General features: G+C 37.2%; 2 protein-coding genes across 3 annotated transcripts; both read right to left on the reverse strand.

The window, feature by feature from the left end:
• Nucleotides 1–23,522: 23,522 nt before the first annotated feature.
• LOC102804522 (adhesion G protein-coupled receptor D1-like) lies at nt 23,523–42,720 on the reverse strand. 2 transcript variants are annotated; one of them, XM_085504742.1, is made up of 16 exons: nt 42,616–42,720; nt 32,121–32,173; nt 31,666–31,798; nt 31,350–31,453; nt 29,992–30,094; nt 29,690–29,843; nt 29,504–29,573; nt 29,297–29,363; nt 29,046–29,131; nt 28,530–28,656; nt 28,308–28,349; nt 26,896–26,982; nt 26,432–26,543; nt 25,177–25,211; nt 24,798–24,875; nt 23,523–24,478 (listed from the first exon to the last, which is right to left on the reverse strand). In XM_085504742.1, the coding sequence occupies exons 1-16, from the start codon at nt 42,670–42,672 to the stop codon at nt 24,422–24,424; spliced, it is 1,365 nt and encodes a 454-aa protein (XP_085360868.1). In that variant the 5' UTR covers nt 42,673–42,720; the 3' UTR covers nt 23,523–24,421. The 2 variants fall into 2 exon arrangements, with proteins under 2 accessions (XP_085360868.1, XP_085360867.1); XM_085504741.1 differs by having other exon boundaries at nt 25,138–25,211.
• Nucleotides 42,721–42,996: 276 nt separating this feature from the next.
• On the reverse strand, nt 42,997–49,630 carry LOC146737927 (uncharacterized). The gene is made up of 9 exons (XM_085504614.1): nt 49,582–49,630; nt 48,513–48,679; nt 47,751–47,988; nt 47,088–47,245; nt 46,517–46,696; nt 45,681–45,746; nt 45,463–45,565; nt 45,194–45,301; nt 42,997–43,094 (listed from the first exon to the last, which is right to left on the reverse strand). The coding sequence occupies exons 1-9, from the start codon at nt 49,628–49,630 to the stop codon at nt 42,997–42,999; spliced, it is 1,167 nt and encodes a 388-aa protein (XP_085360740.1).
• Nucleotides 49,631–56,516: the final 6,886 nt, after the last annotated feature.

Here is a 56,516-nt window from a genome sequence, read left to right on the forward strand (position 1 = left end):
GTACTTATGACGCGAGGATATGTGGGCGCGTCGTTGTATATCATACAACCAATCAGACAACTATGCGTGCAAGATTGACTGATCGCGCTGTGGCGGACCTCTCTCTCGTGGACCCGCTGTCAGGTAGCAGGTCTGCAGCCACAGCTATATGCCTTACAAAGAAGTTCGCTAAATCCGCTGCGCGTCGGTCGATACTGCTGCTGTACTGTCTTCGTGCATACAGGTATCTTCTTAATAACCTCATATTATTATACATCTGTCACCTTAACGTCATAAGTTACAGCGTGCTATATTTTTGCGTGTTGCACTGAGTATTTCCACCCTACGATATTAAGGAACGCGAATTTCAAATATGGAACGATTGTGCGCGTAAGAGTCCTCTAATAATAAAAACAAATATGACTGCCCTCTGGGTAGGACGCCACACAAAGAAATTCGCTAAATCTGTTCTAATTGTTTTGGATTTCGGCATTCCCATGATGTACTCGTGGGAGGAAAATATGTATAATAAAAAGGTTATTACGAGGATACTGCAAGATATGCACTTAGACAGTATGCCGTCGCATAGACCTCCGCTGCACATCGGTCGATATGAATACTACCGCTGTACTGTCATCGCGTATATTTTTCAGTATCCTAATAACCTCATAAAGATTGGTCAATAACATAAAACAATGCCGTAGATGCTTGTTGGTGACAATGGCAAAGTTCGATTGCGAGAACAAGGAGAAAAAACACACGTAATATTGCACGAGTCACGAATAGGCAGAAACACTATAGAAACAACCTGGAAGCAATACTCTATAACCGGCTCATGACTTCAAACGGGACCCCGATCGCACACATTTGAAGACGAGGGAAGTAGTCACATGGGCATGCGGCAGACGACCATAGCGTATCGTTGCATACAACAAACCCCTACCCATGAGCCTTTGCGTTTTAGCATGCGTTGTTTGGACTCAATTCTAGACGTGACCGTGGTAAACTATACTAACCGTCAACAATAGTAAGTAGATCAGTTCGATTCAAGTCCCAATGATGCAATTTGCCCAAGCAATTGCCTGATTGCTATGGTTGCTATGGAGAATCGGGCAGGCGAAGTGTCCATCAATGTTGGTTGTTGGAGCACCAGCACCACTATCACTAGGGTAAGGCTAATTGAATAATCTTCGCTGAACTGTGCGTCAGATCACGTGACCCGGCTGGACGTGATTGACCGCAGATACTGACAACCCGCCATTTTGCAATGAGCATAAAAATGCGATTCCGGAAGTTCCTAAATGCGCATGTGTTTTGACATTAGATCAGGTGATCCTGAAGCAGACGCTCGACTGGACGTACGTCCATGCGGTAATTATACAGCCAAAACAAAGTCAGCTTGGACGTTCAGTTGTGAGACATGACAAACACAGCCAGTGATACATTTCGAGAATAAAAACAACAAAATAAACGCAATCAAAGACGCCGACCACGCGCGCTGCACCTGCCTCTTTTAATCACGGAAACGCACACGCACGTGCTATTTCTGTATATTTTGGCTAAGAAAAAAACACCGGAAGGGACAAGTTTAAATCATGTTTGTATTAACGTAACATGAAAACAACGGTGAATATAAGTTTATCAATCATCAAACTAAATATTCGATGTTACATACATGAAGTCACAGTCCCTCTGATAGAGGGACTGTGATGAACCGAACTGCGGCGGTTATGTGGCTAAGACGAAGAACATGCGACAGTACTATTATGTTCGTCTACTACACGTGCGAGTAACTTTCCGATAAAAACGTGATTAGTATCAGCAATAATTTCTAGTACTGCATGGAGAATTGCGTATTATTAGTTATCAGACATATCCTTGTCCAGGATTTTTTGAACAATGTCTCACATTTCCGAAAAAATATTCGATTACTAGTTGGGGCATAGACCTTAGAATATCTATTAAGGTCTAAAGTCGCTGCGTTTATTTTGTCATGTCTCGCAACTGAACGTCCAAGCTGACTTTGTTTTTTGGCTGTACATGTAACATTAAAAAATAGTACTACATAGTAGTACACTGTGAGTATTTATTACTTATTTATTAAATTATTACTTTATTTAGCACTTTTAAAATGAGGGATTGTACGCCGGGCTCCCCAATAAAGCCGCGAAAGGTGCGTTCCTAGATTCTGTTGAGTCAGACCATGGAGTGCTTCCTTTTTGGCAAATATTACTCTTTGAAAAGGCAATTTTCGTCGACAACATCAGATTGAAATTTGTCGCCATGTTTGAACAAGTGCCCCGGAAGTACTATTGAATAGCCAATTAGAAGAATCCATGTCCCGACCAATCAGATTTCACATTTTATTAATGGCGTATTCCCATTACCCTGCCTCTTTGAGCTTGCGCGTAGAGGCGGGGACCAGCCAATGAAGAATCAAGCATCAACGAATCAAGATTCAAGAATTAACGAATCTGCGAATCACGAATTGTGCAATGATTATTTTTAATTACCATTTTATTTGCAAGAAATAGCGTTTTTTTGTTTTTCAAAAATTAAGAATTAGAATATCCAAGAAATGTCATTCATGCATGCTAGCCTCAGTTCTCGCACATAATGATTTACGTTGGTGTCGCATACGACTTATTTACCACTTCCGTGTCACTGAGAATGTTCTAGAACCGTGCTGTGTCTGGGTGGAATATTCTAGATTTTTTAGAAACTGGTTGAATAGGTAATAAAACACTGTAGGAGGCAATAGAAGGTAATGGAACATTCTAGAAATTTATAGTAAATTCCAAACTCATTATGTATGCTGATGTAATGGTCTATTTATAGACAGTGTGGGTATATATAGGGGAGTTGTTCAGCACTGAGTTCAGATCGGAGATCTCGTTGAATTGTATTGGAATTTAAGTATCTAGTTATTGGAGTAGTGGAGTTTTACCGCGTTATTGTACTTGATGTTTGCAGAGTATAATAATACTAGTACCAGTTGAAACATCATCTGTTGGCTCCGTGTTCGTATTTTATCATCACCGCCAGGGAAGTCTTTCTGTTACTGTTGCCATTTTGGTATTTGAACCATCACACCTGTACTATACCAATTACGGTAATATTACGTTGCGTGTGGCATCTGGGGGCTCGTCCTGGAATGGGCGGATGAACTGGGAATGACTGGAGAAGGCAAAAGGAAATTGATTTTGGAGCAATTGAGTTCTCAGCGGGGTGACAGACAAGCAGCGAGGGAAGAGAGAAAGGCAAAAATGGAAATAGAAGTAGAGGTAAGGAAAATGGAGATTGAGGAAAGAAAGGAAAAGTTACGACTGCAAGCGGAAGAAAAGGAAAGTGAATTTGAGTTGAGGAGATTAGAGCTGCAAGTAGCAATGCCGGAGTTCCAACAGGCTGATTTTGGCGGTCAACGAAATGTGGTCAGTGATGCACAGTCACCAAAGTTGCCTGCATTTGTTGATGGTAAGGACGAACTTGATAGTTATTCATTGCAGTTTGAGAGGTTTGCAACGAATGCGAGTTGGCATAGAGCAACTGAGTGCGCTGTTGACTGATAGAGCACTGGAAGTATATTCCAGGATGTCCGACACTGATGCAGTTGAATATGATCGTGTGAAGGTGGCACTGTTGACAAGATACAATTTCACAGAGGATGGGTACAATAAGCGATTCCGTGAAATTAAACCTGAAAGTTCTGAGAGTCCTGACCAGTTAATTGTGCGGCTTAAGAATTATTTTGCTAAATGGGTTGAGTTGTCAGGCACTGCAGCAACATATGATGGTGTTGGTGAAGGAGCAGGATACCGTGTAGCATAGTGCACCATAGTTAAGACGTATCGATGACCCCCGTCACTGGCTGGCGTAATTGGTCCAACCAAATCTATAGCCACACGCTTGAATGGCATATCAATTAAAGGCATCTTACCTAATGGGGCCTTCACAACTGATCCCTTTGAAACAGTCTTCTGGCACACACCTACAAAAACTGGTAACATCTTGATGTAGCCCAGGCCAATAAAAGCTAGTCACAATCCGGTCTTCTGTCTTCTTTATCCAAATGTGTCCACTAAATATTGAATATTGAGTCTTCAACAGTTTCGGCACAACCACTTGACGTACCGTCTTGCCTCCTGGAACTGAACGATCCCGATACACACGATATAGCAAGCCTCCATATACCTGGAACTTGGTTGTATGGTGCTCTCTCACTTCTGGTTCTCTCTTATTATAATATTTCTTCAACGATGTGTCTGCTTGCTGCATCTCGATTAATTTGTCTTTTGCTACATGTGCTCCAGTCTTTACATCACACACTTTGAGCGGCTTCATCTTACCAGATTTCTTCGCTTGCGTTCTGGTTGTTACTGCTCCACTCACATTCCACACTGGATCCGGGTCAACTGGTGGTCTTGCTCTGGGCACATTCCCAACAATTAAATCATAGATTGGGTCCTGCACACATAATGCTTCAACCGTGCCTCTCAAATATGGCATATCAATTTCCACCATGGCGACTGGAACCCTTCTTACAGTACGATCAACCATCAATATATGACCCATCTTTTGTGTATACTGGTCATCTGGTACCAAGCTCTTCTTGACTATAATGCCATTACATCCAGTATCTCTCAACATGGTCACAGCTGTGTCACCATCCTTCCCTTGACCCACAGGCAAAGTCCTGTCCTCCACAACACCACTTCAATCCATACATGCACCATTCACAACCTTTAACTGCTCCCCCGGTGCCAACAACAAATGGTCCTTCTCAGTCATTTTGGGCACATCACTGTTAATTTGAACAGCACAACTAGCACTGATATTAGACTCCTCTTTAACCACTGCAGCTGCACCAGTAATAGTGCTGGGTTTGACACTCTTCCTTTCTTGACCCCTGTGTTGTCCACTACGACAAAACTTAGCCACATGTCCTATGGCACCACACTGAAGGCACTGTTCACCTTTGTCATGGTTGACATCAGTAACACAGGATGGACATTGTGCTGCTCGATGACCAATACCCTGACATACAAAACACCGGATACTACTACCCTGTCCCACATCAGTATTTCTAATGGCAGTCTTATCGTTACGCCTCACCTGGTCCTTTGTGGATAACTGTCGACCATGTACCACTAGGTACTGCTTTGCTATTACTGCCAACTCGTCTAAATCTTTGGGTGCTCTTTCTTTAAGATAAACTGCAAGATCTCTTGTACAGGCACCAATAAACTGCTCCTTCACCATCAAGTCGGTAACACCATCATATGTTGCTGCAGTGCCTGAAAACTCAACCCATTTAGCAAAATAATTCTTAAGCCGCACAATTAACTGGTCAGGACTCTCAGAACTTTCAGGTTTAATTTCACGGAATCGCTTCCTGTACCCATCCTCTGTGAAATTGTATCTTGTCAACAGCGACATCTTCAACCGATCATAGTCAACTGCATCAGTGTCGGACATCCTAGAATATACTTCCAGTGCTCTACCAGTCAGCAGCGCACTCAATTTTGTGGCCCATCCATCTTTATGCCAACTTGCATTTGTTGCAAACCTCTCAAACCGCAATAAATAACTATCAAGTTCGTCCTTATCATCAACAAATGCAGGCAACTTTGGTGACTGTGCATCACTGACCACATTTCGTTGACCACCAAAATCAGCCTGTTGAAACCCCGGCATTGCTGCTTGCAGCTCTAATTTCCTCAACTCAAATTCTCTTTTCTTTTCTTCCACTTCCAATCGTAACTTTTCCTTTCTTTCCTCAATCTCCATTTTCCTCACCTCTGCTTCCCTTTCTTTTTCTCGCTGTTCTGCTTCCATTTTTGCCTTTCTCTCTTCCCTCGCCGCTTGTCTGTCAGCCCGCTGAGAACTCAGTTGCTCCAAAATAAATTTCCTTTTGTCTTCTCCAGTCATTCCCAGTTCATCCGCCCATTCCATCAACTCTTGTTTCGACATATCTTTCATCTCGCTGGCCATATTGTCTTCTATATGTCTTCACTGTTCCAGGACGAGCCCCCAGATGCCACACGCAACGTAATATTACCGTAATTGGTATAGTACAGGTGTGATGGTTCAAATACCAAAATGGCAACAGTAACAGAAAGACTTCCCTGGCGGCGATGATAAAATACGAACACGGAGCCAACAGATAAGGTTTCAACTGGTACTGGTATTATTATACTCTGCAAACATCAAGTACAATAACGCGGTAAAACTCCACTACTCCAATAACTAGATACTTAAACTCCAATACAATTCAACGAGATCTCCGATCTGAACTCAGTGCTGAACAACTCCCCTATATATACCCCCACTGTCTATAAATAGACCATTACATCAGCATACATAATTAGTCTGAAACTTACTACCAATTTCTAGAACGTTCCATTACCTTCTATTGCCTCCTACAGTGTTCTATTACCTATTCAACCATTCTCTAAAAAAATCTAGAATATTCCACCCAGACACAGTACGGTTCTAGAACATTCTCAGTGACACGGAAGTGGTAAATAAGTCGTATGCGACATTTAGAAACTTAAAATTAGAAATTTAAATGCCCAGCAAGGACCAATGAAATTTTTTAAATATTATTTTTCTCAAGTGCTCCCTGTTTGAGGGCGTAATCACCTGGGTCAGAGGTGAGACCAACATGTGGTCTTTTGTTTACTACTTAGCGGCTGTGTACCTGTGGGTTTATTCTGTGTGTTAATGGATGTTCTAATCTTGGTGTTTTTCCAGTGATTTCTCTTGGTGCAATCCAAATACAGTAGGTGTGTCTTGTTTACCTGAGATTTGCAAGAGTTTGAGCTGGCCAACATGTTAGTTTTTTTCATATGGTTGATTACTGTCATGTTGATTTCCCATTTTTGAGCCATATTTTCAACTTTCTTCGTCATTTTCATATAGCAATCTCGTCATATGTTAACATTGTCGTCTATGGAAATGCAATTAGTGGTATGAGCCCGTCACGTCTTGTCTTTCACTATGAGCATTCCGTGAAGGAAAACATTTTGTGATTGACAGTTTCAGATTCGAATTAAACCAACGTAAATCATTAGGTCTGAGAGCTGAGGCTAGCATGCATGAAGGACATTTCTTGAATATTCTAATTCTTAATTGTTGAAAAACAAAAAGCGCTATTTCTTGCAAATAAAATAGCAATTAAACATTGCATTGCATTATTCGTGAATCGCTGATTCGATGATTCTTGAATCTTGATTCATTGATTCTTGATTCTTCAATTATCCTTACCCCAATCACTACGCCACATCATGTTTGAAACAGATCACAACGCGTGCAAAATACACTGTTTACAGGAAAATGCGCTTGCTACGATGAAAACAACAGCACAGTAGGTGTACAGCGTTCAAAGTTGGTAACAAGTAACCTTTGACCTTCCATGATATTATGAATACAAACAAAATGGCAGTCTAATAGTGAACCCGCGCTTATTCGCACGCACACATACAATGTGCCGCGACTGTTGCGCTTTATGTAAATTCAACGTACGTTAAACGCCTTGCTAGCACCGATGATTACATATACAAAATTAGAAATAAAAATGAAGAAGAAATTGTTTCGTATATATTTATATCCCGGATTTATATCTGATTTGACTCTCAGAATGTGAAGCCTAAACTGTTCACATGACATACACATGGGCGATATGTTTTGCATTTAACAATGCGAAGAACTTTAATCTAGTGAGCACTGCAGTTTAAACCAGATAATAATCAAAATATAATCAATTTTGAAGAATACGCAAATATCTCTTTGTTATGGTGATCCAAAAAACGAGCCTGGGTTCAAACACCAAATATTGAAATTATTGCAAATTATGCAAAATGTGATATCAACCAGGCAATATTGTACACAAGCACTTGCTGACTTTAATGGAGTACCCCCAAAGCCATCCGTTCTCGAATGAACCTCGGACGTAGACATCATTTGACCTTGTAGACGACAACCCATAAGTTAGACTCTGACAATCGGAACTCAGCAATTAAAATGCAGCAATGCAGTGTTAATGTTTTAAACTCTGATTCAACTAAATGTTTTTTGCACAATCTGAACCACTGCATTCATGTAACGACCACGTGTAAATGTTATGTATGGTGGACAAATAACTGCATGTATTACTAGCTAAATGAATTATCAGGATGAATAATGTTCGTTTTAATTAGGTAGAGAGCGCTCCGCAACTTAGCACAAAACTAATCACAATGAAACTCCGTGTAAACGTAGTCTCACAGGCACTGGTCACTTATCCATTAGCATCTGGAGGGCGGCTACCCCAGATAATTACAGAAAGTAACCGACATATATTTGAGTTTGAATAACGCGATATACGATGTTAATAATAACACCACTTAATTAAGGTAGAATGCAGTTTACCTGACAGGTCTTTTAATTAGTTAATTAGGAAACCAAGATGACCTCTCTTGTCCACAAAACTATATATTTTCGGAAAGCTTATTGTATGAATTTTAAAATTTTGTTAGTATTTTTTTGTTTATGGACACTGTGGTTTGAAATTTTCACAAAAATGTGATTTTTTTGGTGGAAAGTGATTTAAAAAAAAAAAGCTTCTAACCATGCTTCTGTTTCCTGACAAAATTGGTTTACGGGTACATCTGTTTACTATGAAGAAAGTGCCGTCTTGAAAACTGTCTACCAGTTGTCAATTTAGCAGGGCAGCAGCTCAAATTTCACTACTTCAAGTTTATGCATAAATTAACACCCAGGCTAGTTTGTCTGTACGATTGTTGCAACACTGTTCAACCAAAAACAATGCCTCGACGGCATTTTGAAGATAAACACATTGTCAATCATTTGTGAAAATTTCAAAACAAAAGGTTAAAGCGTCTAGGAGCTATTTTTTATTAAAATTCTGGGATGTGCACTAAAAAAAGCTGAGATAATTGCTAATTTGCATAACAATTCACTCAGTAAGAAGTTTGCTAATGCTCATAATTAAAATGGCTGTAACAGTTCCATATTTAAATGTATTATCGTTTTGTTAAAAGTTAAATATAGTGCATAATATGGAGATCCCGTTATTTCTTTTTTTATTATTTATGTACAGCCTTGCTAAATCTTGCTAAGCATTCAAAAGAGAGAATGTTTGCACCTGTTATCTATATTTTAAGATCGTCTTTTGAGTATGTTTCACTATTCACAATTCTACAAAATTTTAACAGTCTATAGCTAACTTAAAGACTGTTTGGATAATAAAAAGCAAAAACAAAAATTCACACCCAAGTGCCCACGAACCTGCATCTCTACCTTAAAGAGCGTTGGCACGGCTCTAGAAGCCGTACCTACACACGAATTGGTGACGTCACAAAATACATGACCTTCAATCGGGGTCGTTTCCTCGGTATATACGAATTGGTATATACAAATTACAATAAAGATACTTAAGACATTACACATAAGGTAAAACAAATCACTTGACAATATAATGATAATAACGGTATTAAATCCTAGTTTAACAGTTGAACTGAACAATCATATAGTCAGTCGGGTCACGCCAAGGGTCACGCTTCGTTGCAAAATGGCCGTGTGGTTGAAACTGAATCATGGCGTGACGGGTGAGGAAGGCATCATTAAACACTCACAAAATCACAATAAAACAGGGAAGTGGTTGCATATTACGGCGTAGCCAAACAAAACGCACAATACAAACGACATGACTTCGAATCACACTAGATACACACTCACCAGGACCGAAGCAATCAGAAACCAGCAATCGTTTTGGCTTTACCGTTCAACTCATCGGAACATTGAAGTAGTTAGCAAAATGAACACCACTCAACTACCAACGTCGTGGCATGGTACACATGCGTGCCATCAAGATAAAACAAAATTAGCTTGAAAAGACAGTGGGTTCAAGTCCCGCTCAGAGCTTCCGTAAAAACGTAAATCAAATAAACGGAAATCCCTCAAACCGTAACAAGTAAACAAAAAAAACGTCGCAGAAAAATAATAAACCTCACGAAACTCCACCATGCAAAACTGGATGAATAAATAATAAAATAACTTGCGTCTTAAACTGGACGACGCGCAATTTGTTAAACAGTTTCCAGATTGTGACAAGCGATAATCAAGTCAAGGTAAGTTTTGTTAAAGTGTCGATGGCGTTCCCTATATTACGAAAACAATTCAGGCAATAGAGAATTCTTCAGTGGTGTTGTGGAATTTATACTGTGTCTGCGGAATTGTTGATTGAGGGTTCAATGTCAGCAGTTAACATGTTGTTAGAAAGTTTCACAATTAAATCAAATATCCAATGATACCAGTATATTATTTTAACAACTTGTAATTGTGTGAATTAATCAAACACGAGTTGTTTACACCAAAATATGTCTCAAATATTTGTCGACACATTTATTCTCTCAATTCAACAATATTGTAGAGGTGGAAATGAATTAAACGATAGATATTTACTCACAAATATAATATTCAATATTTGTCCATACATTCATTCTCTAAATTTAAGAACTTGTAATTGTTGGAATTAATCAAACGCGAGTTGTCTATACCAAAATAAGTTTCAAATACTTGTCCACACATTTAATCTCTCAATTTAACAAATTGTAATGTAAACGAGAGTTGTCTACACTAAAATAAGTATTAAATATTTGTTGAGACATTTATTCTCTCAATTTAACAACTTGTAATTTGTGGAAGTTAATTAAACGCGACTTTTCTACACCAAAATAAGTCTCAAATATTTGTCCACACATTTATTCTCTTAATTTAACACTTTGTAATTGTGGGAATTAATCAAACTCGAGTTATTTTCTCCAAAATAAGTATTAAATATTTGTTGAGACATTTATTCTCTCAATTTAACAACTTGTAACGGTGTAAAATAATTAAACGAGAGTTGTTTAATCAGTTGACATCAATGCAACTAACCCGCAGACAGTGCACAACAGAGTGTCATTATTGAGCAATTATTAACAGGAACGGGTCTTGGCATTAAGGTTAGGGTCGGGTCAGGTATGGGCAACGCAAATGGCAAACACCCAATTGACAAGATGTAAACTAACTGGTTATGGCATGCATATAGTTTACACAAGTAAAAACACAAAATTGACAATTTTTTAAACAATTGTAACTCAATAACAGAAATATGTTGTGTTTCTATATATACACACACTATATAGTCTCATCAAATGCAAATACAACCAGTCAATCCATCGTTGTCTTGTGGGTCAGTTGTCTACCGGTCTTTTCTCGCAAACACTAATTTGCAATAAAGCTAAATATGAAAACAAATCATTCATTTGCATGACTACCCATATGGTTCAGTGGATTTGTACAATGTCATCAATGTGAGACTTTGCTAGTTCGAATCCAGTACGGTTAGTACCATTTTTAAATGCTAGTGAGAACAGTGTTCCTATAAATAGGACTTCAGTCCTATCGTTTGTGTGAAGACAGTCGAATTCGTCGAAGTACGAACACAGTTGACAGCTGGAAGTTACGTGCAACAACAGACACGAGGAGCATTGCTACTCTCCAAATGGGCCCCTTCTTTTGTATTGACCACTTAAGGATTGCTAATCCCCCTTTCTACCTCTTCCCCCAAAATAATATATCACCCCTTTTAGAATGTATTGAACCACAAATTAATGAATATTCATGAGCACAGACACTGCTACGTCATGAACAAATTAGCATAATTTTTAAAAAAAATTGCATAAAGTGTAGGTACGTCTTCTGGAGGCCTGTCAGAGTTTTTTTTTTATTTACCGTACTTCCCCGAGAATAGGCCCCTCCCCGAGTATAAGCCCAGGCCTCTGTCTTTAGACATTTAATGAGTCGAGGGCGTCCCCGAGTATAGGCCCAGGGTGTTTTTACCGGGCGTCGACGACATTTATTAAAATAAGCATGTATTTCATTGAATAAAAATCATGATTGGTACGGTAGTTTGCTTCCTGCTTTTACGAAAAAACTCGCATTAATTGCATGACGGGCGAACGTACAGAACATGGTTCGCACCTTTTCTATTCTCTTATTTACTCGGAATGAACCCCGATGCTGCAATACTGAAGTAATCCATATTTCTTTTGAGTAGTAGTTTTAATGAAACCTGGTTATTGAACTTCGTTTTACGTTTGAAAAATGTCGAAAAACACGTAAAATGTGTTTGCATACAATGACGTTTATTCTGTTTTGTACGAAATTAGTGAATAATATAGTTTGAAACTATGGCTGACTAATTAATATGGGAAAGGGCAAGCCCTGCTAAATTCTGGTGAAACGACCAGCTGGTAATATATTCCGTTAAAAATCCGCAATGATTTACGAAATTAAAATGAAAAGTCGAATTATTTTCCGCGGGAGTGATGATAGCTTTTATATTCTGACATCAATTTGCATGAGTTAATTAATTGATCAAATTGCCGCAATATACACGCACTTACTCTGAACATGCTCAATCCATTAGTAAGCATGTTTAGAACACTAGCGATAATCTCCATCCAAATCACATGGCGGCCATTTCATTTATCACTTCACGCACTATTATGTTCAAGGTTGTAATAATCGTGTTGTAAATATGCAAAATCGGCTCTTATATAACAGTGAGACACAGTACGGTGTAAAAGTAGCACTTTCTTCGCTATAGTGACATTGGGTTCGTGCCTGATTCTGATTGATCAAAATCAATCGTGATAGCCAATCTTGCATTGTCTCGAGTGTGAGTCGACTCGCCAAAAAAACGACAATAATGAAATAATGGCGTGTTTGTAGCATACTTCATTAACATAATTCGAAGTGCCGAAGCACAGATTAGGTGGCAACATTATTTTCAAGATGAGTGATTTGAAATAAATTAACCACTAATAGCAAAATTACTCAAGTGAAGATATCATCTTACTTAACATTTAGTCACCTCAATTATCATAACTATTACAAATGCAGATTATTCACTTTTATCTTTTAGCATAACATTGGTGTTATTGTTCGTTAATATGTAAATGAAGTGCAATAATAATTTTCTGCATGTTCTGCGTAACCCCGATTACCATACCGCAATATGACAGATTGTTAAATGTTGTGTATATTAAAAAAATATATATATTCACGCTCAAATCAAATATTTTCTAAGCTATACAGTACATTTGTAAATGAATTTCATCATATTATGGTATATCATAGAACTACTTCTGAGATACTATGACTGGACGCGAAAGAAGAGTAAATGACGCAAGGCAAAACACGCTCTTAAGATACTAGTATAAAGCGACCTTACTCTGCCGATATATTCTTTGATACAGACGTTCGATGTGTAGAGATGTGTCACAAATAATTCCTGGAAATTGACCTGTACTGTGTTGGCGAAACTTTACAACCGTTGTAAAGTGTAGGATAAGCACATTTGCACAAGGCGAAAGTAAATAAGCTACGTAATTACCAGAAGAAAAAACGTCATGTCCACTTGACGAAAATAGTTTACAATCTGGCGTCATATACCAAACGAAAGTTACGCGATTAGACAATAAAACCAGCGAAACGTACGTTGGACTGACTGGAAATGGCTGAAAACTAGGTACAGAAACCACACGGCCTCATTTTCTTAGAAATGCGACATGCACATTTGGGTACTCATTGAAAATAGTATTGTTAATAACATAACATTCATGCTCACGGTGACCCATATAATAGTTCTAGCAAACGCTGCATTTTATGCTCGAAGGAAAATATTATCACAATTTTTAGAACCCCGCTCTCCACACTGTACAAGCGCAATTAACTCGTATCATCATCCCAGCACAGATCAAATGCAACATTATGTAAAACTTAAACCCATACGTTTCAATTGATATGTTAATTTGCGAAGTTTATAGTCTATGCTCCTTGGTACTGTAAGTTAATCATTAAACATAAGCTCCTGATGAGTGAGGCAGTGGCGGATCCAGGGAGGCCCCCCCAAACGCATGACGATTCATATCATCTGGATTACGCATAGCTTCTCTGCGATTTACGCTCTGTATATTTTAAGCGAAGCTTGGACCCCCCCCCCAATACATTTTGCTTGATCCGCCACTGGAGTGAGGTACTTACGAAACAGTGCTGTAGAGTATCTCTCTTTTTATACAGAATAGAACGCCGAGGTAACTAACTAACTACGAAAGAGGTTGCCACTCTTGCGCTCGCATATAGATAGAAAGTAGCAATATATGAAAGGTGTTCTGTTTTATTACCTAACACATCCATCACCATGTGGAATATAATTCAGTGTCGACACATTATTACAAGATACACCGTTACTTCTATCATCATCGAGTGTCATTGCCCCAATATTACTATTATTGCTGAGCTAGCATTAACGCGAGATATAAATTAACGGGATGACAGTAAAAACACGTTTATACAAACCGGCAGAATATTGTCAATTTCCGCCAATTTTACGATCTACTCTTACGATTTTGCCATGTGCGTCATCCTTATACTGCAAGGTAACTAGACATTATTCGAACCTCTCGTTCTGGGGGATGTTAGCACATATATTGTCAGGTATTAAAGATTCGGCTATAAATGTAGAAATCGCATCAATCCATGTAGACCGAGCACACACAACATCAACCAATTTTCTTTACCTGTTACTCTAAGCTAATTAATGAACATCGCCCGAATCGCACGGTCCCATGTCTTCGACCTATAGACCTCTACACAATACCGTGCGGGAATCGCATAGGCTAATTGCCTGTCTTAAGCAGTGAAATCTCATTGGGCGCGTCTCGAAACAAGGCGCCCAATCAGCTTGGACGTATCAAATTATAAAACAAAATTCCACTTCCTGTTTTTGTCGCTATGAAGACATCCTTCTCACACAAAACTGCGCCGATTGCCTGTACCTGATGAGGCTTGAGGGCACCAACACCGAAAACTTTCGCAATTTAATCATCACAAATATCACGATTCATGGGCGCCGCCATTTTGTTTATAATGAAACTCCAAAGAGGAATTTGTAACACGCAAACTGATTGGACAATGATTAGCCGCAACGATTGACTACTGGGGCGCTGTTAGAATACGCATATTTGATGGTCGTTCTGCCCACAGTCAGCTGGCATCGGTGTCACTGGGTGTATATGATAGAGGGAAATTTTGCAACCAAATTTGCCGAGTTCGCAGTTTTTCGCTTATGAAAAAATAACTAAGGCTAAAACTCACGTTTTTTTCAGCATTTTTGTGATAAAGACATTATTCTCTATCAATAATCCGCCCAAAACAGGAACATTTCTACTAATTCTTGTGTTTTTTCGATGTTTTTCGAAATACCCGCGATTAGGCTGCGAAAGAAGATCATTTAGGAGGGAGTGAAACGAAAGAGCCAAATTTAACGCGTAAAAATGAAACGCGTATTTTTACCTATATGTGGCCAAACAATGACTGGACACGATACGTTTGCGGTCGTTGCCAAAGAGCCCCGCGTCCATCGCTTGGCGATGATCTTCCGTCTTACCCCTCCTGAATGTTCTACTTTCGTAACCCAATCGCAGGTTTTTCGAAAAGCGTCGAAAAAACACAAGAATTAGTAGAAATGTTTGCCTTAGTTATTTTTTAATCGGCGAAAAACTGTGAACTCGGCAAATTTGGTTGCACAAATTCCCTCTATCATGTACACCCAGCGACACCGACGCCAGCTGACTGTGGTTCTGCCAAGGTCTGTTTAGAGGCTTGGCCGAATAAATAGACCTTGGCTAGCAAAGATGATTAGTGAGTGAACGATATATATGGTTTCCCAAGGCATACGGCAAAGATCTCGTGTCGTGTTTGAGGTGACACTTGTGGCATGCCATGTATCAATACGGGTCATAATCACATAGTTCTTGTGAAAGAAAATTACGGTCTAAACCAAACAAAAATGAATTGGAACTATTATATGCTATCTTCTATTGGTAGTACACCGATAAGTCAAGTCGATTATTAAAAACAATTAACAATCTGAAAAAATAAACCTTTACCGTTGAGATTTTGATTTGGAATACAAGAAATACGAGATCTTCAGATGTTTAACGTGTATTAAATATTATTGTGGTAACTGTGTATGTGCCGTAGGATATAATACGTTCAATAACAGACATGGCATTTGCGAAATATTTGTGTCTTGGGGGATAGACGTATGATGAATGTAATCGTATTTAGTATGTTGAAAATTGCAAATTGTGTTTTATAAATACCTTCACTAAATTATTGTATATTATTAATGAAATTTGACTCTTCATTTTCAAATAAACGCTGTGGAACTTTGTTCATTGCATATTTCGAGCTATTTATTTTAGGACTGTCATTGTGGTGTCTGTCTGTCTGTCTGTCTACAGTATATATTATCGCGAGTTTGAATTGTGAAGTGTTGTGTGTTATATATTGTTGTGATTTGCCTGTGATTACATTAATTATTAATTACCCCCAAAAAACAATCATAACTGTGTAAGTTTATACTGGATCATAAGTTCCGAACTCGACTCGACTCGGTTTTCTAACTGTGTTTGAACATACTCTATATTCGAGCTGTTTATTTCAGCCTGAGGGCAGTCAGCGTGACATGAAAGCGCGTCTGCGTGTTCCAATCCCGTTTTAATTTACGTATATTCGTTTGCGTGTAATTACGTTACGTTTATCACCTGACAAATCGAACACCGTCCTCAAGAGAGTGGTCGGTAATTTTGCAGATCACTGTTAGTCCATTAGCCAGAACTTGTATTCAGGTGATACATAACTAGAATTCATGAGATAAGGGTATGCAACATTTATTTTTATTTTTCGCTGTGAGTGTGAAAACAAAAACGATCTCACACTTTGTATTCATGCGTGTAAATGAAACTTTTTGTAACACGAAATAAATAAATAAATAAATAAATGTATAAATATATAAATAAAGAAATAAACAATAACAGGATATTTATCTGTCCATAGTCACCAAACTGCAATATTGAAGGTTCATAATAATATAATAAATGCACTTAACAGTAAAAAGGACATTGTGCTGGTCATGCTTGATCTTACCACCGCGTTTGATACCTTGGATCACTCTATCCTAATTCATCGTCTCCAACATCATTTTGGTATTACAGGCACAGTTATACAATGGTTCACTTTTTATCTTACACATCGTTCATTCAATATATATATTTGATTCATTGTCATAATCGTCTGCTACCATGAAGTTAGTCCATGCATTTGTGACAGTCGAAATTATACTACTGAATATTATTTTTTGTTTGGATGCCCTCAATTTCAGCGAGACAAACTCCAATCTGTTCAAAATGCAGCAGCCAAACTCGTCAATTATAAAATCGTATTACATCTACACTTTATGATCGGCTGTTAAAAAAACGTTGATCATTTCGATAATGCAGCTATTAAGATAGTGCTGCACGAGTCTAAGTATCCAAACCAAGCTGGGAAATTCGTCATTGTTTACATGTCATGAATACCTAGACTAGAACTTCTTATTATCTTCACCAACTCTGATAACATTACTGATCGGTAGACCCAAGTTCAAATCCCACCTTAGGCTGAACATCAAACAGGGCTCGATCCCTACAATGGGTGAGTGTGCCACAGACTCAATGGGAAGGCCAATTCCACTGACCGAGATTCATTCACTAAAGAATGCGACTTTAGGAACCTTAAGGTCCACAGGAGCTTGTCGTCGTAATCACTCGGTTTGACTTCCTGACGTAAACGTGAAAAGGGTAGAGTGACATTTATCCTAAAATGGTACACGCTCATGTTATGCATATATAATATTTTAGACTCAGATAACTTTTTGTAATTAACATTTCAACATAAAATCATATTTCAGTCAAACGAGAAAATAACTTTCAGTTGAACATATCAAAAAAACTGTACTCAGAAAACACAATGGCGTTTTTTTTCTTTGTTGAGATTTCGTCTTGGAGCAACGTAGATACAGGGGAGACGAAAATGTGGTTTGCGTTTCAGCACGTGCGTAATAACTTGTGATTACGAAACACGTCCGCCTCCGCCCACGGTGTGTGTGTGATTCATTCAATTATAAGCGAATATGTAATTGAATCCGATTGACTTCAATTCATAAACCAGATGTGGAGTATTCTAAATCCATAATGTATGTTACAGGTGTCAGGAATAAATGAGCTTGTAACGGTGCCAACACAGGAGCGTCGATCCATTCTGAAAAGTGAGGGGGACACTTGCATATGCCTCCTTTTTCTATTGCTAAATTGTGATTACTAGTCCGAAATTTTGTCATTGAAATTCTTTGTATTAAGTTCAACACATCTAAGTATTTTTCAAAATTATAAGAGTCTCATTTTTGTTTTTTCAGTTATATTTTTTCTCCAAAAATTCATGTATTTTTGTTTGACAACTTTGCCAATTTGCTGTATATGTTTTGTTAACAAATCATTCTGTTGTTCTCGTGAAAAATTCATCTTGTTCATCATTTTTTGTATTGAAAAGTACCATTGTAAATTGGATTTCTTTTGTTCAAGGTATGCTTGTTTTGTGATATTATTGTCTGGTAATTTACTGATACGAGTCCAGTATTTTAATAAATTGATCCGAATGTCTACTAAGAGTGGGAATTCTCCTACTTCGGCTCTGCATGCAATGTTTGCCACAAATTTGTTCAATCCCAGTAGTTTGTAAAAATTCAATTGTGTTTTTTCTGTTATTGTTTTGTCCCATTTGTTGTAATCTTGAATTTCATGGCCCCAGATTTCAGACCCATACAATAATATTGGTTGAATACACCTTTTAAAAAGATGGATGACAGTTCTACAATTTGTTTCTGGTGGTAGGAACTGTTTCAATGCATACATTGTTCTGGCTGCTTTATCTGCTAAATTTTGTTTGGCTTCAGTGTAGCAGCCATTTGACTTTATGTTTATACCCAGGTAGTTGTACATATCTACACAGGTAATATTTTGTTCATTATTTCAGTGTTCGTCGTCTGAAAATAACAACTTTTGTTTTTGTCAGATTTATCTGGAGTCTCCATTTATGACAATAAACCTCTAAACTGTTAAGTGCATTTAACCGTTTTTTTTTTTTCATCTTCTAGTGAATTATTTAAGTCATTAAAAAACAAGTTAAAAAGCATTGAACTAATGACACAACCCTGCCTAACACCCTTGGTCGTTTCAAATATGGGTGTAATTTTATTTTTGAAACGAATGCATGATTTTGTATTCAGATACATATTTTTAATGATGTTATAGATTTTACCATTTATACCATTATTAAGTAATTTATAGAAAAGCGGATTTTATCGAATGCTTTTCGAAAGTCTATGAAACATGAATAGAATTTTCCCTTTGATTTCAAGTATTTGTTGACAATAGTTTTCAATACAAATATCTGATCTGTAGTACGATATCCCTTACGGAATCCTGCCTGGTTATTATTTATAATATAATTATCTTCAGTATATTGAATAATTCTAGTGTTAGTTATGCTACAGAAAGTTTTACCTACACAACTAGAAACAGCTATTCCTTTATAATTTTCTGGGTCAGTTTTGTCTCCTTGTTTGAAGATATGAAAGATAATACTAATGTTCCAAAGACCCTGTGTCCAGGATTGTATTAAATAATGTATGTAGTGGCTGAATTAGGAAGTCTGAACTGTATTTAAGCAATTCTGGGCAATAACCTTCATATCCTGATGATTTTTTACTCTTTAACTTTCGATAGATTTGATTCCACATTGGCCAATCAAATGGTACATCCATTACTTGCATTTTGGGGATTTCCATATTAGGAGTTATTTACAACAACATGTTCTGTAGAATGTTCCGGAATGCTCTGTTTTTTCCTTTTTGCTTTCTCATTGTTCTGGGTAATTCCACACATAACCAGGCCTATACACACCATTGTTTATACTGAATTGAAGTTATATACTTACTGTGATTCGTCAACGTAGGTAGATATAATTAAAAGCTTGTGTAAATTCCCCGGGTAAATTCAGATTGAACGGGGGACCGAATTTACCTTTCGCGGGGTTAACGTAGACAGCTCGTAATCATAACTTGCTACAATTCGGCTACTCGGTCTTGCGACTCCCGCGTTACATTTCTCAGACTTCTTAAAGACCGAGGAAAGTATAGCAGTAATATTGCGGGATGCGGGCTATTTTCATCTGATGAAGTGCAGGAAAGTTTCGCAAACCATCGTGCGATGATGGGAAGAAACTACCATTATCGTAAAGGAAAACTTTAATAGGTCTATTGTTAATCAATGGATTTTCACCTGCGAATTTTCATTCTTGATCATTAATGATATAAGCCTATTATTGATACTTGGGTAAGTCTGGAAAGTGGGAGGGACAGTCGATATTGTGTCCCCCACCCTTCAAAAAGTGGGGGGACGTGTCCCCCCTGTCCCCCCATGATCGACGCCCCTGTGCCAGCAGTCAAATTCATCACAACTAATTAATTGTGATTTTGGCTGATTTTGTAAGACTGAGCCAAATTGATCTTTGATGTTTTGAGATAAGCCATGCATGAAAATATACGTGATAGGACGTTTTAGTAAAAACAACAACTGAGCCGGAAATAATACAATGTGTGACCTTGAGAAATGCGTAATTGGTTATAATTGAGACAAACAACAAACGATGCCTGTGACGTACTGTCCGTCTAGATGCGTCTATGTTTTTATATTCCACCGCCCATCGTCTTTATGATTGGGCATTGATTCGTATCAGGAGCAGATTCTCTTACGTTAATTCGATAAATGATAACTGGCGATGTCCCGATTGTCTCGTTTGCCCTTGGCTATTGTTCAACGATTTACTACATACTGTATATGGCATTGTGGTTAACTTGTATAAGTCTGCGAAACATGGCAGGTAAATTGATAAGTCACCTTGCATTGGAAATGACCTTGACAACAACTGAATATAATTCTTGCGGCTATGCCTCCGTGGCTCGATGCCGGGTCGATTGAAAAGTGTCCTTCTCATGTAAGCATCCATTCATTGAACGACCGTGACTAAACTGGGAAATGTGCCACATATACATATGCCATTGCAGCTGTACTCTTTAAAGTCTGATCCGATACACTGACAGAAAAAAAAAAAAACGACTACCGATACATCATCACGAAGCAACATTGCCCGTGTCATTATACAGTCGATGGACCGAACCGTGTGTAACCTTTGCTATTATACGATCAAACTTATTCTGGGTTTAATGGAGTCGACGTGAACCTCCGCTCCGGTGAGTCAATCACACGGTGAAATAGATAAAATAAAGCACTATGGGATTTACACTGTCGATATTTACAAAGTTTTATAACTAGCTGGGAACATATTTTGAGGGTTGGAAAGAAAGGTAGCTTATACAGAAAAAAATAGCATTTAGGACTACATTTTACATTTCTACAGGAAACATGAAGAAAGTTTCATTTTACAATTAAAAATGTGTTTTAACATTTTACAATTATTAGAAATGCTTAATTACATTTTACAGAATTGTGAATTATTCAGACAATAATATTAAAAAGACACGACTACAAAGTACGTAAAAAAACTACATATGAATTCAGAAAAAAAAAATCTGTTGATTGCCCGTTAGGTCATCCACTTTTTTGGACAGGCACTTTTGACCCCCCCCCCCTCACATGAGCAAGTTTCTCTGTTTAACGTGCATTGAACTAAAATTCACATTGATAGCTAACCAGTCAGACATCCCAATCAGATTTCACAAACTTAACTGTAATATTTTGTTAAACTCCAATTATCAATAAACGTATTCCCTATATATGTGACACCATAAGTCGTAAAATCTTATTGTATTATTTTTGTGCCTCCATGGCTGCCCAACTGTTGATAAGGTAGTCGACCATTTCAAACAGCAGAGTTTTCATCAACGTCCAACTTTTAATTATACGGTTATTCACATTTCATAACAGTTGTGAAGTATGGTACAGCTTTGGATCACAAATATGTAGTGACACGTTTTACGAAAAAAAAAAAAAATTGTGTGCATATTTAGTAAAAAAATATATGTTACCCAATTCTTGAGTATGCATAAAACGTCAGCAAAACGTCAGTGTCAGCAAAATTTGCGTCTCAAAATGCAGGAAATTTCAAAATTTTTAAGGGGTACATGCCCCCCCCCCCCCTAGTTGGTATGTAGATCTCTGGATGGTGGTATAGCCAAGAACATAACTAGATTTGCGTTCTTTTTGTTGAATATCTAATGTCAAGTGCGGCGATTAAGACCTTTAACTCAGAGCACTATAATTCATTCGGCGAATAGTGGCACACTGAAAGAAGCCCGGTTTCAGTACGACGACACAATGAAGGCCAAACTACAGTAATATGATTGTAGAAACACACGTTATATATATTTCGAAAGATAAAGGGTTTAATTGTCAGTGATTTTCTCGACGTTGATTCGATTTTACATTTTCCCTTTCAGAATTGCGCTTGGAGACACTGCTTGGAACTATCAAACAGATTTGGTTATCGGCTGTGGCGCATTATACTCACAAACATATGTATCTATCAACCGATATCATATATTAAATTGTTCCACGCGTGTTGGTCTATAAAACGAATGAGAATGGATCAGGACAGTACAAACGTTGAGAGTGCGACATAAACCGAATGTCAAAAACACTAAGTCGGTCAACATGGGTGTCTTAAAAAGGAAACCCAATGAAGCGAACTGACGTATAATGATTAAACAATTCATCATCTTGACGTTGAATTTTGTTTCCATGGAAACCGCTAATAGTACTATTGCTACTTCCACATTTTATTACGCTAGTACAGCATTTACTTATATATGTTTCTTCACGATTGAAATTTTATTGAAATTGTAATATACTGGTAGGTTGTCGATATGAGGTGAGTGATTGGAACTGTCGCTAAACATCTTCTTATATTACCGTAGAGGTCCTTGATAGGTTTAGCCAACTGTTGCACAGACGTATTGGAACATTAATTTACATTACGTGTGCGGTGACCCTACTAACCGACTGACGTTGACGAACATATAGGCGTGAATAGTTTACGCAAATCAACAAACAAACCATTGTCGACAAGCAATCGAGTCATTCTTTTAAGCAGAATTATTTTTTGGTCGAATATGAAACAATGAATGTACACTATGTCGAATTTCGTCCCAGTCATAATAACCAACACTTTAGGTATTAAGACAGAAAACTGTAAAAATGATATTCACTAATATATTCGCCAGTCAGTGACTTCATTGCTTACATCAACGTTTAACAATGACATAGTTATTTTTCATGATTTACACCTCCGTATTTCTCATATTTGTTCATTTTTCTTTCCATGTGTTACTAATTCGCCTTTATATTTTCAGTTAACTTTGTCACCGAACTAAAAAAAAAAAAAAAACATTCCGAATTTTGAGCATATTGTTATAGGTGATCATTGACTGACTTGTTTTATGCTTAGCGAAATATCTACCGATATATAAGGGACGATAGAATCCTCACCTACAGCGCAAATGTACTCAAACACAAAAAAATGTACGAACATAATCAATCGTCACTAATGAGTTGAATTTATTACCAGTATATTGTAATTACAGAAAGATAAGAGTTGGCAACAAATATAAATCCTCCAAATACAAAAAAGTAGCTTTTAGAACAGTCAACCGACTATTCGTATTAAAACGTTGGACGGAATAGGGTTGGACGTTCCAAGCACAATGCTTATTATAACGATCAAAAAAATATTATTATAGATAGTATATACAAATTTAGTATAATTAAAATCATGTTGCATGTAGGCGAGAGTAGCTGAATTTTACATATGTTAGGGTATGAAGAAGAAAAACAAATCTTTTTTTTATCGTGAGTAGCATACGTTAACCACAGCAAGCAAGCAGTCTGTAGAGGTACACATTGCTGGTCAAATGGAATTTGATAAAAATAGAATACTATTTACATAATTACATAACAATTAGATGGCTACTTATGCTCAATCTCAGATGTATTTGTAGGTTGCAAATTACTATGGATCATTCCGATCAGCGCATTTGAAAGTAGCGAATCTAGAACAAAATTAAACCTTGTAGTCACCCCCCAAATGCGTGCCCTATAGTACTTCAATGCTTTATCAATATGTGTCAGTATATGTTTACGTCCGTCACGCTGGACTTGGTTGTGTCGTCGAATTATAATCTTTCGCCTTTGTACTATTATAGTACCACCAATGAGAGAGACAATAGCAGAACTGCGACAGCCTCCAATAACTTTCAAAACTAAAGTCGATTTGATAACCATATTTCCGTAATAACTTGTTTTAACAAGTAAAACAATGCAAAAAACGTGTCTAGGTCGAATGTATGACAATAATTCAAAGTTTGTTATACGTTGGGTTGTCATCAACGCCTACGCACATACAATCAAGTAACGTACATCGGCGTACGCAAATCTCAGGTTCTCAACGTTTCGATATCGTCGTCCTCAACGAGGCCTTCATAGGAGTCCTGCTGTGGAGACAATAACACATGTTATGTCCATAAATAAACGTCGAACACATTCTAGAAGTCGGGCGCCCTCACTGTTTGTGCATAACGAAATGCGAACAATATGTATTCGTTGTTGAAGTCAGAGGGCGCCCTTCAAATATTGAAGGATATATTAGATATAAAGTTCACGACCTTTAAAAGATTGGATATTATAGAGGCACTAGGGAATGCTCATCTGTGTCCCGTTTATCTGGTTTATTTCCGTTTCTGTTTTTAGCACATGATATTAAAACACAAATCAAATTGTTTACTGACTGGTTGACAGTATTTTAACACTTACCACTAAAAATGGACTGCACGCGGGAGAGGGTGGGACCAATGCTACCATAGGAGTGGCTCTAGAGGATCCACTCCCGCTCTGTAAAATGAAATTATTAAAAAAAAAATGATTGTAAAAAGTAGCTACAAATTTATAAATATAATAATTACAAATATAATAATTATTATATATAGATCACTTGAGAGTAAGATAAAAGCAATAAACAGATATGTACATGCAGGAATAAACAAACAAAAAACACAAGATGACAAAAGTAACTGCACGATACAAAATGTACTTCTGGGAAATCCACAATCTAGTTCTATAAACACAGCATTATATGATTGCTTGGAACGAATACCTTTTGTCGTACAATTACTTTGACATCGTTTCGACTTACTCCATCGTTTTCGCTTTGACCGTCTTTTTTCCCGCCTGCAGATGGAAAGTAAGACTAGTTAGAAAGACATTAAGGTAAATGATTTATCTTAACCCTATGAACGACATATTTTTTCTGCCAAATTATTTTTTTTTCAAATTATGTTTCTATAATTTGTCCTGTCTTTTTGAATGAACATATTTCTCTACTTAGCTACAGTTCTTGGTGATCTTTGTGAAAAAAACTGTTGTAATTGTTAACGTGTTGTAGTAACCGTAATTTGGGCATAATGGATATTTTTTGATATTTCTTCGATGCAAAATATCTTAGTCACCAACGAAGATTTGAAAGTCATAGAATAAAGGTTCCGTGTCCATATAACATATCATCATAAGCAAGATTTAATTTATACGGAATATTACTAATAACAATTCATTGTCAGTGACATAGTCATCGTCATCGTCATGTTTTAGTGACTTTGTTAAACAATGGAAAACATAGTTAGGTTATGTTTAAATATTGAGATAGCATATTAACAGGTATGCAACAAGTTTAAGGACTAAGTTTGAATACCATTAGTCAAGGCATGTCCCAGAAACTGTTAGTGACATGTCCAAATGTTGATATTCGGGACAATTAATGGCTGTCAGTTGAAGGTCAACAAAATAAAACAAAGCGATATTCACATGTATCATGACTTGTTATGTACCAACTTTGAAACAAACAACAACATTTAACCCATTATATCTTGCCTTTGTACCAAATTTAACCCCAATCTGTAAAATCATTTCTGTAAAATACAAAATGGACACTAGTCGGCTAGTATTTTGAATCGAATCACAAAAATGATGTACATCAGTAACCCACTATGACTGAGGTCAATGCCAAGTTTGAATGATATCGGTCAAATCATGTCTGGGAAACAGTTGATGACATGTCCAAATGTTGATTTTTGGTGTTTTGTTGGGACAAAAACAGTGGGTCAAAGGTCAGCCAAATCAAAAGTAAATTTATGTACATGTATTTTGTCTTGTCATTATGATTTTGTACCAGCTTTCGCGGTGCTTGTTCTCGACGAAAATGGTCACGGAACCCTAGTCACATAGACAAACTGAAATATGGTCTCTGTGGTCAAAATGCACTGTATGCCCACACTGACACTTGCAAATTGCTTGCTCATAAAATAAATAACAGTGACATTCGATGTCTTGAAACGTAACCTGGCACAACAATGATAATAATAATAATAAACGTCATGTGCCATCAATAAACCGACCTTCAATCTGAACAATCTGTATCTGCTGCACAACACTGACGTCAGAGTTGTTAATTTCAATTAAACCCGGTGATTGGCTTTCAGCAGGTTGAGTTTTTGAATTGCTTTTGTTCTGAAATAAAAAAAACACATACAATAACGATGTAAGGTAAATATTACATCATTGATTTTTTCCCGATTGCTGGCAGAAATAAATAATTGTTGTCACTGTTCGCCAGCATCAAGGATATTGATTTTCCAACGCGTTTCGACACAAGATAAAATATTAGAAAATATATTATAGCAATTCCATTGGTGTTTACTAGACCCAGAGTTCATTTCCGATTTTAACAACTTGAACACCCTTAGTATGGATAATTGTTTCCCTTGCGATAACCGATATATTGTATTTGGTACATTGTTCTTTTTTTATAAATACAGCGTGAGATGAAGCAGATTTGAAAAAAATCGAAATCACTACGCACCCATGTTGACCACCCCTTCGTCGTAGCACTCATCTCACCCCTAGCGAAAGCGTGTTTTTCTCTCGTCCTTCGTAAAGCCGCGCGTACCTGTAAATTTTAAAAAAATGCAATAATGGAGGTAACATATCACAACTAAAAAAATGCAAGTTTCAATGCAGTAATAATAATAATAATACACCAGTATAAATGCATACATCCAACACCCATACAGTACAACCAGTTCAAATCCAGGACATAAAAAAACACAGGCAGACGAACTCACTTCCAAGGGCACAGTAATTGAAATATGTCATACTGTTGTATGATACTGCATGTTGATGAGTGTAACGATCAATAGTCATCATCTTACATTGTTTTTCCCCCACAGAATTCAACATATTAATATTTACTTATTACGCATGTGTGCGATTTGTTATTGTGTGAACTAAATCACCAGTGCGCATGCGTACTGTTTCACACGGAACGATTACTAATTATTTGACTTTAGCAGTGCGGTTTTATTTCATGTCGTTGTGCACACGGCCCAAATACAAAAATATATGGTCAACGAACTATTTCTTGCACAGAACATCGATCCACCATCCACAAAAATTTCTATTTTAAAGTTATTGTTTCCATGGTAAACACTTTCAATCATATCTTATGATAGTTGAAGAATTTGAGAAATTACGAGGGAACTCTCAATAAATAGTCATTATTATACATCTGTCACCGTAACGCCATAAGTTACAGCGTGCCATAATTTTGCGCTATTTTACGGGGTATTTTCATCCTACCATATAAGGAAATACGAATTCCAAATATGGAATGATAACGCGCGTAAGCGTCCTCTAAAAACAAACATGGCGGCTGCCACAAGGGTTTGGCCGGACTACACACAAAGAAGATCGCTGATTCTGTTCTAAACATTTTTGATTACGGCATTTCCATGATGTATCCTTGGAAGGAAAGGAAGTATAATAATAAGGTTATTACGAGAATGTCGCAAAGTATTAACTAAGACAGTACGCGGTCGTATCGACCGATGCGCACTCCCGCTGTACTGACATCGTGCTCACTTTGCGGTACACTCGTAACCCCGTGATAACATCATATTATTTGTTTGTAGAATAATGCTTTGAGAAATGGATTTATATGAATGTAGTTGTTCTAAAAATGCATATTTTTTTCTTCATTCGTACATTTTTGTCCCAAAAATATGTGACAGTTTTAGAACAAATAATTGTGTTAAAATTGTCGCCACCGTGACTACTTATAGAATTTAATGCGAGTCAACGACCTTAGTTGGTAATTTCTTGTTCTTAGCTATATTGCCTTTTTAACTATGAATGAATGAATGAATGAATGAATGAATGAATGAATGAATGAATGAACGAATGAATGAACGAATGAATGAACAGAATACAACATACCTCAGTGCTAAGCACGCCGTGGAGAAGGAAGATGAAAAATCCCTGGAAACAAACATTAAAAACAAAATAGAAATCAGCAGACTTTTAATCACATCCTGCTAATAATAACCAATCCCACATTTCGCAAGGGAAACAAAATTTCAAGTTTTATTTTTTTTCAACTGAATCTTTTATGAATATATGTGCCAACAAAGTATTGCGCTTACATTAAAACCAACTAACCTGTAACGAATTGAATATGGCGAATAAATATTGAAATACAATAAGACCCTTGTTTACGGACATCAATCCAAACGCCCACGATAGTCCGAGTAGTGGTAAGAGTATGAGGGCGCCCTTTGCCGCTGCCCTATAAATTGAGTGGAAAAGAATTTAAAAAACAACAACTTTGAAATCGTTTTTAAGGATTAAATGTAGCATATTTCAACTTTGCACTGAATACTATGAAGATGTAATTAAATGTGAAAAAAAAAAATAATCAAAAAAGGTCAGTATCTAAACAGCAAAGAAATTACTTGTGATATCCCCTATACCATAACGATATTTATTATTGGTGACGAATAAAAAAATTGGTGGTACTAGATGGTTCACAACCACGGTTCTAATGTGCAGATACTACTTTGCGAGACTGTTGATTTGAGTGTGACGGAACGTACATATGCTAGTTGTTCATTCTTCGAGTGAAATGCCCAGTTTGTCGGTTAGGTTAGGCGACTTCCCCGACACTGTCATACTTACTTGATATGATCGTACTTGCCGTCTTTATCCTTCCCCTTCGACTTAATTACGATCTTCAACACGACTAGTAACACAACCAGATTGCTCTGAAAACATTAAATTGTACTTATTAAAATTGATTGAACGAATGTTGATACACTCACCGATTCAAAACTCAAAATAAAATTGTACATGTACACATATGTCTACGTACCCTGTAGCACGGAAGAGTAACGTACAGATGATATATGTAAATGTATATGTATACTCACAAAAATGACGAATATAGCCGGTCCAACGAAAGCCCAAATGAGACCAGTTTTAACACTTAGCCAACAGCTGCGCGTTGTGGAATAAAATAAAAACTATAGTTATTTGTTTGAAAGATGTATATAAAATTGCTATACACTCGTGTGTTCCACCGAGATCAAAATGTATTTTCAGGGTGTTTTTAAATGTTTCTTTTAATACGCACTTACTGTCCCATGGTGGCGCCATAACCGTCAAGAGCTACAGCAAGAGAAACTGCTACTATAACACCAGGTACACCTTGAAATGAAAGAATTAAAAACAAACGTGCCAATATACAATTATTAATCGGTAGCAACGTGTTTTTTATGCAAACAAAAAAGTCCGATAATAGACAACACGATGTAGGAACTCACCCCAACCAATGATGTAATACAGCGCGACTCTGTTTCTCTCTGATGCGAACACAACGACTATCTGCAAGTAAAGATGAAGGCCCTCCACGAACATCCAGGTGAAGACGCTCAGATAGAGAAAATGCAGAACGATAGAGATGATCTTGCACAACACCTTAGGAAGCAAGAGTGTGAGATATTTATATGCATATTAAAATCGTGCACAAACATGCACAACATCGCGTTCTTCAAGTTGTTGCTATAATGACAACAACAAAAAACGAATTTTGAAAAAAGAATTTAATAAAGAATGGTATATTTACAGGATACGTTGTCTGCCACACACCGCCTAAGAACAGCACCTGGGCAAGAATTAGAGCAATTACCAGGTTCTTATGGATGGTTGTTCTCGTCGAATCCAGGGACCTGTCATCAAGAACACACACAAATAAGCGATGAGAACGAAATTATTTGTATCTTCTATTGGTATTTTAAGGTAGAGATGCAGGTTCGTGGGCACTTGGGAGTGAATTTTTTTTCTTAGCTTTTTATTATTCAAACAGTCTTGGCTATACACTGTTAAAATTTTGTGGAATTGTGAATAGTGGAACATACTCAAAAAACGATTTTAAAATATAGATGACAGGTGCAAACATTCTTTCGTTTGTATGCTTAGCAAGATTTAGCAAGGCTGTATATAAATAATAAAAAAGAAACATGGTGAAAAAAAGAAATGACGGGATCTCCATATTATATGCACTATATTTAACTTTTAACAAAACGATAATACATTTAAATTTGGAACTGTTACAGCCATTTTAATTTGTGCATTAGCAAACTTCTTACTGAGTGAATTGTTATGCAAATTAGCAATTATCTCAGTTTCTTTTAGTGCACATCCCAGAACTTTAAAAAAAATAGCCCCTAGACGCTTTGATCTTTTGTTTTGAAATTTTCACAAACGATTGACAATGTTTTTATCTTCAAAACGCCGTCGGGGCATTGTTTTTGATTGAACAGTGTTACAACAATCGTACAGACAACTAGCCTGGGTGTTAATTTATGCATAAACTTGAAGTAGTGAAATTTGAGCTGCTACCCTGCAAAATTGACAACTGGTAGACAGTTTTCAAGACGGCACTTCCTTCATAGTAAACAGATGTCCCCATAAACCAAATTTGACAGAAAACAGAAGCATGAATTAGGAGCTAATTTTTTTTAAATCACTTTTGACCAAAAAAGCACATTTTTGTGCATATTTCAAACTACAGTGACCATAAAAAACAAAATTTTAAAATTCATACAATAAGCTTTCCGAAAATATATAGTTTTGTGGACAAGGGAGGTCATCTTTGTTTCCTAATTAACTAATTAAAATAGCTGTCAGGTAAACTGCATGCGTCTTTGACGGGGCGGGGCACTCAATTTAATTCATATGGCAATAGTATTATTATCGATTATGAGAGAAACACCCTGATTGAATATACAGACGTGATACTCGGTGAGGATACAAATTTACCACATCCCGAGATTGGTAAACAAATAAACGCATAAACCGCTTTAAGGCGTCATTATATGATTTATTCTATAGTATAATTGGTATAAGAAAACAGGTGATATTCGTTGCTAAGTAACGCACTCATCACTCATTCTAGTGTTACCAATCAAAAAGCATGTTTACCCTAGACAGCAGTACAACGTAAGGGATGATACCAGACACATGATGGAAATACTACAGCCGACCACGGTGATAGTATCCAGAATACGCTGATGTATAAACGGTATCTGCATAAAAAATAACACGTTTCATTGATGTACTTTTCAAGTAAACACGTGTTCTAAACAGACTCTCACTTTAATACTCAAATATATTGTTATTGTCCTAGGCTTATTCATGCTCACAGTATCTGTGCATAGATATACCAATAGCATTAGTGAATGTATCTCCCCGCTTGGCGGCGCTCGTTAGTTACGAAAATGAGTTACTGCCTCGTTACCTCGACTTCAGTCACTTGCATCAAAACGGCAAAATTTGTTGTGTGATTACAGTGGCATTTGGTGTAGCTTGCAGCAGTTTCTATGGCAAAACATCCATAAGTAGACCATCCTCCCATCGAGTTGTCACTACCTCTGGAATGATTCAAATTCACTTATGTTGGTTACTACACACATGATGTTGCAGGGGCATGGGTGGTTCGCTTTTGATGCACAGTGTTTAAAGCGGTCGAGTCGTCATCTGCGCACTTGTCAGAAGGCCATAGTGTGTCATTGTTTACAAACAAGCGTCTGTCCATGAGCCTTCGCGTTTTTAGCAAGTGTTGTTATCGCTGCTTGCATTTTGAGACTCAATTCCCGCGCGTGCACAGGTGACGATCCTCCCGCTTTAAATTACTACACGGAAAACCGACAATTGTTATTTGTAATCACACATTTTAATCTAGTTACATCGTACCTGAGTTCAAAATCCCAATAAACACAGAGCGGCACCATCTCGTCACCTATATTCTATGAAAAATAATCAGACAGAAAGAAAGAAAAAAAAATCAAAAGACAACCGGAAGCATAGATGTCACTGACAGAGTCGCAGAAAGATATTAACATATTACCGGATCTTACCCGCGGCCACATGGCACAATTTATGTATTTATAGAATTTCCAACGCATGTTGTATAGGCCGCAACGAATTATCATCAGACGCGATGTAATTCTACTTGCGCATGCGTAACTTACCGTACAACGGGCGAGGGTAGAACAGAAATATAAAAAGTCAAAATACACCGCTAGACATGCAACCCGGAAGAAGTCGGCGGCAAATTTGAAACAGTTTATAAAGATAGCGGAGTGATTGTGGGTGGGTACAAACGAGGGCATCTAGAAGAACTATTTAAGACAGTTGAGAAATGTGGATTTCTAGTTGAAAAGGATGATTTTTCAGTGAAGTAGGGATGATGTGCGTGACATAGTTTTTCAACTCCTAAAATACGCGCAAAAATATGAAAATATTACGCTATAGCCAAAGATAATTTGTATCCTCGTTATTCTTGCTTAGACAGAATAGTGTGCACATTTTCAGAGCCTGGTACGAGTTAGTTGAAAGATGGTAACACTTTTATTTCAGGGGAATTTTTACGTTGCGAGTTGGAAACTGATGTTCGGTGGTGCACTGCGACTCTGCGCATTTGGAAAGTTCAAAATCGGCACTACCCATTGACGCTGCAGTTTGGCGTCTTCTACACCGATCTGACGCATATCGCGCTAGGTGTGCCTAAGGTGTGCCTGGAGTTTGTTCGAAATTTCGAACGTTTCAAAGTCAATCGTCGATTGCCACGTATTTTACGGATATATTAAATCGTTTCAGAGACCTGTTTACTAAATAATGATAAATGAAACTTGTAAGAACAAACTGGGCCCAAATTGCAATAAGTTTACGCTGCTAGAGACTGGTTCGGATGGAGTTCTACGCGTGATTTTATTGCGCTCAAGGACGTTCTATTTTCGAACTAGTTAAAACCGGAAATAACGCAACTACTTTCGAACTTCAAACACAAATTTGATTATCGTTATTATGTGTTAGTTTCTGTTGTTTCAAAGATTGAATTATGTATGAAAATAATATTTCACTTTATAAACAATGTTTCACTAAAATATGTGATTCAAAGACAACCCAAATTGTAAAAAGCAATATCAAGATCAAGTTCCGCGTATAAACACTGTAGTAAAGAGGCGGCGGAGCGGAATTTTAGCCAAAATCGGCTAGTAAGGCGTCATATGACATTCGCTGGTTCCCGGCGTCCTTTGCGAATGGCAGGTAGGACGCCAATCTCCTTCCCAGAGGCCTTTGCGCTCTACGCAATAGTGCATCTGCCACAGGCAGCCTTCAATTTTGTGGTCAATCACCTCACTACGCACGGCCATTTTCCGCGGTTGTTTCATTTGAAACCGAACTACAAAAAGTGGGAAATAAACGTATGTGACATCCGAACTATTTATTAATGTCAGACTTCAGTAAAAACGTAAATACGAACCATTTTATCGCGAACTATATTTTGCAAGGTAATGTTATAGTAGTGAAATGGCGCACGTGATACACTAAAACTTGGAGGAAAAAACGTTCTGTTAACGAATATAGTTGGGAAAGAAACATTAAATACTAATTTCACTGAAAAGGGTTTCCTAACATTTCCGTTCATTTTGTATTCTGCTGAATATTTCAATACTATTTCTGGCTTGAACGGGTTCGATTTTCCGCGTCTAACTGCCATGGAACACAAAGGTTCTTGTAAATTTATAAAGTTATTTATTTATTGTACAATCTAATGTTTTCTCATATGGGAAAGGATTGTACGTTTCTAACGCAAGTCATGTATATTTTAATCTAATTAACTGAACATTGTATTCAAAGTCGGGGCGTGAAACGTCTTATTAAAGTGACTAATGTAACCAAGTGACTTACGCATAACTTTGTTAACCGACAGGGCCTTGTAGTTCGAACATATTCAAATATGCAAATGAGTTCTATGCAAAGCTGCTTTGTGCAGTGATGATAAGTAACGCGTATCGAACTGTGCGGAGTTCGGTAGGACGCAGGTAACTAGTAATCGCCATATTGTTCCAGGAAACCCCTGAACGGCCACGAGCGTAAGCGCTGACGTCAGGTAACTAAGGGAAATGGAACAAGCAACGAGAAAGTGATGTACCAATCAGAATGCCAGAACCGTTACTAGTTACCGGCCTCTTGTAGTTTGGTACGCCATGACACTTGAGGCGGGAACCAGCCAACATATGACACAGGTTTGTGCTGGGACAGCGCTTCCGGTGACGACATAACGACCTTCCGGTTTGTGGGTCAAGCAGTATGCGCAAGCGCACAAACGATGAACGCGCAACTTTCCCGGAAGTCGAAGATATGGCGTTTCACATGCGCGCGCATGCCGTTTTGGGATGTTACTCAAACTTGCACGCGTGACATTGTCCCTCTGGCTGCACCAATCGACGTCACAACAATAACAATTCCCTTCTATCGACTATAAGCAAACTGACATGTTTGTTTTTTTCAGCTATGACAAAGTCTTTTTGCACCCCAGTCTCGCTACTTCCGGGAAATCCGGGCATTTTCATCGCATGGCAACCATCACGGTGAAAACAAAGACCGAAAACTCTCAGAAAACTGTACTTTGGGATGGTTGTTGAGACTCCCCTGAACAGTGTAACAAGATTACCCCTGCGTATGTAACGCATATAAATGTGATTGTTCAGAATTACTTTAAAGTTGAGTTCCTGTTGTTTTCTTGAATTTTCACTGGCTCTTCGCTCGGCGTTCCGCGTTTCTCAGCAGCGCGCGCGTAGCCCGTAGAAATACGTGGTACAGTGGTGCGCGTCTTAGCAACGTGTAACGTCTTGTGACGTAGCTCCGCCCCGAGGACAATCTCCTTCCCAGAGGCCTTTGCGCTTTACGCAATAGTGCCTCTGCCACAGGCAGCCTTCAATTTTGTGGTCAATCACCTCACTACGCACGGCCATTTTTCCGCGGTTGTTTCATTTGAAACCGAACTACAAAAAGTGGGAAAAAACGTATGTGACATCCGAACTATTTATTAGTGTCAGACTTCAGTAAAACCGTAAATACGAACCATTTTATCACGGACTATGTTTTGCAAGGTAATGTTACTGTAGTGGAATGGCACACGTGATACACTAAAACTGGGGAGAAAAAACGTTCTGTTAACGTATATAGTTGGGAAAGAAACATTAAAGACTAATTTAACTGAAAGGAGTTTCCTAATATTTCCGTTCATCTTGTATTCTGGTGAATATTTCAATACTATTTCTGGCCTGAACGAGTTCGATTTTGTGCGTCTAACAGCCATAGAACACATAGGTTCTAGTAAGTTTATAAAGTTAGTCATTTATAGTAGAAACTAATGCTTTGGCATGTAGGAAAGGATTGTACTTTTCTAACGCAAGTCATGTAAATTTTAATCTAATTAACTGAACATTTTAGTCGGGCGTGAAACGTCTTATTAAAGTGATTAAAGTAACCAAGTCACTTACGCATAACTTTTGTGGCTGCCGTTGCCCGAGCAACGTAAACTTTGCTGCGTTCCCGTGCTTTGTTTAGCCTCGTTCATTTGTCGGCGTGCTATGTACACGTGAAAGACGTCTTCTTCCGAATTATACTACAGGTTATACTAATAGGTACTGTAGTTTTGTTGTTTAGACTTGTTCCTGATTCTTTTAGTGCTTTCACTCGTTTATTTATCTCAAGGCAGTTTTGGTGTTGTGCGCGCTCTGTACGAGGATGGAGGCAGTCGCCATTTTTCGCTTTCACTGGAAGTGAAACGCTAGTTTCACTGCATCTAGTTTTCGTCTTTTCGCTGCCCAAGTAGCATTTATGCTGCCAACGAGGTAGGTAACGTTTGAGGAGTTACTAGAGAATTATTTGAGAAGACTTTTGTTATGTTTATATTAGACTTATTTTGGAAGTCCTATCGATTTAGTTGATTTATCGTTATGTCGTAGTTTACATGCCGAATCGCCGTCAGTCGTGCAGTTGAGTTGACACTCATGTAGTTGAGTTGACACTCATCTAAAATTCTCAGTCGTTTTCTATACGATTATGCAAGTCACATTCCATGTACAGATTGTATTCTATTCGTATAATCTCAGATTCATGTACAACTTTACCATTTGTTGTGTGTACATGTACGATAGATTTGTCTAGTCTCGCCACTAGGTGGCGCACTATGCTGTATATCATTGCCTATCTATTTACAGAGTAGCACTGGTACTTATGACAATATAAATACGCAAGTTCATGTTATTATTTTCTGAACGTATACTCTTGTATTTCACAGTTTTGACGGTGTTACAATCTTCTCAATATTGTTCGTTATAAATAAAGTGAAGGTTACATCAGTATTTTGCGTTGGTTACTGGGGCAGCTACAACTTTGTTAACCGACAGGGTCTTGTAGTTCGAATATAATCGAATATGCAAATAAGTTCTGTGCAAAGCTGCTTTGAGCAGTGATGATAAGTAATGCGTATCGAACTGTGCGGAGTTCGCCCCGAGGATTGACCTTTTCCGACATTCTCCGTCGCAGAGACTATGGGTCTTTTATCGCTAAGCTAGGTAGTCGCCAAGGAACGTCCCACTAGTCGCTGCCACAAGCTAATTTAAATACTAATGACCGGACCTACTTTTTGCTTTGCCACGAGTGCATTCACGTCGCTTCCTGGGGGTGCCCCAAGCGACGTGGCAGGAAGTAGATGTATTTGTCCGTTGCTATGCGAACAAAACTCGTATAAAATTTATTTTGAAATCACGCCCACTAGAATTTTTTGTTTGAGAAAATTACCTAAACACCTTTTACCTATCGATTTCGTAGTTCGCTATCTTTTTCCCAAAGTCGCCCAGCTGTGACGTCACGTAGCAGTCGAAAGAAAACTGGGCGGGCGCGAGACGCCCGCGTCACCCCGAGGCAACGACGCGAACGCACCAACGATTCACATCTACGTCTCCTACCGCATAACCTACTTTTTGATTATTTTAACATTTTGAAAAAAAAATAACCACTGAATGTAACAATATTTGATATATTTATTTAAAATAACACACATTTTTTTCAACAGAAGCTTAGGATATTATAAACATATGAATTTAAAAAAATCACGGAATACCAACAATTTTGGTGTAAAATGTCACCTGTGGCAGAGTCTAGTTGCGGCTCTCTGTGGCTCCCTAGGTCACGAAGACTCTGCAAGGGAGAGTGTTTTTGACTCCCATGTGCGAAGCACAAAATGGGAGTCTTTGCAGTTAGTGTGTCTGTATGTGTGTATGTGTGTATGTGTGTATGTGTGTATGTGTGTGTGTATGTGTGTCCGACTGTTCCACTGCTATCTCAAGAACCATACATCGGTTTTTGATGAAACTTGGTGCATAGATGCTCTGGGCCAATGCGCAGATTTGATTAGGTTTTGGTAAAAATCCATGCTCGTTAATTACCTAATTTGCATGATAATTAGCTAATTTTTAGCTGTTCTATGACTGTTCCACTGATATCTAAAGAACCACTCATTGGATTTTGATGAAACTTGGTACATAGATGCTCTGAACATATGCGCAGATTTGATTAATTTTTGGTAAAAATCCGTGCATATTAATTACCTAATTTACATGATAATTAGCTATTTTTTAGTGGTTCCATGACTGTTCCACTGATATCTAAACAACCACTCATTGGATTTTGATGAAACTTGGTACATAGATGCTCTGAACTAATGCTAGGTTTTGATTAGTTTTTGGTAATAATCCGTGGATACTAATTACCTAATTTGCATAATGATTAGTCAATTTTCGGTTTTTCCACTGATATCTCAAGTACTAATCATCACATTTCAAATGAAACTTGGTACATAGATGTCATACGACACTGCACAGACCTGATAGTTTTTATGGTAATATCAGTACATATTAATTACCTAATTTGCATAATTAATTAATTTTCAGCATTTGATATAAGTAGTTAGCATTACATTTCAATGAAACTTGGTACTTACATACTCAAGGACTATGCAGAGATTGATTGTTTTCGATAAATATTTGTGCATATTAATCATCTAATTTGCATAATTAGTTAATTTTCAGCTTTTCCATGGGTATCTCAAGTACTAATCATCGCATTTCAATGAAACTTGGTACATAGATCCTTTAGGACTATGCAGAGACCTGATTAGTTTTAGGGTAAATAATTGTGCATATTAATTACCTAATTTGCATAATTAATTTTCAGCTTTTCTACTGATATCTAAAGTACTAATCATTTACATTTCAATGAATCTAGAATTATGCAGACCCAATTAGTTTCCGGTAAATATTTGTGCTTATTAATCACCTAATTTGCATAATTAACCAACTTTCACACTGATATCTCAGGTACTATACATCACATATCAATGAATGTACATGGATGCTGTAGGACAATAGACAGACCTGAATAATTGTGGGTTACAATCTGTACATATTAATTACCTAATTTGCATAATTAACCAATTTTAAGCTTTCACACTGATATCTAAAGTACCGTAAAAACTCCAAAATTTCGACCGGTTTTAAATAATTGGCGTTAGAAATGTGACATGTTTTTAGAGTCGTGGCCGAGTTGTAACTCAAAATCTAAACAAAGTCATCAATCAGTGAGTATTATGACAAGCAAAACAAAACATCAAGACGCGCAGAAGAGGTCAGCACAAAACTAATAGGTCAAAAGACAAAGCTGTCTCGCACTACCTAGGAAAACTTGCGAATGTTCGAAGTACAGGTACCCATTGGACAAAAGATACATGGAAGTTTAGCAAAATATCTCCCCGACCCAGTGCAATGTATCCGGTTAGAATCAAAGCTCACGTGTCCCTTATTTGAGGGACCAAATTCTGCCGTAAATTCGCCCTTGGATTAAAAAATAAAATGGGATTTAAGAAAATAAAATGGGACTTTTAAGGTGTATTTTGGCGTCATTTTTCGGACATTTCAATCAATCCTGCCGGCTAAAATAGAGTCTAAGTTTTACCGTAGTCATTGACGTCTGTCTATTCAAGAGTACACGTGTATGATTTTTATCGTGACTAGCGTGAGCGGGTAAGCTTCCTTTCGAGAATGAGCTGTTATCACTGTGAACAATGTTAAATTATTCTTCAGATGACCAGTTTATTTTTTAAAAACAACTAATTTTTTTATTTAAAAAAAAATCATGCCGTTTTCGCATCAAAATCCAAGCCAAAATATCGTACTACAACATCAATCTCTTCGCATTGCGTTCAATAACATTAACATATTTAAATAAGCTATGGTAATTTGAACACGTTGGCATCATCCAGCTTTTTGATTGGTTAATTAGCGATTTGACCTATTTGACCTAAGAGAACATGGCGGATATCCTACAGCATCAAACGTTTATACGAGACCGGAATCATTCGCTTACGATGAAACTTAGTTGACTTTTATTTGTATTTCATAACCATTCAACAAATTTATTTTGTGTACATTATTATAATCACTACTGAGTACAGTAATAATCAACAATTCAGAAACGCAGCATGCCGAGATTTTTGTGTTCGTTTTTATTTGAAACTTCGTTTATTTATAATATATTTTCGTTACCAATAAAATAAAAATCTCTCAGTCAATCAGAAACCCGGATTCATGCCTTCGAGGAAGGTCCCGTTTGAACGCTCACATCGTTTTTTTTTTCGTTTGGGGGAAAACTAAAACTGGTCGCAATTTTCGAATAAGAATGAGTCGGCAATTTTTAGTGGAGTCGAAAATTTGGAGGTAAATAAAACACCGAAACCCGGCAAATAAATAGCCAATCGAATTTTTAGAGGGGTCGAAATTTTGGAGTTTTCACGGTACTAATTATTCCATTTCAATGAAACTTAGTACAAAGATGCTCTAGGACAATGTACAAACCTAATTAGTTTGGGGTAAAAATCTGTTCATATTAATTCCCTAATAAGCATAATAATTCATAATTTTTTGGTTCTAATCACATTTCAATTAAACTTGGAGACATAGATTTTCTGTTACATTGCGCAGACCTCATTAGTTTTACACTCAAATCTGGTCATATTAATTTTCTGATTTGCATAATTAGTTTTCAGCTAAGTAATTTCGAATTATATTTAATGTGTCTCCAATACTCTTGGCACATGGGAGTTCTTTCTAAGCTTTCTTTGATTCCGAGTTACTTTCAAACGTTCCATTCTGTCGTGTGAGGGTGCCAATCAGCCAACGTGCGATTCGAAGTGCTCGTAATTAGCATACAGTAGGGTCAAAAAGCAATTAGTGGCTACATTGATGTTAGGTGAATTAATTGAATCGCAACGTCACCGCTTAAAAACCTGGCACATTTTGCACAAAACTGTCTAAAATCAATGTGTATTGTGCCAGAACTTAGTATCAGTTTTCTGAATCAAACTTACGTAAATGTTTCGTATTACTCCGAGCTCATTGTGTCCCACAAGGTAGTGTATGTGGACCTGTTTTATTTTCCATCTACATCAATGATCTGCCAACTTGGCTTCAATCTCCTTCACCAATATATGGCTACGCTGATGATCTCAATCTCCTCAAATCGTCTACCTATACCAACCTTGACTGCATTCACAATTAAATTGAATAAGAAAGTAACCGCCTTCTGCTGTGTTTTTCTGCTAATTCACTTCAAGTACCTCACAATCACCAACAATGTACCTGCTCACATCAAAACTGTCATTATAAAAGATCAAACAATTCACTCAACTACATCTGCAACTTGTCTTGGACTGAGAATGGATCCCGAATTAAAATGGTGTAACCATATAGCCTACCTTCGTAGGACATGTGGATTCCGCCTATCACGCCTCGCAAGTTCTCGTCGCTGCATTCCTGAGAAAGCTCGCAGGGGCATTATCTCTGCCATAGTATTCTCACTACTTGATTACTGTGACATTGTGTATTCTAACTGCAGCATTACACTAAAAAGTAGTCTGCAACGTATCATCAACCTTGCTGTACGCATCCAATGTGGCTTGAAAAGACATGAACCTGTCTCCATTGCAAGATCAGCTCTTGGTTCAACTTGGCCAACCATTCAAGACAGACAAACTAAACACTTAAATAAACTCGTTTACAAATGCAAGCAATATTTAGTCTCACCATATTTATTCTCATTTCAAACTCTGCCATCCATTCCTACAACACCAGAGATCGATTTCATATTTCAAAATCTCACACTCGCTCTTTTAAATATCGCGCAGCTACAGCTGCTAATAATATTGTATAATTTTATCGTACTACTTTGTTGTCAATTCATATTTTACCCCATTTATGCATTTTATCGTTTTGTTCAGACTGCTATGTTAATGTCATTTTTTTATTGTAATTTTATCATATTTCGTAGTCATTTTATTTTAAAACCCTATTTATGATTTTCTTTATTGTGTTCTCCTCATTTTTGCAGTGGTTTGTTTAATTCTATGTTAATTTTTATATCTATATGCTGTGCATGAAAAACCATTTATGGATGTACTGTTCTAAATAAATAAATTACAAATTACAATAATTACGTAAACGCTGCACTCTGTGAATATAAATTTTACACAGGCTGGAATGAAACAATATGCAATTGAACTCGCGAATTGACATGCACTTTCAGCTCTAAAACTAATGTCTGTACATTATTCCGAGGTAAGTATGTACTAAATTTAATCAAAATTCGCTTAGAACTTAATATGCATGGAAATGTACCTGTGTGCTACATAGAAACGCCGAAATTGCGTCGCACACACGGGAAGTAAAAAATAAACTAAGTTTCAAAGTTTGGTGCAAATGTGACCATGATTTCCCATCTACAGAAACATCATGAGTTATAATGGGACATTTTGCTACTTTTCAATCTTTTTACGAGGATGATAGAAAATGTAGCCTTCGACTTGTGATCTGAGTGCATACACAACTATATATAAATAGCTGTGTCACTATATAACAATAATGCTTTAGTATTTTTTTGTCAGTTTGTAAGCTGTGATAAATCATCTCAAACTAATTTAACAGGCGAAAAAAAAATGAATAAACTAAAATTTATATATATTATTCATTGTGAGTCAATACTCGGCAAAATATTTGGGTGTAATCATTTAGTGGGGTTTGGTGTACTACGTTTTAAACCGGAATTATAGTGAACCCCTATCACGCGCGCCCACCGACGGTGAAAATGTAATAAACCTTCTTTTATTTTTAACAGCAAATAAGCACATTGTTATTGTGCAAGATACTGTTTCTAACGTTATGTGACAGTCAGACTGGAATCGCCTGAAGATAAGAACGTTACGACAAGTTGTCGTGTCAATCTTGCCGCTGTGCATTGTGGTATTTATTATTTGTCAATTACTGGTATTATAATAACATACCTTCCAGTGGGATAAGATGCACGTGACAGGAACACTCGTATAAGCCCCGTCCAACATCACTCGCAGCGATACGATGTCACTATTTAGCTGTGTTTTCACGGTGTCAGATCTAGAAATCAGGTTATATAAGAAATGCGATTGCGATTAATGCGTTCGTTTCAACAATATTAAAACAACGTAAAAACAGCAAGAAACTTTGCTGCACGTGGTTTCAGTCATTATCTGACAAATCCGACGGAACACTGAATTCTACTGGTCTACCTGCAGGATCCCTTTGTTTAACATTCACGCGTTGGTGTTTTTTGTCCGACTGCGATTGAAAAATCACTAATAATACGACAGCAATGGTACTTGTATTTATAATGCCGACAAGACTGCTCTTTACCTGTTTTCCCCGTCTACAACTTCACTGTTATTCTTCTTGGCTAATTTATCCAGACTTTTGTAATTAACGCCAATTATGGTTACTGTGGACGGTTCTGTAAAATAAATGCCGTGGGTGAGACTCAACAGAATGGAACGATGGAAGCGAAGAGAACGGTGGTTATTAAAGATCATCGGGAAAGACGCGGGAATTGAATAAGCTTATAGTTTTTCCAAACTACTAAACTTCTGAATCAGTATATACTTACGCAACCTATATTTTATTTTTTTTAAAAGAGAAAGTATGTAAAGCTGCAATGTCTAGATAAAATCGAATGTGGTTATAGGCTCCAAATTTATAAATTTATTTAGTTTTTAGAGTTTATATCTACATAACAATTAAAGCCTAATTATGCCTATCATTCGATTTAAATCTGAGTACATGTATTTTCAGCCGCGAACGGGGTTACAGACGACAAACCTCCCCTAGTTCGAGACACAAACATACATTCTATTGAATACAACTTAAAAAAAATAAAATGGAATCGAGTGGAATCAGTAGTTCTCGGAGGTATGATTAACGTCCACGTAATAACCGTAAAACCGAGCTATCAACGTTCAATGCGAATTGTGGCATTTAGAATTGCGCCCACAACCGTGATAAACTTCCATTTGAGTGATCCACTGTGCTGGACACGTTACAAACCCCAGGCGATGATTTCATATTAAAGACATGTTTGTAAATTTCCGGAATATATTAAGTGTATTATCTGCTTAGGTATGTAATCTGATTATTCCTTATAATCCACTTGCACCTCATATCACTTGTTGTCTTGGTGTTGTACCTATATGACCGTGAAATACTTAACGAACTTTAATAAGTGATTTTCCGTACAATTGCGAGATCTCGCGAGTTGCATGAAAGACGCGAGTCAAACGTCTGCCGCAAAAATCGAACGATTTGATTTTGAACTCGAATTTCTTTATTTCGTAGCTCACATCGACCGGCCGATCTTCCACAGAGAAATATTGCTTCCGAAACCCTAACTTAATCGAAATTGCCTATCATCAAATGTGGACAGCACAATATTAAGCATGGAATTGTCCCCCAAAATACTTTCGCGTTTGTCGAAACCCACGCGATGTTTGACGCCACTATGACGCTATGACCTTTGTTTGTCCTGTTTTTACGTTCGATTTCACGCATAACGCGTGAACGGAAAATGGTCTATTGGATACTGAAATGTCACGTGTTAAAGACGGTAATGTCATTGACTATGCGAATACTAATTATGTCTCTTTCCACATTGCCAGTGTGTTGTCGATTTCTCGTGGAGCACAGCCTTAACATTGTATGATTGTATTTAGCTGTACATACACTGTAAAATTTATAAAATATAAGTGAAATAAATTATTGGCGATCTGCTCGTAGTCAGGGTATAACCTTTATAATCACTACGTCAGATCACTCGTCTGTCTGTCTGCGTGTATGTACTTGTGTGCCTGTCAATTAACTCGTTTGTGATTTTCTTTGACTGGGCCGATTACGTTCAAACTTGACAGGCACGTCGGACCTGCAGTTTAGTTAAATGAAAATAAATCATTTTCATCGTCGGTTGCCATCAGTGGCGGATTCAGAGGGGGGACCATGCTCCCTCCAAACGCATGACGATTCATATCATCTGGATTACGCATAGCTTCTCTACGATTTACGCTCCGTAATTGTAAGCGAAGCTTCCCCCCCCCAATACATTTTGCTGGATTCGCCACTGGTTGCCATGAAAACATTCCAAAAACTGAATTGTTTCTGCCTTCGCGCCAAACTTACCTTGGAGTAAAAATAACTGACATATTACATTCGTTTGTTTGAGTGAGTACTGAAAATTACTATTAACTAAGCAATTAAGAAAAAAGTCCCCTATTAACTGGGTAATTAAAAAAAAAAAGTCCCACAGATTTTATGAATTTCAAAAACAGTTATGAATTGAAGATCATGAGAATATTATGCATTGTGTATTCATAAATCTAAGAATGTATGTTGTAATGAAAATAAAATTATCATCTGACTGTTTTATTGAAAAGTGATCAGTTTGCATTAAAATTTAGATTACCTGTGTGTTTTTCTGTTTGAAATGATCACGAAAGATGCACGGTAATTATGACAAAGCGGAAACCTGGCATCGTTTAAATAGATCATATTATCGTATTTACTTACCATCTGTTGAGAAGACGTCGGCATCGATGCTTGCCAGATTGGACGTTGCGTTGTCGTTAAGTGTAAACCCTTCAAAATTCTCGGAGAAACCAATTTCAACAACGACATCTACAAACAGAACATATGTAGCAAGTATAAAATATTTTGTAATGAACTAATTCGCTACTTTCAAATCACCAACAAATATATAATTAAAGCATGGTCTTTGTTTATCTCGTGCATGCGTGGAGCGACGATCACTACCCTTTAACACAATATACGAAACCTACCGATATTGTCACCACTGTATTCAGTATCTATTCCAGCGGTCTTTGCAAGTATGTCAGTTGTCTTCTCTGAAGCGATTAACAACCGGCTTATTCCTCGGTCATCCTGCATAAAACGCAACGTTTGAGTAAATGTTATTCAAATTATATATGAAGTTTTATTTAATACAACGATGAACACTTGAAAATTGTATACGTCTAAGTCAAAGTGGCGTGTTTACCTGAAAGTTATTCCAAAGTTCCCCATTTCTCTCATGCAGAATATTGTCCGTTAAACCAAAGGATTCCTGTGAAAGAAACGAGAAACCCCCATTTCCCATTAAGCATATTGCCACTGACACGTGTATCGCATTAGTAGAACAAACATTTGATTATTTAGCAGCACGACATCTTTTGACTGATTTATGAACTCAGACTTGTTAATCGCCGTCGATGTGATCACGTTATATTGCAATTAAACAATCATATCTTTTTGGTATAGTGTTCTGTGTTCACCTCAGTGAAATTATAATTAAATATTGGCACATTTGTTGAGCTGGAAAATACTCTGCTGACTGTAATTTTTTTCATTGATTTTCGTCATGGTATCAGGTTTTAAATGTTACTAGGGAATCAAAATAATTTATCAGCGGATTATTAAAGAAAAGTCAACGTGTATAAAAATGCGCATCCATATTCTACACCAGCACCAGATTATACAAGTGTTAAAAAGGCTTCAAGTGATGCTACAGCCACAAGAAAACGATGTATAAGTAGTTGCGCTCGACTTCACACGGACGGGAACATGGTGAAGATAGTTACACTCAGTTATTTGCAGGTGGCGTTTATGTACGAGTTACTGCACGGTAGACGCGTTTCAAGAAAGATCCATGTAGTTAACTATTGCTACTTTTATTACTTATAAAGTCGGACAGTAATCGTTCGACATGTGTGGTATTTTTGTGCCAAATTAGAGTCATTAAATTGTTGTCTAACCCATTATACCCATTAGTGCTAGATTAATTCAAAACTAAATAATATATATGACGTGGCGATTATGGGTGTTTGTTCAACTAACCTCTGCAAACCTATCAGGATCGAAATCAGCCGATGTCTCATTTATCAGTGTTGCAATGACGTTCAGATATTCAAGTACTGCCATAAGTTCGCCTGTTGTAGAAGGGGCTAAGGCTGAGCCGAGTGTTGTCCAGTTTCTCAATTCGTCTAAACCCACTTCGCCTTTAATATTCAGATAGCACTGAAAGCAAAAGTAAGACATTAATACGGGCTAGGTTGCAGGTTAGATAGGCACAAAGTGACATTCAGCAATATGTTTATTTTAACCACAATTAGAAATACGTTAAGCGATGTGTGACATAACCGTTATGTCACACACCATTTTAAGGACCTGCTGCTATAATATTAAAAACCACAGGGCTACATTTGGTGCATATTTTCTTATTTGTTTAATAATCCACTTAGCCGAACAATGACCGAATGAGTAAACATAGGATTGCGTGCCACTAGTTCGGTTAAATAATACAAAATATGCGAATCTATGACGTCATGGTCGGGAAATGGCACCGAGACACATCGTTACGTCCTTGGGTTATTTCGAACTTACATTGAAATTACATAATATGACTTACGTAACGGCTGCTCACATATTCGAGTAACTGTTGCTCGTGTTGATCGTAGTACACCACTCCGCATTGTGTACAGGAAGGGCGTATGCCGGCGAAAGTGATGATAGGACATTCGGGACTCGACGTAGTTATGTCAACAGGATCTGTACCTTCCACCAATGCTGTCGGTGCAGATTGTATTATATTATTCGTTATTGGTGCATGGTATAGTAAATCAAATCATTGGCTTCTTAAGTATGTCAACACGCCGTCTACGAATTGTACGAAATATCGCTGTTGTATACACAGTTTCACATTACTAGGTAGACAACAGTTTGCTATACGCAAGCAGCAGCGCACTTCTTATATGTGGACCAAGACTGTTTAAACATAAACAGTGTTTTGTTTTTCATACGTATAGCCACTTATGTCACGAGTGATCTTGAAATCGTGTATTATTTTATCTTAATGCAAGTTACGCGAGAGTATCCGAAAGCACAATGCGCCAAGCGGTATATAACAATAATAAATTATACTTCGATCTTGTATTGTTACTTTTAATATTGACCCTGTATTAAGGTAATGGATACGTTTGTTTTGTATTCACTCGATCGCATTTCTTTTATGACAATTGCAAACAAAATGGCGCCAACCATCATGGCAAGAACTATATTAAATTGTATATACCTGGTACTCTGCACATGAATTTATGATCAGTATCACATGGGTCGGTTTTCCAATCCATGTTGCCGTTAGCGTGCACGTAGCCACATATTCGCTCTCCACTATCTTGACTGCCGGAATTTCCATGCCAATTCTCATAACCAACAACAGGAGACCCATCATCCCAAATGAATGTCTCGTTTTCATATCGGCGCGACACACCCATCCATATCTTTTTGCCTCTGAAGCTTACTGGTAAACTCTATGAAAATGAAAATATATACATAAAATCTATATCTTCAATATCAGACAATAACATTTATTTCTTATATTGTTCAATATATCTGGGCTGTGTGTTCTAAATTTCTCATGATCGATTCGTAGATTCGTAGGCATGACGGTTAACTTTGAGCTGATTTGTTGGTTATCACCGAGAAACATCGATACTGTAAATTTCATTTCAAATTTCGTTATGTTTTTCTTTCTGGATGAATATGAAATCAGACAGTGCTGCACGATTTTTTAAACAAAATGCCCAATTGAGTGGGGTTTAACGCTAGGGGCATTGTAAGAAATGTTTTTATCGCGGTAACAAGTTACTCAAATACTGTTCTGTTTTGCCATAGTTGGGCAATTTCGTTATGCCGATTATGTTCATGATGATACATTGTTGTTGTATGCCTTTAAGATTCCAGAAAATCATAAACTGAAATGTTACACAATAACAATTTCCACGAAAACCAATGGTATATTATTTCGACTCGGATTGACGATGTTTAAACTCACATTATAAATGTCTTCTTTATCTTGTTCGCTTGTTATCTTCAACAGAGAGGCGCTTTGACCAAATCTCAATTGGCACTCGTCTGCGGCTTCGTCTGACGTCATTTCCTCCGTCCCATGATATACGCAGAATGAATCGCTGATTGGTTGTAATTGTGAATCCTGGCAATCTATAAGCAACACATTTAACTTATTTTCAAAGAGATTTCTGCGCAATAAGGTCAAATTTGGACATCACACATTCGATTTTCTATTGGCTCGAATCCACAAATACGCATATTTTGAGGGAATTGAGTGGTTAAGCTCAAATATATACGCTCAATTAGGGAACAAAAGGAGTCACATTGCCAATAATTAGGTTATAGTAGCAGAGCAAAGACAGAGATGTGCCCAATAATAATCTAGGCGAACATCCCCGCTCGAGTCCTGTTATCACGCATTATAATATAAGGTTATTACGAGGATATTTCAAATTATGCAAGAAGACAGCACAGCGGGAGTATCGACCGACGCGCAGTGGAGGTCGATGCGACGGCGTACTGTCTGAGTGCATACTTTGAGGTATCCTCATAATATCCTTATTATAATGCATCTTTTCCCTTCAAGGATACATCATGGGAATGCCGAAATCCAATATGTATAGAACGGATCCGGAATCAGCGAACTTCTATGTGTTGAGTTCGGCCAAACCTGGGTGGCAGCCATGTTTGTTTTCATTATTAGAGGACGCTTATACGCGCGTAATCATTTCATATTTGGAATTCGCTTTTCCTTATATGATAAGATGAAAATACCCCGTAAAATACCGCAAAATGACGACACGCTGTAACTTATGGCGTTACAGTGACAGATGTTTAATAATACAGTGTACTGCCAGTTATTGAAACGCCGTATTCTCATTGGTCGATTATTGGTACCACATGCAGGTCCCGTTATCAGACAATAATAAGACGACAACACTTGTGGACAATGCACGAAAGTACAAATAGCATTCATTGTTTTCCCACATTTTTATGAATATTTCAACAACAAACACACTACTCCTGGACATTTTCATCTGAAGTCTACCTACGTGAGTATGTTCGCAAGTCCTTCTTGTCGGTTATTACGCACGTCCCCATTTTTGCCTTGTAATCATGCAATACTGATTTGCAGTGCGTTGCTACTCTGCATTCTCTAAATAATAGGGCTGCACTTTGTACTGATCGGCCAAACAAGAACGTAGCGTTTCAATAAAAGGCAGCGCACGGTATATTATATAGTAATATTATATAGTAACCACTTTCTTAATTTTGTTTTAAAACAAGACATGAATGTCACAGTCCCCGTTTTTTAGTTATAAAATACTCATAGTAACACATGGAACATCTGCAAACAATTGAATTAATATGTACTCTATGTGGGTACAACTCATCATAAAGTGATTTCCCTGAATCCGATAACTGAAAACTTTCAATGACTCGGGTCCAAAATCTCAGAGTACACAAGTGCAACCAAACTTTGTCATCATTCATAAATCTGAGTAAACCTTGATGTACCTTTAATAACAAATTGACCTGGGTTTGTTTCAGTATCACCACCATAATTCCCATCAAAATGTAGCCCTGACACCCACCTGTCAATGATTCAGATCATGACTAGGTCATGACATCACTAAAAACCCAAGCATTACAATCTAAGCTAATTATTTATTCTGAGCATGCTCTCAGCGGTGTTAGGAGAGGTAGTTTTGGACGAAAACCCTGAAAAAGACCCACTTAGGATTTTCAGATCGGGTCATCATCCTGCCAAGTTTCATCGATATATGCTGCAGAATTTCTGAGAAAATGTTAGAGACGTTACAGACGGAAACTGGAAATAAGAATTAACAGTCCGCCTTTCAGGCTGCGCCTAAAACGGGGACTAAAAATCGCATCGATCGACACGTGCAGTGCATTGACCCAAGGCCGCAACACGACACGCCATTTGGTTTCGAACCGTTAAAATACACTGGAAAGCAAAACAAGAAATTATTATATTATGGCTATTATTAGCATATCATAAAACAATAATGAATACTTCACAATGCTACATTATCAATGCTCTGTAATAGTCAATTAAATTGAAAGGCACTTACCGAAACACAACACATATACGTGGAACAAAATAAGCTGCAATAAAACGGAAACATACGAAGTTACATTGAACTTACATTGACTGTATAATACACTGTTTGATGCAATGTCCAATGATTCTCAATAAGTGAAAATAGTTACACCGCTCATTAAACTTCTGATTGCGCTTTTGGGTTGATGTATTACCATTTGTCAGTAAATATTCGTTCATGGATAGTTGCGTGTGCTAATAATCTCGACGAAATACTTTTTTTTATTCGCATGGCTTATCAAGGCTCACTCGGCATGTTTGAGTTGACGACGAGTTTTGTTTTCAGTCTTTTTTCCTGTCGCGCCCTCTAGTGATGCAAATGGGTATAAAGCGCGGAAGCTGTTCACGGTGATGATATTGCCATGGTACCTGGTCGATCATTGCTTATGCTCAGCCATGTGATTTTCACATATTGACCAGTATTTTTAAGCCACTTGAATTTTCGTTTGTATAAATCTGGTGTAAATGGAAGTCTGGGATCTGCTGTTATCAAACAGGCAAGGATATACTAGTATCGCCCATGGCGGCACATCTCATGTCACTTCCGCCTGTTCACCGTCGGGAAATTGCTACGCCCCGGGTTAATTGAGTCAAAAACAAAGGCCAAATGTTGAATCACAACCCGGGAAAAATAGTTTGATGATCTAACGCGACAAAGCTAAGATAAGTGTAGACTTACTATTAGCTTTATATTTTCCTGACATTGATTGGATTTGAAAACATCCGCCAGCAGTAAATCCGATCACCGTTAAGCGTAATGATGGATTATGAACAAGATAAATCCGAGATAAATCCCAGCGGGGATTAAAATCTTTCACATTCGTCATCGTCTTGTGGCTGCGGTCAATTGACAACTAACATCACATGTGGAACACACACACCTTGAATACGTAAATCAGTATTACTAAAGACGGCACTCCCGGATGAAGACGCGAAACTGTTCAAGTATCAGGTGTATGTATGTTTTCTATTTATTGCGAAGACAATTGATCCGTAATAGAACTTTGCTGCCACTAATAGAGATTTTGATACGCAAAAAAAGACAAGTTTCATTTTGCCATGCAACTTACTGCGGGTCTAAGTTGACGTACAACGCACATACTGAATACGAAATGAGTTTTCAGAATTGCAATAGCTTATCATAATCCCGAGGACCTGTGAGTAAATTAACCAATCAAAACACGCGACCCAAACATGAAATACAGTGCTGTATGTCGATTGGTTGTCAGTCAGACATCCAAGTGTCACTCAGAATATTCAATAGATAAATTCTCACGTCTCCTAATAAATGGAGTTTTAATTCTTTCGGAAACGAAACGAAAGAAAAAAACCGAATGTAATGAATTACATATGTTTAATTCCGATAATTTTTTTTATTCTGTTTTAGTACATAAAGGACTAACGAGAACATTTTTTTTCTATAATTGTCCGCATTGTTAAATTAAACATTTGGTTGACGATTCTAGTTTTAGGTGTTTCATACAATGTAATGTATGATCTTTGTCTCGTAGATCAGATATTGTATATATATATATAGACACAATGACTCTAAATTAGACAGCGAAGGCCACCTGAGGGGAAGAGTATTCTTTTCAAGTTTATTAAGATTCATAGTAGAGTTACTTAGGGGGTTCTTATGGATTTCTATAATTATCCCAGAAGTACGTTAATTAGACTTATGACCACTCAGAGCTTGACGCTTGGGAATATTTCTACTGCTATTACAGTAGTGGGTCACGCCCACTGAACCTTCATACCATAACGTAAAAATAATATAATGCAGTATTTCGTTTTAAATCTTGTTTTGCTCATCAGTAGCGAATTCTGTAGTAAATCTGTGTTTACTTATACACAGTGCAATGTATCCCATAATGCAATGTAGTGATGACGTCATTATTAAGATGGGCCCTCTAACTGAACATCGTGCATCCGCCCTGGACTTCCTGTGCAGCATGGGATTGTGGTTTTTTATAATATCGCATTTTACACACGCATGTCTGTACGTATGAATCTTGAAATATGTTTAAATTTAGACAGGTTTACGATTCACAGAGGATCAGATTATATATGTTTTTGGTTTAGAAAGATTTCCGTCTTGTATGGGGTTCGGATTAAACGTGTGTCCGGTTTAAAGAGAATCCCGGTGTTAACATTTGTTTTTTGTGGTACAAGCAAAACATCGAGCTTATTAAGCGAAACACGATTTCCCACTGAGCATTGCGATTACAAGTAATTGTAATTCACACATCCGACACATTTGCCTCACGTTTGTAATTTGCGCAAATAATGATACACGACAACAAATGCCGAATTGGGGTTGTTATTAGATAACCGGTCCGTTTAAACATCGCCATGTGATCGCTTGATACATCAACATATGCCCGTATTATTTACGGTACAAAAACCCAATAAAAATACATTATCTTTCTTTTAAATATTATCTACAAAATTCTCATAACGATATAGGTATACATATAGAAGTTCCATTGCCGATTTCTTTGTAACATCACGACAAATAAATTCACACGCATGTTGAAACGATTAATTTACAAGATTGAATTATTACCAAAGCCTAGGATTGAGCCGAATAGCTCCTGATCACCGTGAAAATATTGTCGATGCGGCACGTTTACAAATATAAAAATACGACGTACACAATTAGTTGTCATAGGCATTCTGCTGTAAAAAGGTCGCAGCCAACATGACACTATTTCTCCCTTTTACGAATATATATGTATTTATCGTATATTGGCTAGTTAATGTCACAGCAAAGAATGTAGCAATGCAGACTCACTCACATAGAAATGTCGTTTTGTGCATACGGGCATTTATTAGCTTTGCAATCAGGTCCTCTGTATGTTTAATATCAGGCATATCTGATCGTCTCATTATTACCAATCAGTTCCACGCCAATCATCATCGTGGCAAGAATGAGTGGAATATGGTTTACATGAAATACGGAAAGGAGTGGGGAAAATGCTTCGCGAAAAGTAGAATACGCATGCAGCCATGCGTTAATCCACGGCCTTGGCAGTTTCCGTAATGCCTTTTAAGGCCGTGGTGACACAATTCGACTATGTCCATAGATGACTTGTCATCATTTATGACCAGGTGGCGTACTCTATTCCTCGAATGCCTCGATGAGTTACATTTCGAATCCTTTTTTGCAATTAAAATTAAAATTAAATATAATAAAGTGTAGACGTCTATCATCTAGGAATAAAGTGCAGACTTAAATGACACAAAATGTGATGCCTGTTTCGTTTAGTTGAAATATTGATATTTAATTTCCATTCCATCAATAATCTTTCACTTTCGCACGAACGCCCATCGAGTTTACACGAGCCTGTGATTTCACAAAAGAGTCACTCTAATGAAGTCCGAAATCCAAAATAATTCTCAACTCTATATAAACTTTGTTTGTTTGTTTTACATTTCATACCTCAATGGATGCCTTGTTTACAAAGCGTGCGCCTCATTGTTTAATAATTAGGATGTATTCTGCATATTAATGAGATAAGTGAACTGTCACTGACTACGGATCTGACGTTGAACATTGATTCTCTCCACCACTACTTGTAAAGCTTTTGATGTTTCTTCGAGTTTAACAAATGCTTTTTGTGTAAGTCACGTTCGTTTTCTAAATACTCTTTAATATTCTTGTAATTGCCACACAAAAATGGATTGAGGTTGCCAATATATTGTACAAAGCGCTCGGTGTACTTCAACAAAGATTCATAAGGTTCTTTTGTGGGTGTGCACTTTACCCGCGGTCATAGGCGATATTTGAATGTACGTTGTGATAACAACACTTGTCAAATCATTGTTGCTGGATTGAGGGGCAGAAATATTTACAATTCGTTGAGATCTCCCTTGACAACAGAGCAGTGATGTTTTGTGAGTAGATGCAAGTACAATTTATCAGGTTGTCACTGGAATTGAATTGAAAAACTCTTATTTCTTAAATGTGTGTTCGTAACCTTTCAAAAAAGAGTTAACATATGTGTCAGTACTTAATGTCACGGTAAACCGAGACGAAATTGTGTTTTTCATATTTACTTATTTAGTTGATTAGATTGCTTTCTACTCTTTTATGCAACCCGCCTTTTCATATCCTGTATTTGTAATAGGCGTTGGTAACTCCCAAAGAAAAGTGTTACAATTTAATTTCATTCACAAACAAATTGTATTTCAATGTTTCAATGCTTAATTAGTTGATTATTATGACTTTTTCTTTTGTTGAGTATTCTATTCACCTTCTTTCACGCACAGAGACACTAAATTAGCATCACAGATCTGTGTATTCGAAGTGAATACTTAATGTGATTGCTTTTTCAGGGAATAAAAGAGATTATATAGTTAATGCTAATCTATTAACTATCGTTATTATTATTCATTGTGTAGATTTAAAAAATCTATCAAGTAACATAAAATATTTCACGTTTTTTTTTACCTTTTAGATTGGATGGATATAACAGTATGCAACCTGTTGCGTATCGTGTGCACCACGCAGATTCACGTACAGGATAGCTACGACTAATGCTATACTTTTGCATTCTAACGAACAATGTTCCATGAATAAAATGATAAAATTACAAGAATTAAAATCGTATATAGGTATATAGTCTACCGGGAAATTTTGTATTAAAATGCCACTGGTTTCCGTGATATGGGTAGTCGGATCACTTGTTTGATTAATCAATGGTTTGACGGTCGAAATAATTTATACACACACTCGAATTTCTAAACCCAGACTTTTCTTACGTGTAATCAAATTAATATATGTTACCGTGTAACTCTACTAGAGAGATGAAGATGTAAAACTCGTTTTTTCTGTGTGTGTGTGTGACAATGACATATATTTATCCATAATTTCAAAGACGAATATAGATAAAATTGGTGATTAACTTCAAAGAACTTTTTCGATATTGTAATTATGCGAATTGTTAATATAAAGAGGTGCTTTTACTACAGCGTGCTATTAAATTGTCGTAAATTTTAGTTCCATAATCAGTGTTAAGCATTTACATACCATACAGCGGACAGTAGAATATGGTGTTATTGCAAATTGGGCTAAACGTTCCAAACGATCGAGGTCATCCAGTCATGACACTACATTCAGTCATTTATACAAAGATATGGCTATATATAAAGCAATTTTGAAAAAACTGAAAAAAAGGGAAATTATTTTTCCGAATCCCCTTATTTTCATTTGCTGGTTTGTTGGTAGTGCACTACCACGTTCACTTATCAGCAAAACAAAGAACATTTCCACAGTTTAAATGTATCAAATATCTCAGCCTCGACTCTTACATATAATAAGCTTTATTCAAATTAGTTTAATTGAAAACTATACTGTGATTATCTTATTTTATATGATATCGTATTTGTGCTATATAGTATTGTAATTTTGTTATGTAATATTGTAATTATATTAAGTAGTATTTTAATTATGTTATGCAATATTGTAATTATGTTATGTAGTATTGTAATTACGTTATGTGTTGTTGTAATTATGTTATGTAGTATTGTAATTACGTTATGTGGTGTTGTAATAATGTTATATACTGTATCGTACTTGCATATATTAAGTTAAAAACTAGAACGTCTATGTTCACTAAAAATTAAGTATTCATATAATTTATCTCGGTTCACTAATCGGGAACGTTTTAATGAATAGGCTTGGTTGTATGTAGATTCTGTAAGTTACACACAAATTGCCATGGTGATAAACCTAACGGGTCGAATAATAATGCATGTCAGAAAGTAACAATAAGTCCCCATGAAGGAGAACTGATTGTTGATAATGTGGCCACCTTATATGATGTAATAACTGTGTGAATTATTAAGCTAATGGCGACC

The sequence above is a fragment of the Saccoglossus kowalevskii genome, chromosome 10 (assembly GCF_978046115.1).
Source record: "Saccoglossus kowalevskii chromosome 10, keSacKowa6.1, whole genome shotgun sequence".
NCBI classification, from domain to species: Eukaryota; Metazoa; Hemichordata; class Enteropneusta; family Harrimaniidae; genus Saccoglossus; species Saccoglossus kowalevskii.

What these genes read in the sequence shown, in the direction of transcription:
- LOC102804522 (XM_085504741.1), bottom strand. Translation starts at nt 42,672, where the DNA reads ATGTTGGACGGGGCTTATACGAGTGTTCCTGTCACGTGCATCTTATCC. An exon ending in TATTGGGATTTTGAACTCAG is followed by an intron (nt 31,799 to 32,120) that starts GTACGATGTAAC and finishes GAATCATTCCAG; the next exon opens with AGGTAGTGACAACTCGATGG. An exon ending in TGTGGCAGACAACGTATCCT is followed by an intron (nt 29,844 to 29,991) that starts GTAAATATACCA and finishes TTGCTTCCTAAG; the next exon opens with GTGTTGTGCAAGATCATCTC.
- LOC146737927 (XM_085504614.1), bottom strand. Translation starts at nt 49,630, where the DNA reads ATGGGGACGTGCGTAATAACCGACAAGAAGGACTTGCGAACATACTCA. An exon ending in ATCCTGATAGGTTTGCAGAG is followed by an intron (nt 45,747 to 46,516) that starts GTTAGTTGAACA and finishes TTTCTTTCACAG; the next exon opens with GAATCCTTTGGTTTAACGGA. An exon ending in AACTTTGGAATAACTTTCAG is followed by an intron (nt 45,566 to 45,680) that starts GTAAACACGCCA and finishes CGTTTTATGCAG; the next exon opens with GATGACCGAGGAATAAGCCG.